A 51,740-nucleotide genomic window follows, 5' to 3' on the forward strand; every position below is an offset into this window, starting at 1 on the left:
CTGAGACCTCCGCTTGGCTCTCACGCCATAATACCTTAGGGTTTACCGCTACCACATTGTTACGAATCCCTGCCATGGCTGTACCGCAGCAAGATATCACCTCCCTCTGCCCACTGCTGAGGAGGGATTGCCTTTAAGCAGCCTCCTGATGACCCTCCCTGCCCCGCCCCATGCGAGAGCGAGCACAGCGGTGGATTCCTGGAGAGTCACAGCACCAGTTATCTCTCCTGCCCAACTATAGGATGAGATTTAAAGGAGTAAAACTGCCAGCTCACTACAGCTTCTCCCTGGAGGAGGCTGAACAGATTGCATTACACTGCCCAGGACCTTTAAAAATGTTCTGGTTTCCAGTTTGCTCATGGCTTAAACAATATCGAAGTATTTCACAATGAGATTAGACTAAGATGACATTAAACATTCTCCTGGGAGGAGGTCTGATATTTCACTGGGGATTTATTGGCTTAGTTTTGTTTAAATCAAGCCTTTTATAGTACCTTCTTCTAAGCAGAAAAAGCAGGTAAATCATTTGGTCTGAAATAGTAGATTTATTTAACATAAGTACCTATAAAAGGGACCATTTCTCCAGCATACAGTTTTTGTTTGTTTGTTTGTTTTCACTAATATTGGATAACTGAAGCAACTTTGCCCACAGCTTCACCAGAAGATAGACAACCTAATTATTCTATCCAGAGTATGAAACAAAGAAAAACAAAGTCAAGGTAGCCCACAACAGAAGGCCTGTTTTAGAAGGCTGTCAGACATTTAGCTTTAATCCTTACAAGTGAAGGACTGCACAGATCAGAATTGCTATGACAGTGCAAGAACTGCACATTCTCGCATGGAGTCCTAGACTCTTCTCTTTCGACAGTTTGCCAGCCTGGTTACAGTACAAATGAAGAACATGCTCCAAATCCTCAAAACTGAGGGTAAGTCTCACAGGGCTGTCTCATCTCTAACCAAGCAAAATGATTCTTTTGAGTGAGGGGGTGGAATCAAGGTAGGGCTCTCAGTTTCAAGAAAGATATCTATAAAATAGTTTCAGCAATATTTATTGTGATAGGCTTGATGGGGTCACAAGTATCCAAAAGGAAATATGCTTGCTTATATGAACTTCTTAGAGGCCATTAAGCACTTATAGAAGTCACCATCAACAAGAATCGGCCTGGGAGCAGGAAGTTGGAGGTAAAATATTGCATTATACACAGTCCTGAGATTGTCAAAGATGTCTCTAGGACACCAACAGAGTTGTATACACAAGAAAAGCCTCAAAGCCTCGCCATAAAGAAACCACGGTAAAACAAAACAAAACAAACCCCTCAAATCTAACAGTTCTCTGTCAGTGTTCTTCTTCCATGTCATTTTCTGAACAGGACAATCCAAAGCTTTTTAGACATGAAATCTCAGAAAATCTTTATTCAATGACATTTATATCAGCATGGGCTCATGCACAACACTGACAAGTTTTGCTTTAGAAAGTGGGACAGTACAGAGTGTTTGACAATAGCCTTCGCAGTTGCAGTGTCCCGGAAAACATGCTTTGGGGTTTTCGCTTTCCTTTCTCCCATATGCTTTGGAGTTTTCACTTTCCTTTCTTCCTTCCTCTCTCTTTCCCTCCCTCCCTTCCAGATGCTTGGTGTAGGGCCAAAATGAGGGTGCCGGTGTAATGACCACGTAGGGCCACTGCCTTTCTGATTCAGAGACTAGGAACTCGGAGACCGTAGTGAAGGCCACCAGGCATTTCCATCTGTGCCTCCCAGAGAATGCGGGTGCCTCATCCAACCGCTCAGGCTGAGCACCAGATGCCTCTCATATTGATAAGTACTGGATAGGAGTGCAATTGTTTACACTGGGGATTTCTTAAGACTTTAAAATATAGTAATTAGAGGAATAATTGTGTGTAAAAAGGTCTGAGATGGTGAAAAAGGCCATAGAAGGCTCAAACTGAGAGTTACTCAAGAGGAATCAGGCTGAAGTCAGTTTTGAAGTCAGTTTTTCACCATCAGCATGGTTTGGCTATTCAAAGTGAAACCTCTTTCAAGGGCATGTGACTCATCAACACCTGCACGCAGATGTCATAGCAGCAGTCCCTACAAACAGCCTGTTCATGACAGGAGACAGTGGAGGCCCCAGGCAGGGTGTGATTGGCACTTCCACACAAAGGTTTCAGTCCATGAGAAGTTTGGTTGATTCAGGCAGAGCTCTTGGTATTTAATTCATGAGATGACAAAGCAAGAGATCTGTCATTAGAGAGGAAGGAGGACTAGCAAGATGTATTTACCGTCAGGGAATCCACAATACACAGGACTTACTTATGTGTGATTATTCAAAATATTTTCTTAGGCTGCTGTTTGTCTTCACACCAGAACTGGATCTTCACCACCTGGTTGGTGTCCATTTCATAACTTTTTCAAAGGCTTGAGAAAATCCTAAATTCATTTCCTTTGTAGTGATGGCTGAATATACACACTCAGACACACACACACACACACACACACACACACACACACACACACGCGCGCGCGCGCGCACACGCACACACACGTTTAGCAATTAATAAGATTAAACTGTATCTAGTTTTAACACCAGTTGGGAATCTGATGCACAGAGATGAAGAAATCATCAGGCATCTTCCCAGCTGGAGGCTCCTGGATCTAACTGAACACAAGTGCCCAGTGTGTACAAGCCATGTTCAATGCTGGGACAAGGAAGGAGGGCACTGGTCATTATAATGATTATTCAAAATTATTTATCATTGATTTTGAAGCACAGAGACTGCTACTGATCAAGTAAATGGCAAATCAATTATGTTGAGATGGCATTGAGTTTGTTTGGATCTGTTCACTATTCCAAAAACATGTTCTGAAAGAGGCCATTCATTTCCATCCCTCTATTTCTTTTTTTCTTTTTTTTTTTCCAAATTAAATAAACTTCTTGATTCTAGTATTCTCCAAAACTTCATTAAAATTTCCCCTGGGCATTGTAGTAGCACCCATGAAAACATCTTTAAAAAAAAAACCAAGAAGGAGACTCTTTCACGAATAAGCCATTCCGTGTTGCCATAGAAAGTAAAGAAGAAAACCATATGACAGAGGAAACAAAGAGTCTGTTTGATGGTAGCTTCACAGCATTACTAACTGCAAAAATTGGAGGGACAAACAGCAGGATGAAGGCAACCACTGCTTTCCATGTCTAAGCTCTTCGACACACAAAGAGGAGACATTGGAAATTTGCCTTCAGTAGGAGATGGCCACAGTAGATGCAGTCTCACTCTTCACATTCCAGTGCTTTGTATCATCATGCACAGCAATGAGTCTAAAATGTGCTCCACTTTTGGAAAGTGTATCTGTGATCATGCCGCACCTCTGGAAAGTCAGACCCATTCCCTTTACACAACTGCAATATAACCATACCCCCACAGGATGGGAGTTGAGCATCTCACTATTACAGTACATCTACTTGTGCATCCTGCTCGATGTAGAAAGTGGGCAGTGCAGCTTGTCAGCCTGAAAACTTCAATATCACCAGCTCACCCATGGACTCTAGCCTCACTGATTGAGTTAAACCACCTGTGCATGTCCCCAGTGGTGTTATCCCCAAAGAGCCTGCTCCCCCTCCTCATCGCTCCCTGATGTGCAATTGAATTGGCCATGTGCACCTCACACAGATCTAACCTGCCTCCTCTGCAGAGCTGCAGTGCTGTTTTGCCAAATGACAGGGGGTGGTGGAAATAAACAGACACCAAGCGAAAGAGCAGTTGTGTTTACTATTAATATCAAATAATACAGAAATGAAATGATACATTTAATAAAATAACAAGCTTACTATGCATCGAGTTGTATCTATGGACAAAATAGGCAAGGTAATGTTTAACTATCATACTAATACCATTAAGATACTTAACCATTACTATACGAGAGAGAGAACAGTGATTAAGAAAAAGGATATATCACCAATTGCTAAATATGTTACCATCATCCAGATCCGCAGTCACTGGGGAGCCCCTGTTGCGGCGAGGATTTGGAGAACCTTCCCAGCAACTGGGAACTCTTATGCGGTGCGTCCACCCGTAAGTGAGGTCTCCAAAATTGCTGTAAGAGGGGTCCAGCTTCTATAAAACCAAATCAGCAAAACTTGCATTTTCTTTGTTTACAGTAATATCTGGTAGGTCCTACTTTCCTTATCATCCAGCACTGGGACCTAGCCAGAGCCCCGACTTCGGATGGGAAAGTTCCCTTCAGGTCAAAAACACTTGCCTGAGAGCCTACGAAAGTGACAATTTTATAAGCCTACATGCAGGTTAGCAGAAGCAATTTACAGGTGAGTTCTGTGTACTTCTGMAAAAGCAGAGCCGTATTCAGCTGTAAGTCAACCCTGACTTGGGCCTGTGCTTCCAGCCCTAGCAGTTCAAGAGCCCTGAGCAGGAGCAGCAGGAGGGAACGCTCAGTCCCTCCACTGATACTAAATTAGTTTTCCCTGCTGCACTGAAACTTCATCAAGCAAAGGATGATGGGCTCATAGGATACAGAGAGCTCAGGCAACTGTAAAGAGGGAGGACAAAACCAGACCATTTTTCCGAGTAGTGGCATATAATGTGGAAGATGATCTCAGTACTGCTTCAGACAAACCTCACTTTACTAGTTCTTTCCATCTAGCCTTAGCTCCATTCATTTTCTCTGAGACACGGATCTATTTTTGGAAGCTTTAAAAATACCCAAGGAGTTGCCAGACATTTTTATTCCAATACAGAAACATTATATACCAAAGCCTTTGCTGTTGGCTTCTGCTCAGACTGCAGTTTTTTCCAGATTAACATCAAAACCTGGCCCGTGACAGTGCTGTCCAGGTGGGTCCTGAAGCTGCTTCTGGACTGGGACAGTGAGTAGATAAAAAAAAAAAAAAAAAAAAAAAAAAAAAAAGAGGCAGAGCATGAGCATGACTGTGCAGGAGATGTCTAGAACTGGAATCTCATCTGTGTCTCTGCCCAAGCTGAGCAATGTGCAAGGGAATGGAACTCCCTCCTCCTCAGTAGCCGCACAGTGCAGTGAGCTTTGCAGTGAGGTTTACCAAGTGAGGGACATATTCACAGGCAGCTCTTCCTTCCCCACATGCAGCATCCAGCTCTTCTCTCCCCAACTAGCCACCATCCTGCATCACACAGTCCCTGCTATTCTCAGCCATGGCTGCAACAACATTTATTTTTCCTAGGTTTTCACTAAACATTCTCCTCCTGCCATGGCACCTAAGATCCTAAAAAGCATAGAAGTATGGCATAGAAGGAACTTGTTCCAGGACAATCAGTAGATTATAAAGAAAAATAATGGCAGGCAGACAGATGGATAAACTGTATTTTCTTTGCAGCTCTAGCTGTCCTCTCTCCAGAGGTGGCTGCTGTTCAGTAATGCACACGGACAAGCAGACCCTCAGTCCCAGCCTCCTTAGGCTCAAGTGTCTGTTTTCTCACAGAATGTATCTATCCTTATTGGATCCTCAAAGCACTCACTGCCACTTCTAAAGCACAGTTATGACATTTATTTCCTTTATCTTACTTTTAATATTTGCCTCACTCAACTCATTTACGAGTCTGAGGGTTTGCTTTGTTTTTCAGTCTTTAAGAACAAAATCCACTAGGTTAAAATGACAAGGAAAAAACTCCCAATGTCAAAGCTTGTATTTTGAGAAGATGCCCAAAAGCAGGAGACTCCAGAAACTTCCACCCTCAGCAGTCCTGTTGGTAGAGGGGATTTGCTTGCTGATGTTTGCACAGTGCTTTGAAAACACAAAAACTCTGTGGGTAATTTTCTGTTAGAAACCATGCAGCCATAAAGATACCAAAGTCCCTCTCTGTGAAAGGCTTATGGGCTGCATTAAGCAAAAAGGATGGACAGTTCTGTGTAGGACCTTCATTTTGCAGCTAGCTCTGTGGGCAAGAGATGGTTATCCATAGAGGAATGTGGGCTTCAATATTTTTAGTTCCAGTGAACAAAATGAATGAGAGAGAATGTCCCTTCTACAAACAAAGCCAAGATGATCAACAAGGTGTTGCAAGAATGGTTTGTTCCTGTGCACTGTCATATGCACACAGTGCATATGTGTGTCCAAGCACAAGTATGTCCAAGTCCAAGCACTGGTGCACAAGTACACTCAGTGTCCTGTTTAACAAGGAAGGTCCGATGTGAAGAGAGGGAGAGGAGGGAAGTACATTCATAGGTATGACCCCTGAAAAGTGTATGAACACATACAATTTGCCCCAAAGAGCTTTTCAGTCATACACACACAACTGGGCATGCTCCTGTTCAAAGACAGTAGAGCATAACATTCAAAAGTGAACTTGCTTTGCCATAGAGCTCCAAGAGAAGCCCTTGTGCACTACCTGACTTTAGTATTTCATTGCCTGCGGTATGGTCAGAGCACTGTCAGAAAGGCAGTATACAGGATACTTTGTATTAAAGAAAAAAAGTAGTAGATGACTTCTTGAAAGTTCGTCCTTGTTTCTGTTATTTGATGTATTTACAGAAGAGAGGAACAGAGTGGAATGGAGAAAAAACAAACCCATTCTTAGTAGTGGTCATCACATCCTCATGTGGTGATACTTAAAATGTCAATATAGTGAAGTTTTCATATGCAGAGTCATTCCTCCAAAACCAGCCCAGGGTCAGACTGCCTAGATATCTGGAGCTTTCCTGGAAGAAAATATAAACTTTCCTCACTGCAACATAAGAAAATAGTGAATGATATCATTGCGTCTCATTATACTTCATAAACACCCCTGGTTTGATGATTTATTTCTGGAACACTGGATTGCTTTGAAAGAGTGCATCATAAATCTCCAGAGGAATTATTGCAAGTCATTCTGCCTTGCCTCAGTTTCCCCAGGTAATGCTGGCCTACTGCGATGCTGCTGACAGGATTAATTAAGAGTCACATTACACTCTGAGGAAGAATGAAGAAAGGTAATGGCATTACTCAGCTGTTCAAGGTTCATTTGTTATTATGAGGATACTGGGGCTTTTACACGGCTTCTTCCTGCTGACAGAGAACAATAATTGTATTCCCTTATTCAAAAGCAGTTTATCTCTTATAAGTTAAACTTCTGGGGAAAACACCAAGCACAGGTGATGTTATGGTGGCAAAGTGTTAAAAAGACTTGTAGATATTTGCACTTGTCACAGGAGGAGGTTTCCTGTCCCAGTTCTCTGCCCAGGCTTCTGGCTGCAGGAGGCGATCCATCTCATTTGCCACAGCACTGTCATGCTTGATAAACTTATAGGGATAAAAAACCCTGTTTATATGGACAAATAAAAGCAGCAAGACAAGCAGAAAAAGCTGTCTGACAAGCGCCAAGTATTTCAGAGCAGGAATGGCTCTGAATGGCATGTGTTACTTCAGCTGCATATTTACACACAGGTGATGCTTGGTGTAACAGCTAGTATCAATAATGTGTAGCAGGACAAGGAAATGTCAAAATGATGTAATGTTCCTCACAAACAAGTTCCACTCCCTGTCTGGAGACATTGAGCAGGATCTTTGGGACCCTATTTCTGGCCAGAAAATGCTTTTCCTTAGATAAACACAGAAATTGCCTCAAAACTGTCATCCATCTACTTTTCTGGGGTGCTGAGCAGCAGGTCTCCCATCAATAGCCTTGGAAAGGCTGGTCCACTTCCTTGCAAATGCAGATGTGATGACTAATTGAAGATGTTTGTAGGCTGCTGCTATGTTCCTCAAATATAATTAAATTAGCAAGATGCTTCAGCCACTGTGCAGGAAACTTCCACTTCCCCTGGCGTTTTCCTGCTTTCCCTAAAGATGCAGATGATTTTGAATTAGTTGAAATGGTATCTGTTGGATCTGTTGGAGAAAGTGCTCAGAGATTCCTACACCCCACGACACATAATCAAATCCTGGATTGTCAAGATGAAAATGTAGCAGATACCCTCCTTCCCTTCCCACCCCAAGTCCATGTAGATCAACCTACCTCAACAGTCCAGCAACCAGTCCCTGCCCCAGGGCTGTGCATGCCCCTCACAAGCAACAGAAAAATGCAAGAACAATCTACAAAGCTTCAAAGCAAACAACTTCCCAGGGTTTCTCTCAGGTTAATTCACTGGGTCCATTTCTGAGTCACTGACGCCATTTTGTATCTGTTCATTTGTCATGGCAGATTGCCCATTGATTTCAGGGTGCTTAAAAGGCCATAGCTGAAAACAGAATTTATGTTTAAATTACCTAAACGTTTTTCCAGTCTCCCTTGAAAAACGCCTTGGACAGGCCCATTGATCTGAGGTCAGATCTCTCAGATTTTGGCAATCCACTGGCATTCATGTACCCAGATGCAGAGTGCCCTGAGGGCTCAGATTTGTACAAATATGCTTAGACCCTTACTTTTCCTATTTCAAGAACACTGAGTTACACTAGAATTTTTGATGTTTCTTTGGAAAGCTTTTGGCATATATGCAGGGTATGAGTACCCTGCATATGGGTATGAGCAGGGTATGAATAGAGTACTACTTTCTACAGCTTTTTACCCTCATTAGTAAAACAGAACAAAGCAAAACAAGAAAATTGATTTTGCAGATATCACCTATCATGATTCATGGTGGAAATCCACCACAGATAACCTATACTGAAGGCTGTGCATAGAGACTGTGGCTGAGGGGTGTTATATGGGACCAGACAAACTATTGTTCCCCCAGAAATATTATGAGCACTGATCTCTGTGAGCCTGATCCTGCTCTTGCGTCTGGTGCAGACCAAATGCAGCAATTAAATGTGTCTGAGATGCAAACCTAGCCATGGGGACAGGGCCCAGCACAGACTGTGCCTCCAGGCTCGGAAAAACATGGCTCCTCATTTTCTGGGTGAATCTCAGCAGATATTGTTTTAATGAACAGAAGAGGAGGATAAACATTTCACTGGCAATATCTGCTTCACCCACGGCTAGCTCCATCTATTAGAATGATCATATTAATTCCATATTGCACTTTTTAATTAAATCCACAGGTTTTGAGTTAGATACCATGTTGTAGGAGGAATCAGGAATAAAACTGAGTACTGCAAAAAAGTGACTGTTTGAGAATAGTGACCTGACAGGATTTTGGCTGTGGGGAGGAGGAGTCCCCTCTGCCAGTCCAATAGCCTTTCTCATATCTCACCTCTGGTTCCAGAGCAAACCCTCCGGAGCAAGCCCAGTTCCAGGCATCAACATTTCATGAGACATAAATAGCTCCATAGGAGGAAAAGTAAAAGCTTTTCCTGTTTGTGAGACCTCAGTGTTGCTAGGAACAAGAGCACTTTCGAAATGGCATCTCTGCCACCAGCAGAGCTTCACTGCCTTATAGGGCCCGAGGTCCCAGGCCCACGCGGGCAGGCCACAGCACTGCCCTTCCTCCTGCTGGCTGACTCCCAAGGCCCACTGGTGATGTCATGGTACGTTTTGGGCTACAATAACAGGAAATCACCAAGTGTTTACACTGGCAGACTGGGCTGCGATGTGATTTTCCTCCTCTTCCCCCTTGCCCCACCCCCACCACTGACTTCCTCCAAGATCTGTTTCCTCTGATTAAAAGACTGCACAGTGACAACCCTGAGGAGGAAAAGATAGTGGGGGAAGGAGGCTGGACAGCAGTTCTAGGGGGACGGTGAGTGTCTATGCGTTACATTGGTGCAGCTGCCCAACGCAGGGTGCAGGAGTGGCTAGGCCAAGGTGGAGGCCACGCTCCTCCAAGCTGCAGAAAAGGAAAAGAGCCCCCCTTCCCAGCACAGACAAGCCACAGGACACATCTCCTCTGCGAGGCATGACTTCTGTGGCTGGGACTGAAGTACACAAGACTGCCTTGATTGTCAGAGTGGGAGCAGTGGACAGTGGGAGTAGTGGGAGCAGAGTGGGAGCAGGCGATCGCCATTTGCTCCAGCCAGTGCTGAGCAAAGCTGCAGGGGCCAGGCTGCACTGCAAGTGCTGCTGGAACCCGTGGCTGCAGTGCAAAGGCTGGATATTCTGTCCTTCACAACTCGCTAAGGAGGAGGGAGATGTAAGAAGTTTCCAAAAGTCCAGGAGCTCCAAAAAGCAGAAACAGGAGCATTGTCAAACCTGCTGGCTTTAGGACACTGACAGTGAACTTAAAACTGAAAGGTGTTGAGATCTAGGCCAATTTACAGCTTCATTGGACTTGATTTGCCTCTCCCTTGCATCAGTGAAACAGCCCTTGAGAAGAACAACTCACTCCCTGCAGAACTCTGAACCAAATCTGACTACTTCCCAGCACTTCTTTCTTCTCCTCAGATTTTTGATTAAAAGATCTTCTCCCTCCCCAGTCCTCCTTCTCTCCTGGCAGCCTATTCCATATCAATTGCAGTGACCCAAATTCTGCATCTTGGTGTTACTCCAGCAGCTTTACTAGTGTTATAACTGGTAGGTAGTCAACTTTGTGCAGTTTTCTAATGAGAAAGTCATTAGCCCGAACAGCATAGTATTTTCTGCAACCAGCTGTGCCAGAAAAGCAATCAGCAAGTCCTGGATACCAGAAAATATGAATCAGTTCTCTGTACAAATTAAGTTTTCATTATTTTGGTAATTTATGGCAGCTTCCAGAAGCTGAGAAAAGTGAGTGCAATCCATGCCTCAGGCCAGCTATGCATTGTGTGGCTGTATTAGCAAGACACCAAGCCCTGGATAATACACTCTGTCTTTGCAAAGGGCGTAACACCTTAGATGTGAATTAACTCATGGTTGTTGATTGGAGCCAGCTTACTCCCGGCTATTTGAATGAGACTCACATCCCTTTATTTTCCTGAAGGATAGAGTGTTCTTAAGCCTTTGCACTTGTGGCTAGCGCAGTGGGCCAGCAGAGCTCACAGAAGCTCTTTTGAATCAGGGACACTGAGGAGCAGTTAGGGGTGGCCACCTTTGGAGTAGGTATCCAGATGTCTGGAGCTGAAGGAGGATGTGTGACAGGTCATATCATTCAAAACAATATGAAAGTTTGAGATAAGAAAGATGGCAGATACTAAATAATCTTTCCATAGGAAGAAGAGTAAAAGAAGTATGCCTCAGGATGGCATGTCTCAGGATGCTTCAGGTCTCCTTTCTGCACTCCCTCACACAACAAGGCATCTGAAAGGCAATCCACTTTAAAAAACCTACAGTGTTAACTTCATATGCCATAGGATATCACTGAGAACAAGAAAATTCAGCACATTCAGGAAAGAATGCAACTTCTCATAGACGAGAATGTCCATGGTGTATAAAACACAGAAACAGACCTGAGTGACAAGATTCCATTATTTCTAGCTACTCACTTGGTGGATTTTGTGCAAATTTGATCTACCATGAGGAAAGAATAGAAATCCACAGGTGTCTTCTCTGTTCCCTAAGTTCCTATCCCTTGACGTTCCATGGCACAGGGTCTGCATTTCTGCAAGCCTTGCAACTATATGAAGATCTTCATGTGTGGTTCTTACATCTATCCATCCTGGTGGAAAAGGTGTCTGACACCTTTGGCAACTGCTACAAATTTTCACAGGCATTCTGAGGGTAAAGCTTTTTGAGGCTTTCTGGCTTCATTTTCTATCTGTGATATTTTAGTGTGTGTTAGCCATGAGTTCCTCAAACTACATCCACAAAATAGCCAAAAAAGGATCCCACTGAAACCACATGGAAGTCTTCTTCATGAAATCCCTTGATAGGGCATGACTGTGTACTTCCCAGAAACATGTTCATCTCATCCACTGGGTGATTTACTTTCTGTTGCAAGTAGGACATTGCATCCCAGCTGAGGAACTAATCACTCCAAAAAGGGAGATGTCCATCTCCTGGTCCCTGTCCAGTGCCATCTTGACCTTGACATGAATCATCCTCAGCCAAAATGTCTTTTTTTTTTTTTTTTTCTCCTTCAAAGCACTGATGATCTGAAAAGATTACTGAATCATGAAGTGGTGTATTTTCTCATTCTGGCTGAGACAGTCAGGTCTAAGGCAGCAGATACAAATGAAACAGAGGATGAGCAGCCTACCTGAGGCCACTGGATCCAGCTGATGCAAGTCACAGAAGCTTGGTGGACACAATCATATTCTTCCCTTTTCTTCTGTGCCTCCCCACTCTTCCTGTCCCATTGTGCTAGGCTCGGGCATGAAGAAGCCAGGAAAGGAAAGGATAGCATACAAGATAATTTTATTTTTATTGTCAGTTTCTTTCCGCTGTGAAATATCAACCACACTGGCAGTTCTAAATCAGGTTGAGAAGTCTCCAAAATGGAAAAGCAAAAAGCCTGAGGCAGGCACTGTGCAAAATTGGCCTAGAAGGCCCAGCTGAGAGCAGCATGGCTCTTTTTAGTACATTTAGAAACATCCTGTCTTCAGTTCGTAAGGCAGAAAGCAGGAAGCTGCTTTATAAGAAAATACAATTGGAGGTACTCATAGCCTATGTCTATGCTGCTAGAATGTCGTTCACAGCAGTTAGCAGAAGGAAAATGAACCATGAACCATGAAGATGTGACTTCACCCTCTCAAGTTACTCAAATGCTTGCTGTGGTCAGAGACAGGTGGATATAATCTGCAATCAAGTCCCTGGTGCTGGGTCCACATTGATGTTATCATCTGAGGCAGCAAATCAGGGTTGGGAGCATCCTGGCAGTGCTCACACATTATATGACCGCATGGTCCTATTCTAGTCCAGAATAAAGAGGAAATTTTTGCTCCAAGCAGGTAGCTGGAATCTTAAGACCAATAAACATGCTCTTTAGTCCCAACCGTGCTAAAACTTAAGCACAACTTCAGATGTTTTTCTGAATTACAGATTGATTCTTTTGCCTCTTGAGCGATCTTAAAAGCAAATTGTAAGGATTTGTGCACTGGTAAATCTACAGAATAATCGGCTTATATTTAGGAAGTACTTTAAAGATAAAAAAAAAAAAGTGGTGCCGTCTATTATTATTAAAAATGCCTCCTGGGCAGCAATATGAAAGGAAAGAATTATCTACTCTTTCACAGGCTCCTTATTGGAAAAAGTAATAGCCTAAAACTACAACATGATCTACACTGTGAAACCACACTGGCTGCCAACAACTACGTGAATCAATATGATGCTTACTTAACACTGGGTAACAGAACACCATCCCAGGTACAGTCACCAAGAATTTTCCATCTCTTCTTCATAAATATTTTGGGGTCAGAATTAAAATCTTTTAGGGCATAAAATGCAGGACAAATAAAAGACTATTTTTCTAATTGCAATATTTCCAGGAGACTAGTGCTACAGCAGCACTCAGATACAGAAACCTGGCAAAGCAAATATACTTCAAAGGGTATTTGCACTTGGGTGAACAAGAAAATAAAATGAGCTCTAGTTCTATAGCCCCATGCCTGGAGGAAGGCAATTAATGTGATGATTTGGGAGTGCATCTCTTGAAAGTGCTTGTCCTAGACTTTCAGGAGATCTACAGAGATTCAGGGCTGGGGATTTTTATTCACTTCCCATATGCCAAATGCACTCGCATTCTGTGAGTCAGATCTGGAGAAGACTTTACCATCTGCAACTGCATTTCCCTTTTCTGCTGAGTCACTCTGCACACAGACAAGCTGTTTTCAGCAAACCCCAAATTTTCCATACCCTTGCCAGGACCAAGGTAAGTCACTGCCCACATTCCCATGCTGCTGGCAATATGCAGGCTAGCCCAGAGCATGGCTTGTTCCTCTGAAAATGTCCTGAGCTGCATCAGTGGCCCTTGTCATCCGTTTCATGGATACAATGGAACCTTGCCCAGCCATGAACAGCAATCTCTCTCTGTAAATCTCTGAGGGAAGAAAAAGAGAGACAGAGCCAGTGGATAAGGTTTGACCCTTTCCATAATGAGGAACTTGACCCAAGGGCCTCTTTTGAGGTGCTTATGGTTTTGAAGCTCCAGTCTTGGCAGATTCTATGAACTGCATCTAATGACTGCACCACATCCAAAGCACAGGGAGGACCAAGTGTTCACAACACCAAGGCACACAGGACCAAGTACATGCTCTAGAGCAGGTGGGATGCTGCAGGTTTAAACTAGCTAAAACTGCTGGAAAGTCAGCCACTGAAGTGTAGACAGCACAAATGTGCATTTTCTCATGTTGTTTCCTGGGGCTTTGCTAACATTTGAAAACAGCTTATGGAATTAGTGGTCTCAGAACACCAGAGCACTGAACCTTTAACTGCTTTCAGTCTGTCCTGTGCCAGGAAGCAAGTAGAAGTTAACATCAACTGATAGTGATGAATGGCCATTGTGAAGTAGGGAGTTCTCTGCCCGTTTTAATTTCCGCTCATCTCACAAACTCTGCAACAGGCTCAGGACATATAAGATCAAATTGCATCAGTTAATTCAACACGGCCCTATGGCGGAAGGGGTGGGATGGTAAAGCATGAAACTGGCTAGAAATCAATGTGAGAAAAGGGTGTGGGACATAGCACACACAGCTGCCTGAAGCAGGCTCCCAGCTGCAGCAGAGTGAGTGACTTTGTGTAGATACCACTCAAAGTCTGATGCAAGCAAGTAAACTAGTAACCAGGAAGTCTCTTTCATTCTGCTGCAGAGCCGTTATCCCTCCTTCTCCTCCCCTGCTCCTGATGAGAGGACAGGACTAGCCTCAAAGTACTTGGCAGAGATAAGGAGTAGCCACAAAACACCTTCTTTTAGAAACCCAGCTTGGAAACCAAGTTCATATGAAGTTCCAATTTCCACACCAAGAAGTGTGATGACCACAGATTTATTATTACATAGAGCATCAGAAATAGTGTGGTCCTTAGTCCACTGTGAGACAATTTGGGCTATTTTAAACACTTTTTTTTTTTTTTTTTTTTTTTTAAGTGAAGGAAGAAAACATTTTGGAACCCACTTGATCGCTTAGCTAGTGGACTGACTTCCTGGCTTGACCTCCCACCTGCTTTGTCACCGTGGACTTATGTCACTATTCCCTCGTTGTAAATGCTGACAAAGTCTGCTTTCATGGTACATGAAAGGCTCTTCAGCCTTTAGCCAATTTTATCAGAGGAACTCAGGCTTCAGAGAACATCTTGCCTAATGGTCCAGTGATTGAGGAGCTTGAAGGTTCTGTGGTGGGTGAGTGCACTGGTATAATATATCACACTTTCTGGTGCAGTCTTTTTCCTAGCCTTCTGTCAAAACTCATCCTCTCCCCTTTCTCAGATAGAACCACCATGCCTTCCTGTCAGGGCACAAATCAAGATGTCCTGAGAGCAGGCCAGACCCCAGCTTAACTGATCACATATACTCAAATATCTTCAGATAGCCACACTTATGAAGCTTGGAGGGATAAAGAATTGGGCCTCTCAATCCAAGAACAGACACGCTAGTTTTGACCACTACATTGAGCTGACAGTGAAAATAGGCAGCACAACCACTTCTCACTACTGGAGTTGAATTAATACGATATTTTTATGCTCATGAGTGCTGTGGCTCAGATATGTATCCAGTTGGGACTAGAGGAATGCAATAGGTGGTGGTAAACTTTGAAAGCAGTACGTTTTACTAAATAGCCATAGTAGGAATTTGCTTTCTGCCTGCATTTAGGTGATCTGGCCAACTTTGTAGCAGTGAGCTGGGTGTATGACAGGACTGTCTGTTTTGGAAATAGCTCCATCTCAGAGAAACTGCCCTTTGCTTTAAAGCTTATATGAAACACATCTCAAGGAGGAGGGAAATTATAAGCACTTTAGAGTCTCTTGAAGTATTGTGAAATGCTGTGATCTCCGTCCTTTCATTTCAATACAGTGGCAGTCTCATAACAAACAACAGCTATAACTTAAAGGGCTTTTTAAAAAAATACCAATCTTAGTTTTAGTCACAAAGGTCTGTTCCCCCAGCCTCCAAATCCCAATCTGTGAAGCAGAGGTAATTTTATAATGTCTGTATTATTAATATACAGAAAGATTTTTTCCCCAGAGTATCTTCTGGTGATGGGACAAACTTCAAGGGAGACAACTGTACCTCCAATATGCAATTTAGGAAATGATTTTTGTCCTTAGAAGTTTGTAAGTCAGATGGGTGCATTACATCACAGTCATTACTGTGATCCATGTGACAGGGACTGCACTTTTTTAAGCATGCTTTCCTTATATACAGGCAGTTACTGTGAGGAAATGAGACTCTTTTCCCCAAGGATATCATAATAGCTGCATGACGAAGATCACTAGCAAGCACTGAAATCTGACTAATGCTTGACTGGTCCTAATAGGCAATGATTTTCCATACACTGCTCTTTAACTGAACAAAAATTATTGATCTAACCAATTGTTTGCTAGCATCATTTTTTTGGATGTTTGTTTTCTGAACTGGTTTTAGAGTACGTGCTCCTCCTCTCCTAACTCTAGAGCCCAGTTCTTGGCTGGACTAGATCCTTTGATCCAGCACAGCTACAATGACGTCTATGAAGTCTCTTACATCAGAACTGGCCTAACGATCCTGCTATGTGCTGCTGACACTGCGGCAAATGGGAGCAGATACTGAATGATGCGAGAGAAAAGCGCGTTTGGGCCTAGCCGGAGCAGCCAGGGCAGAGCCCATCCCGACGCTCAACCGCCCCCGCGCTGAACGCGCCCGGCGGGCGCGGCGAGAGCGCCCCCTGCTGGCGGCAGCCTGCGCAGCAGCCTGGGGAGCTCCGCGCCCCGGGGCGCGAGCGCGGCCGCGGCCGGGCTCCACACGGCGCTGCCTGGGTCCCTCGGCGGCGCTGCGGGCACCTACCCGCTTCGGACGGTACAATGCGATTGTCTCAGCAGATCTGAGCTGCGTTCATAACGTGAGAGTCAGGGTCTGTGGTTATTTTACAGATTATCATACAGATTATTATACAGATTACATTGGCCAAGAAGGCCAATGGCATCCTGGCCTGCATCAGGAGGAGTGTTGCCAGCAGGTCAAGGGAGGTGATTCTGCCCCTCTACTCAGCTCTGGTGAGGCCGCACCTGGAGTACTGTGTTCAGTTCTGGGCACCCCAGTATAGGAGGGACGTGGAGCTTCTGGAGAGGGTCCAGAGAAGGGCAACCAGGATGATTAAGGGAATGGAACATCTCTCGTATGAAGAGAGGCTGAGCGAGCTGGGCCTGTTTTCTCTGGAGAAGAGACGGCTCAGAGGGGATCTGATTAATATGTATAAGTTCAGGAAGGGAGAATGCAGGGAGGAAGGGGACAGGCTGTTCTCACTGGTGGCCAGCGATAGGACGAGGGGTAATGGCCACAAACTGAAGCATAAGAAGTTCCGTCTCCAGGTGAGGAGCAACTTCTTTACTGTTAGGGTAACAGAGCAGTGGAACAGGCTGCCCAGGGAGGTTGTGGAGTCTCCTACTCTGGAGGTCTTCAAAACCCGCCTGGATGCCACCCTGTGCCACATGCTCTAGGTGTGCCTGCTTGAGCAGGAAGGTTGGACTAGATGATCTGTAGAGGTCCCTTCCAACCTTAAATATTCTGAAATATTCTGAAATTATATCTGTGATGGTGTCACAGATCCTTTCTTCGACTGGGGGAAAGCCAGATAACAGGCATGACAAACTTCTGCTAACTGCTGCAATATACATGAACTTCCAAGGCTGTACGTCTGCAGCTAACTGTCAGTACAGTCTGTAGGTAACGTCTGTATAGCTTCCCAAGGCTATACATCTGATTAGCTAAAATTCCTATGCGTCAGCATGACTTTGCCCTGCTGGTCCTCTCTGTGCTGGCCACAGCAAAACTGAGAGCAGGACAACTTCCTTCATTGCTTCATGCCTGAAATGTTTTATAGCATTTTTCTTTTTGTCCTCAAAAGTAAACTACTATTTGAAATTAGTTATTGCAATTGCATTGGAACCTGGGGATTGTACTTCAGCAATGGAGTTTTAAAATGCTAACTGAATTTAAAAAAAAAAAGAGACAAAAATATTGCAATTAATACACTTTAAATGGAATTTAAATAAATATGCGTTATTGTACACAATCATTTTAATTACTAGACAAAATCTTAGCTCATCACCCCTGCCATATTAATAACGGGATGTAATTATTTTTTATCTCAACAATTCCAAAGTGAGACATATGTAACAGGGCTATCCAGTTAAAAGTTAAGTATTTCTACTTTATAGCTACGTCTTAAGGAAATAAATGCATGAAAATTATGCTAAGTACTTCAGGTCATGTTCTTCCTTTTAGAAGAATGGAAAAACTACAGATATTTCGACAGAAACACAGACATTGACTTAAGCAGTCCAAAACGATCTGGGGTTGGAGGGCTCCCTTGTTGCTACTTGAACGGCACAGCTCTAGGGAGCCTGCAGAGCAGGCTACCAAACAGCACTGGCTCTCGGGACCACAGATTTCCAGTTAAGCCTGCTCCCTTCTTTACAGTTTTAGGCAAGCACAGGCAAATTAGATGCACTGGCTTCATTAATAAAATGTAAAATGAGAAAACAGAACATTGTTTAAAATTTCCTGATTTCTCCTCAGTATCAATTTAGGACCCTACACAAACTTTTGTTTTTCTTAGCATTATCTCATGTGAAGTGAGATAATGGCCAGTAAAGTGACAAAGAACAGAGCAGGCAACAGGGGGTTGTGCACCAGCAGAGGGACCCACTCCAACCCCGGAGCATGATACCGTCCTACATGGCACTTGTTCAGGCCTTAATGCAGCATAACACACCCTCTCTGTGAAAAAAAGGTGGGGGTGGTGGGGGTAAAAGAGAGAGACACCGTAGCAAATGAGAGTGCATGGGATGACATATTGTATGGGGAAGACACACGGAATTCAACAGGCCTTATCAGCGGTCAACAAGTAAATGCATCACAGACTACAAGTTTTCTCTTATCACCAAGGAGAATAAACCATTCTGAAGGTTTATGTCTCAAGGTCAAAGGGGAACAGAAGTTCTAAAATCAGTGGAGTTAGTAGAACAGAAGCTCTAAAATCAGTGGAGTTGGTAGTTCTTTCAACTTTTCAGCTTCTGTTTGAAGACAGCAACAGCATAGTAGCTTTTAAATTTCACCAGGAATATGGGGATTGGTATGATAATAGTTAGCATGCCAAATACTGCAGCTAAGGCTGCTGTCACTTGGCCAACAGTGGTAAGAGGAATGATGTCTCCATAGCCCACTGTGGTGAGTGTGATCAGAGCCCACCAGAAGCAGACAAAAATGTCAGTGATATGCAGCTCCCCTGTGTAGGAAGGATTGCTACAAAGCAACTCCCCATAGAAAAATAGCGCACCAAAGAAAAGGGTTTCAAAGGCTAAAATCATCAACAGGATGCAGATCTCACGGAGGATAGACTTGAGGGTGTAGAACAGAACTCTGAGAGTAAGTGGGGTTTCTATCAGCTTGGATAACTTCAAGAGCTTGAGGAGATAGACAACACGAATAAAGCCAAGCCAAAGCCCTACACTGGGCATTTTTTGAATATGCCCATCCACAAAGAGTTCAATATAAACTGGGAAGAGTGAGAGAAAGTCTACCACGTTCAAGGGATTCTGGAAGAATTTCTTTTTGTCTGGGCAGACACAAAGCCGCACAGAAAACTCAAAAGAAAACCAAAGGACACAGAAAAGCTCCAGATGAAGCAAGGAGGCAGGCTGGTGGTAATGGGGTTCATGGTAGTTGCGAGCAACTTCAGAATGGCCATTAAAGGTGAAGTTAGCAGTGAAGAACTCAAATTGTGCCTTGGTCTCCTCACAGAATATGATGACAATTCCAATGATGAACAACAGAGAAACAATAGCCAGGCACTGCAGAGGGAATAAAGAGTATAGACAGTATTAGTCCAACAAATAAGTATCACATTACCTTATTGCTCTACCTCAAACCCAGACACACACACAGGATGATCTCAAACCAACATTTTTCAAATGCCCTGTTAAGGGTTGCTTTGCACAGATGTATATTTTTCTCCTTCCAAGCTTGAAAAAAACATATAGAAGATTAAGCTCAAGAGAAAAACAACAACAACAACAAAAACCCAACAGCAAAACAAGCAAACAAACCACCAAACTCCTGTAACTCAGCTTGTAGGGAACATGTCTGACAGGTGGGGTAACATGGACAGACTCACACTGAGAGCCTTTCCAGCACTAAGTGCTGGCTTCAAAAATGCTGGAATGGCAGAAAATATCCTCTCAACCTCTAATTTGCATTTGTTGTTTTGCATGCCTGACCTTTCAAAAAGGAGACAGACATGCATTTTATGTAGTGACAAGGGGATAAAATGTGTCTGTTAGTGAGAAGACAGATTCTGAAATCTAAATGCAATATGCACACAACCTCCAGGTTTTTCTTAAAGACATTAATTTTGGTTATTCATGTTGGGAAGATATGGAGGGAAATGTCAGATTATCCCCGTGGTCTAGCAAACGGTCCATGAATCAAACAGATGTCCCTTATTGGCTGTTTGTGGGAAGAAGGGGGGGACAGTTGTCCTGTGAAAAGAGCTGGGACTTACCAACTAACCTCACCTGCTACTGTGACAAGGAAGAAGAGGGGCAGATGAACATAAACCCCCTCATATTTTCATGTATATATGTAGCCCACAGTGCATTTACGAGGGAGATCAGAGCAAAATAACATCTGCATCTAAATCTCATGATGAGTTCATCTTTAAAACCTAGAAGGCACTTTGAGGAATAAGTAATTAATTTCTACTGTCAAACCATCAGTGAAAGAGAGCAGGGGTTCTGAGATACTTATTTTTTCAATCTAGATTCCAAAAAGGCACAAAGCTATAAACTCATTAGTATCTTTCATGGACACATTCCAGTAATCCCAAAGGACACAGACTGCGTCCATCTCCAGGGATATTACCTTAGCAGTGAAAGAGGAAAAGGGTTTTTCAAAGACAGACCAAATCTTTGGCTGCCACCTGGTTCTCCAGCTGAAATTCATTCTTTCTGTTTGGACTATGAGGCACCGGTCATCGGCCTGATCATTTTCATCCCAAATGTGTAATTCCTCTGGCTGCACCTTCCTGTTATTCAGCTTTAGCCAGCAGCAGAATGCTAGGTGTGTCACATTTATTTCCCAGAATGCCAGCTCTTCTTCTAAAACTGACCTACAGATATCAATGGGGCAGTGGAGATGCTTGGTCCTATAGTAATTCAACACATAGCTGAAGATCTCACCACTCCTATCAAAAAAGAATTCTTTGGTGGTGGGATTATAGTCATAGATGCTTGGGGCATGGGGCTCCGTGAGGCTGCACAGCTTGGTCCCTGGGAAGGCACGGAGAGTGTTGCTGTATGTTTCGTATCTGACTCCCCCAACATTCAGGACGATTTTTTCCTTGAAGTCTTCCATCTGTGAGCAGGGAGGCACAATTCCTCATAGGCTTTTGTTTATCTTCAGTGAAAAAGAGAAAAACACAGATTAAAAGAAGGAAAACAAGTTCTGGAGCAGGAAGGTTTTCAAAGGTATCTCATTTCATCACCTTTAAAGCACACTGCATACCTGAAGCTACAATCTCCTGTTAGGAGGAATATCCCTTTGCCCTTCCCCATGATGTTCAGTGTCTGTTCTTCTTAATCTGTGCTCCTGGCCATATTGTCCGAGCAGGACATTATCTTTTCAGGAGTTACACCAAACAAAATGACAAATATTCGGTGTGCTTTGCATTCTCTCAATCTATGCCCATGGGGACAGAACACGGGGTCCAGTTTGTTTCATTAGGTTTGTTCATATATTGTAAACAGACATTGCAATAACCTCACTTAAGGCAAAAGAAAGGTGCTGGTTTTCATTCACAGGATATTCACTCCACTATTTCCACCCTTCTGTAAATGCCCTTCAATTTCTCTTTCCACCGGCAGTTTCTTGGAGAGAACTTCATGCATCAAGAGAATAAGAGCCATCAGCAGTTTATTCTCCAAACAGCTTTTTAGACATTATCTCCTGTACTGAGCCTGGCATAACAGTGGTCTCAAGAAATCCTGCTGTCTGGTGGTAGGACATCTGGATTATCCATGGGTCTTTTTTTTTCCCCCCCTGCCATGAGTAAAGAGGACTTTCCTGTACAGAGTCCTATTGAGCTTCAGAGTCCCATGTGCAGGAAGCTGCTTCTTACCTGGAGTCTATCTACAAAATTCCCAGACTACAGGAAAACAGAATGACATATGCCTCCTCCTTCAGGGCAGGCAGACACCTCAGAATAGTATCAAAACCTGCTGCCAAAGTCCCAGGCACTGAAAAACATGTTGAGCTGCTTTTATTTCTGTAATATGCCACTTGATTAGCTCTCCAAAATCCAACACGCCTAGAAGAAACATGCCATGCTGTATAATTGTTTTTTTCCAGGAAGGGGATGAGACCAAGTATCTCTGTAGCCCCAGGAACATGGAGAACAGTTGCAGAATATGGCAAGAAATGGTTGGGAAAGGTATTGCCACTCTCTCACCTACACATATCCATTTCTGAGCATTTATATACTTCCAGTCTCCTTCCTTCCTACATGTTACTATCCAATCCTCTCTTAGCCCCTGCATTTCCAGTGCTGACTTTTCTTATTGCAGAGCTTTTTGCAAACGTCTTTCCTTCCTGCTTGGAAGCCCTTACCCTCTGCTAAGCATGCTGAGACAATGTATACAGAATCTCCAATTTTCACTCTTTACTCCTGTGCAGCACAGGAGTCACAGGTCACTTTTGTGACACAATACTTTCCATCCAAAATCTGCAAGGAAACAGATCTTGCCCCAGAGGAGATGCTCAGAAGCAAAGAACTGCATACAGTACCTCATTCAGCTTCATCAGAAAAGTTTAGAAACTGCAGCTTAGTCATGCACAAGAGAATTACTGCCAATCTGTTCTCCTGACTATTCCAATACATGTGATGCCTCATCTCTCTTTCCCTGAAGTCAGGGAAAGTCAGCTAATATTCCACTAACTTCAGTGAGAGCAGGATTTGGATTAAAGACAAGGATGTAGGTAATGCTTAGCACCTGCTGCACAGGACTACAAACAGATGAATTCTAAGCAGGTTAAATTAATTCAGTACTCAGCAAACCTACAGATACATTATTGGCCTCTGTTTCCTAGCTGTTAAAAAGCTTTTTTGAGATTCCCGGATAAACTTGCTTTCATTTGTTAGCATGCCAGATGCTTGTCTTATATGTACAATTTCTCATATGAAAAATGATTCAAAAAGTGGTATTTCATATTCTTACCTTGATGTAATCACAGCAACTCTGCAACCAGAAGAAAGAAGGAGAAACTGGGAAGAACAGAGACAAATTCAGCAAAAACAGGATGTTCAGTGGCTGGTTGCCAAATCTTAAGTCTTTTAGATGCCAGAAAACAAAAACAGCCAATCATGCACAAAAATGCAGAGGCCCCTTTCCCCTTCTTGGTTTTCTCCAATCAGCAGCCACTCTCCCAGCTCCAGGGAACAACACTCCAACAAGGCAAATGCCAGGCCAGATGTGTTCCTGACTGCCCTGCCACCTGCTGCTCTTCTAACAACCTCAATAGGCCATAGTGCTTGGGAAACTGGCGGAGCTGCAACGTCCTGGGATAATTAAACTTTTAAGCCAGGGAAAAGCAGGAAGAGTACGGTTCTTTCTTGGCTCTGCTTTATTCACGTTTAAGTAAAAAAAAATAATGTACCAAAAAACACCCCAAACCCCTAGGATAATAAAGAAAAAAATACCAAACTGACCTCCCACCTTCTTGTTACTCTCTCCTTTCTATTGCTTTAAAGGACTTTCTCTTCATTTCAGGAGGCCTCACGGCTAATCTTTTGCACTCACAGACAAGCGTGATTTTTCTCAGTGATTTTTCCAGGAAGGATGGCATATACTTTGTTATCCAAGCAAGAAATGTTATCACAATTAACTTTGTATGATATTTCTTTTGAAATTGACTTTCCAAGGCTGTTTATAGGTATATTCCCTATCCTATTTGAATTCTCTCCCTCAAAAGAAAAAAAAAATACTTAAAAAAAAAAAGAAACAAAAATTCATATCTACAAACAGAACAAGAATATTCAGGAAACCTGTGGGGTTTCCTTTTCAGTTTTACAGCTGCAAAGCAGGCTCACATCTCTTTACAGGGAGCATTATGAGAAATCCAACTGGCTGGATTATTCATTTCAATCCACTACCTGTATCAGTTTTGATACATTAAAATCTCTTCTTCTGGAAAAGACATTTTCCAACTGCACCTTTTTTAGCTAGATAGTCTGCTTCTTAACTCTCCACTGGCATTTCACCTGCAGCTACAGGCAATCTCACCTACAGGAAGCATGCACATTCCCAGTGTAGTACAGGGACATCACAGACAGTCTTGTTCTCTTCTCTCAGTCAACACTACTGCAAGGTTGCAGAAACAGGTATGGTAAATTTTGCCAATTGTCTCCGAGACTTTCAGCTGTCTTTGGCCACCCACCTGCAACTTGTTATAAAGCATATCTTAGTCCAGCATCACAAGAAGAGCAAACAACACAAGCAAAATTTCCCTTTGATTCAGACTGTGAAAGCATGTAAAATCTATGCTGTTATAGTCCTTGCTTTCTTTCATTTCTTTTTATAACAGATATCAAACTCTTCATATCTTTCTCCAAAAAAAATGGGATATTTCTCTTTTAACTTAATTTCTGCTGCATCTCTAAAGATCTGGAACATGGATTTCGTTGAGTTTGATAGACATCATTTGTTCCATGGCATTCCAGTATGTGCATTTTATAAGCTTTGTGTTGCTCTTGATTTCTGAAACCCAGAAAGAATCTGGAAAGCAAAACAACTCGTGGTGTTACTCTGCTCTGAATAAGACCCTTTGATTCCAGTAAACAGCTTCTGCTTTCAGATAATTTTTAAGCAAATGAAAAGTGCAAATCTGTTTCCAGAGAACAGTGCTCTATTCTAATTTTTATCCTTGACTGGTATCTTCTGAGAACTTACTTGCACTGCATGAGACACTGCAGGAGCTTAACACTAATAAATCTGTCCCTTCATCCTTGTACCTCTTGAATAATGAAACTCTCCTTTTTTCAGTCTGACCTACATTTATTAAGACCAAGGAACAAGGGTCATAGAATCATTACAGTTGGAAAAGATCTTTGAGACGATCAAGTCCAACGAAAAGTCATAAAGTACAGTCCAATTGTACACTCATAGCTGTAATGAACTTGGTGGCACATTTCAAATATGATATTTTAGCAGAACTCATTCATCTTTTATGAAGACACTGAACATTTTCAGCTGTAGATGACTAAATCCATAAATCTGAGAAAACTTATGTTCCATTCCCACAATTTTCATAGCATTTTGTTCCCATCTTTGGATTTTAATAAAATAAATATTTTGTACAAAGCAGAAGTTCTAGATTTTTCTCCCACACACTGATTAGTCAAACGCACATGGTCTGAACTATGCATTCAGACATACTGGGGTTAGTTTAAATTTGAGGAGGCTTCATTAAGTGTATTTATGCTAGAATAAAAGAGGAAAACTAACTTTCCACTAAAAAAAATACAAGAATATTCACAATAATCTGTTGAGGTTAATTAACAGTTTAGCAAATGAAATCTTGCCTTTGGATTTTCAGGGAAAAAAAAAAGAGCTTAGTTTTCTAGAGGTTAGTCTTAGAGAAGGACAAAAACAGTTTACTGGAGGGTCTGCAGTTGCTCATAACAAACCTCAACATTGGAGACAATGGGGGTCTGAAAGATACCACTTTCTGGTAGAGAGTTCATAAAACTACTCGTATTAGCCCTTCATATGTATCTCATGAAACTATCCCAGTTAGGCTGCACTTCCCTGCAGAAGTTGGGAAAAAAAATGCGAAGATTAAAAATTATTTTGCTATTGGTTTTGTGTTTGTGGATAATGTAACCTAAATATGCAACAAAGCTGTCTATCATATTCTACAGCTGCAGCTATTTTCTAGTCAAAAGTATTAAACACATTTAGAAAGCAGAAATAAAGCAGTAAATAATCAAGAATTACTAAATAACAGTGTTCCAAATAAAGTGATACAGAGCAGAGTTTCATACTGGTGCAGCTATAAAACCAGAACTTTGGCTAAAGAACAGAGTTGAGAGGTTGAGAGAATTACAGTTCTCCCCTTATTTGGAAAAATCTGTGCATTTGTAGTCCATCTGTACAGTGCTGATTTTGACCTCTGGGTGTGCTGGACAAGATGAAACTTAAGAAAACAAAGCAAGTGGTAGATTAAAACAAATAACTCAGAAAAAGCTAAAGATACTCACCAAGATACATTGTTGCAGCATCATCGCTGTAGCTGTACTTTGAATAACAGGGAGCCAGAGAACACAAATACAGCAACTTCAGCATCTATTACTAGTGCAGAATCATAATTATCCACAAGATGGTAGAATAGAGGGACAATATCGTTGTTCACTTCTACCTGCATGGTCTTTTTTTTTTTTTTTTTTTTTTTCCTGGATTCTTTATCCCACACCAGTTATCCAAAAAGAAAAATAACTCCGCAAATACCCTCCTTTCCTGGGAATGACACAGGGAGCCCAAAACTTGCTGAATGCAACATTAGATCACCGGACACAACAAATCCGCAAGGAAAGGCAAGGACTGGGGTCCCCTGCAACTTTCAGTAACACAGTCCACTTATCTTTCCCAACTGAAACACCAGACTCTGTAGTGCTCATTACTTTTTTTTAATCTATTGATCATTTTCATTCACAAGGATGACATCTGTTTCTTTAAAAAGACTGTGCACTAAGAACAAACTAGATAAATCACTGCATACCAAAGCAGAATAGAGCTGTACTGCAATGAGAATTTTACTCTATTCGCAAATGCCACTGTGTCTAAGGAAAAATATCTGAAGAACTCCCTACCTATTTGGAGGGCAAGCATTTAAAGTCCTTTTCTTAAGGGCCTACTTTTACATGTCACTGAAGCCTGGAGAAGGCAAGGTACTGCCTTCAGGAAAGTACCATCTGAAATAAAACATTAACAAGCAGAAAAACTCCTTACGATAGTAATATGGAAACTATCTGCAAATAGAATTGGATTTCAGTTGATATTCTGTTGTGTGCCATTTACGTTTCCTAAATTCGTTCTTATCCTCTGTAATGGCAATTCAAAACAAGCTTTTTCCTGTTTTCTTTCATTATTATACTCATTCTTTTAAAAATTATTTGAGTGACATCTAATATGAATCAAACACCAAGCTGCCTGTAAGGCTAAGAAACTATACCTCACTCTTAATGCTCTACATTTTCCACTGAGCCTCTCCTAAGTAATAAGGCCATGTATTGATGTTTGTTTTCCTGTTGTTGCCTACAGCTCACACATCTTCTTTTGCACAAAGGACGCTACTTTAGACAAGGAAGATGTAACAACTACACTCCCGCACAGCTGCAATGTGCTGAAAGTTCTTAGGGTTTTTGTCAAAGAGAAACAAACTCCACTTCATTAGGAAATGGAAAATTCATGAAGTCCAGTCATTCTGCATCCATTATAATTTGAAGAAATTGGAGTAGTCTCCATGAGAAAAAAACCTTACACAGCAATGAGGAGATAAACTCAGATGAAATGAGGTCCAAGTTAACAGCTGAAGAGCACCAGGGTCCTCAAGAGTATTGCTCAGAAAAGAAGAAAGGTCTTCTTAATCTGAAGAATGTACCCTCCAGTGGGATAGCACCCAACTCCTGCAGACTCCTGCCAGAGGCAACAGCAATTTGAGCCCCACACACCTCAGGTTCTACGTATCTACAACAGCCATAGTCCCCATGCAGCCACCTGCAGCTTTGACAACACTGGCTGCTCAGCATCTAGAAAGCACTGCTTCTTTCAGCGCTCAACTCTTGAGCTTCTCCTTCTCCCACCCCCGGGCTACCACCAGGAGAATAACTTCAATTTCCCAGTGGGGCACAGAATCCTAAAATGGAGAGGACACGTTTCAGGGTTCGGCACTCTTCTAAGATACGCCAGATACCCCTGGCAGCAGGGCGCGCCCCGACGCCGCGCGCGGTTCACCCCGCCCCGGGCCCCGCAGCCCTCACACGACGCGAACGCTGCCCGCGCCCGCGCGCTGACATAGAGCGGAAGCCTCAAGCTGCGGCCCCGCTGATTGGACGGAAGTGGGCGGTGGCCCTGCTCAACCTCAGCGCTGATTGGCCGGAAGCCAGTGGCAGCAGGAGTGCGGTCTCGCCGCTGATTGGCGAGTGGTGGCGGTCTGTCGGACCGCGGCATGGCGGTCCGCTCCAAGCTGTCATGGAGGCCGGCGGCGGAGACCGCTCGTGGACGGCTGCTGCCGCTGCGGACTGTGGTGGCGTGGAGGGGCAGGACAGAGTGGGACCAGGTGATGGTGGGGCTGTACTGCAAAGACAGCCGGCTGCAGCAAGAGGCGCTGGACCGGGTCTCGGCCTGGAAGAGTCGGTACGGGCGGTGCGGGGGTCCTGCTCGCAGGCGCGCAGCGCTCGCGGCCTCCCGCGACAGTTGGGGGCGACTGCGGCTCCGGAGCCCGGCGGGAAGGTGCGGCGGGAAGGTGCCCAGGAGCGCCGTGTGCTGCAGCTCCCTGGGGCGAGCGACCGCGCGGGGCCGACGGGCATCTCCCGCTGCGTGCGCACTCTTGCGTTCTGCCTAAAGGCGCAGAGGAAAGGCTGGTTAGTTGCTTTGCTCCGGATAAAGCCTTCAGCAGGGAACCTCTGATGTCCTCTTTCTGCATTCCCTTTCCCAGGCTGTCCAAAAAACAAAACAAAAAAAAAAAAAAAAAAAAACCCACAAAACAAACAAATAAAAAAACACCAGGCTGCTGAGCAGGCAGAAACTTTTGATAGCCTTTTTATTTTTTTTTTTCCCCTCTCTTTTTTAGGGAGTGCATATCCTTATATCCTTCTGAGACCAGTCTACATCTTTTCCTTTATGTCTAGGTATGGCCCTAAAATGCCTCTTGCGGTGGACTGTACTGCTGAACTGGTTCGTTGCAAGGTCCTGGATTCGTCTGGCAAACTGAGGTCACATGAGCTCATCCTCTCCTATGGTCTGGCTCTTGTCAGGTAGGGCAACAAAGGCCTGTGTGCTGCAGGGGAAAGGAGGAGATATGGACAAACCAATGTTATTTTGCTCCAGTTTCACAATGCATCTCTGAGCTCAGGGCTCATACACAGTGTGGGGAATTTATCTCTGTGATCTCAAGTTTCTCTGCAGCTGTTGATAGTTTCAATACTTCTCTGTTTCTTGTTTTTTAATCTGTTCTGTAATCCACATACAGATTTGTCAACTTGATCACAGAGAGGAAACAGAAAATGGTCAACATTCCTCTGAGACAATTAGCCAGTGAGGTAAAGTTACCCGCTAACTTGTATATACCGCAAACATAAGTACTAGCTATTAAATACTGGGCGAGGAAATTGTGGGCACCACTTTTCATTACTGAAATAATGGCACTGGGTGCTAGTTCTTTTCATAGAATTGGTTTGGGCTGCAGTTGCTCAACTCCAAAGCTTTAAAGAAGCTTCATGTAACTAAATCTAAAACTTTATTCTGTAAAGTTGCATTCAAATTAACATAGGGTGATGTTCATGAAAGTGTTTTGAAGGCTGTGTAATGAAAGATTTTGAATTAGTGCTAAACAGTCCCTCTGATGTATCTGCCATCTATTTCATAGCTGCTGAGAAGGGTTGGTGTTTTCATCTTGTCATCTTTTGTTTGAAAAAAGCTTGTCTTTTCTGTGCAGAGGAGGAAAAGGAGAGGATGTAATTGTAGTTGCAGAAACAATCTGAGTTCTACTATTGAATGTTGTGTCAAGCATCATACCAGGATCTGAACAACAAGTTTGGAAAGTGAATGACAGACAATATTTGTATCTCTACGGTATATAGAGTTAGGAAGTGAGAATGCTGAACTGATCTTTTCCTGTTTGCTTATTTTTAAGCAATATATGCTACCTCTCACATCTTAAATTCAGATGCTGAAATAAACTGTTGCTAATACTTCATCAAGCTTTGAAATTGTAATCTTGCATAGATAAGGTCAGTCGTCCTCAAGAAAATGCAAAACATGCAGCTTGCAGTATGTACGATTTCAATATCAAACTGTTATCCAGATGGTTTCGTCAGTTTAAATACAAATTAATTACACCTTAGCATCTTAGTAAATGATACGTAATGCCTCTGTCTGAAAAGACATCCCTTTGTCATAAGCAGCATTAAAGAACTTGAACTATAAGATCCTTATTTCGTATGGAAGAGTAGCTCTCTGGATTGCTATGGCATCAGAGGAGGTGACCCCAGGCAAGCTTTGAGGAGGGAAGTTTGTTGAACAGCAGTGCAGGAGCAGTCCAGAAGAGGCTGTTTATGTCTGGACCAAGAGCTTTGTGTGTGTGTGTGTGTATGTGCATGTGCAGTTATAGCGTATTATAGTAGTAATTGTGTGGTAATGCTTGTGGCTCTTCCTTCAGGTGGATATCCCCATATGGGTTGTGGATCTCCGTCATGAGCTCACCCATGGAAAGTTACCCCAGCTAGCGCTCTGTCGCAAGGGTGAGTGCCGTCCCAGCAGGACATCCCCTGCAAGTGTCCCCCTCTGCTCAGAGGTGGACTGGAGTAATGTACTTCTGTGGCCTCCCAGGCCCCACCGCTGTTGCCAGAGGTCCTGGGCTGACTGTGGTGCCTATGGAGGAACAGCTGCTCCCTGACCAGAGTGCCTTCTGTTTTGGGGGCCCCACAGGGCACCAACGGGCTGGTGGTAGGGGTGAGAGTTGTGGTGTGAAACACCTGGGAGGAACTTGCCACTGTCAGTCCTGCACAGGTGCCCAGCAGGCTCAGCATGAAGGGGAGAGCTATGATATGAAATGTCTGGGAGGGGGCCACCTCTGTCATGTGAAGCTGGTTAAATGGTGTTCTGTGGACAGCATGCAGAATGGGTAGAAAAAAAAAAAAAAAAAGAAGTGAATATTGCCTTTCCCTTTACACTGCCTTCTTTCCGTGTTTTAGAAAGTGGAAAACACAACTGGAAATAGACAAAATTTGACTCTTAAAAAGAACTGAAATTTCTCTGACTTTCTGGGAAAGAATGACTTGTCATTTGACGAAAACAACCAGCTGTCCCAGTGGAGATAATTCATCTTCCTTCCCAGCTCCAGGCTGTATTGTGCTGTAGGGAAAATGTTCAGACACTTTCTCCTTCCTTTGATTAGTAAATACTGGAAGCGATAGTTCAGCCCAATATATCTCCATGGTATGTGAAGTTCATGTCAGTGGAAGGGCTAAATACTTTTTCTCATGCTGTAAAGGAAACAGAGACTTGCAAAAAATCCACTTCTACAAGATGGAGTAGGTACTGCAAGTTTGACTAAGTGATCATCTCACAGCATTTAAAGAGATTCCCCCATTCATGGCTTTTTTGAGTTAACTACTGAAACTAAGTAAATAACCTTAATCAAGTTCCCTTGACTAAGCTAGATATGGAAATGGTTATGGGGGAAAGGAGGACTTCCTCACTCTGCATCCCCTTCATGATTATTGTAGTCTCTGCACAAAATATGAATGTTCTTATAGACACTGTGTTTATCATAGTGATTATTTTTAAAAAATCATTTTCTGATCAGCCCTCCACTGCTGGGACTTAGTTTCTGCTTAAATTTGGCCTAGCTTGAGCGAACAGCACTGTAGAAGCACCCAAACTCTTGTTGTCAAAAAGGTATTGCATACCACATTTCTTTTCACAGTGCAACTTAGCAACATGCCACATATATATGTTAAAAAATATCTCACTGAGAAGAGAATGTGTTTCTCCTTTAGGTTGTGATGTTGTATTAGACTGGCTGCGAAAGACATACTGGAGTCGTCAGCTGGGCAATAATTTATGTGAAGAAAGTGAAGAGGAGGATGAGCAGGAAGATACTGAAGCAAATACAGAGATGGACAGTGACACATGGGAGAATCAAAGCTCGCAGCATGAGGCCTCTCAGAAACATAAGGAATTCCATGGTAAGTGTTCCTAAAACAGGATCAGAAAAAAATCAACCCCACTGCTCAAGCAGGGATACCTAGAACACATGGCACAGGGTCGCATCGAGGCGGATTTTGATGATCTCTGAAGAAGGAGACTCTGCAGTCTCTCCAGGCGGCCTGTTCCAGTGCCCTGTCATCCTCACGCAACAAAGAAGTCCTCCCTCATATGAGGATGATACAGGCAGCACTCTTTCTAATGCAGCTAGGATCCCATTGGCCTTTTTGGCCACAAGGGCACATTGTTGCCCCTTGGTTAACTTGTCAACCAGGACTCCCAGATCTCTCTCCATAGAGCTGCTTTCTAGCAGGTCACCCTGTAGTCTGTGCCTGGGGTTATTCCTCCCCAGGTGCAGGACCCTGCACTTGTTCTTGTTGAACCTCATGAGGTTCCTCTCTGCCCAATTCGCCAGCTTGTCCAGGTCCCTCTGAATGGCAGCACAGCCATCTGGAGTGTCAGCTCCACCCAGGCTTGCTGAGGATGGCCAAGTCACTGATGAAAAGGTTGAATGGCACTGGACCCAGTGCTGACCCCTGGGGGACACCACTGGCCACAGGCCTCCTACTGGACTAGGACCCATTTATCACCACCCTCTGAGCTCTGTCATCCAGTCCGCAATTCACCACAATGTTTACTCATCTAACCCATGCTTCCTGAGGTTCCCTATGAGAATGTTATAGGAGACAGTGTGAAAAGCCTTGTTGAAGTCAAGGTAGGCAACATCCACTGCTGTCTCCTCATCCATTTATCCAGTCATCCCATTGTAGAAGGCTATCAGATTGATTTGACTCGACCTCAGTGTGGTGAATCGATGCTGAGTACTCCTGGTTGCCTTCTTTTCCTTGACAAAGGTCCATTCTAGATACCTTCGTAGTGGGCTCCCTGATAGATGCAGTAACTGCCATTCAGATACGTTAGCTACATTAGTCTTGTGCTTTCAGACTAATACAGAATTAAAAGAATTGAAAATTACAGTCTGTATCTAAATTTTGGAATCCAGGAGCACCACCAGCTAACTTCCTGATTTGGTCCCTCCGGTTAAAAGCAAAATACATCACATCAAGATTCCAGAGGGGGGACAGAAGTCTTCAGAGTGTGTCTGACTATAAATTTATTATTTCATTTCATTGACGTATTCAGCAGAACTAAGCAGCTTGCCAAGATACTTTTGGAGATAGATGGCAGATTTCCAGGGTACCAAAGATCCCTTGTGCAGTGAGGCAAGTTTATACATTCCCTGTGTAAGTCATATATTTATGTTTATTTCTAGAAAAAGTCAAAGATGTGCTGATATCCTACAAGAATGAGCAGTTCCAGGTAAGTGTCATCTGATCATCAAATCTTTTGTTTTTTTCTCCTTTCCTGCATTGGGGCAATAAATCTTTTCTTCGTTCTTTTGCAAATTGAAGAGCTCTTGTTTAGGCCTCATTTGAAATACCTACAAATAAATTTCTGTGGTAGAACTTTAATACAATTCTAGGAGTTGCATTATTTTTTCTTCTCAGTGATCTGTAGTAGCATCCTCTCACAGTTAGAATCTTATCAAGAAGTGTCTAATATCCCTGTCGGTACTGAAGATATGCCAGTAGATCAGTGCCTGTCCCACTGCTGATACTTGTCAGATTGTGCATGCTTACGTAAAGTAGTTCCTCTGTCTAGCATATAACCTGTAGGAACACTGTGACTGCTGTGGATGAGGAAAGAAGCTTGGCTTGTTACGTAGTTGTCTCCTCTAATCCTGTCACACATGACTTGTCAAAGCAATGCTTCACTGCACAGAATAAGCAATGTGAGCTGTGATAGTTTCTGATGCATGCACTTTGTAAAAGAGATCTGTGCTTGTTGCAGATCCCAAGCCTGCCTTCTGTAGGTTGATGGCACTCAGTTTTTCTTCATTAACCATAGTGTTTTGGGAAATCAAGTGCTGCAATTACAAATCTGGAGTCTTACCTTCTTGCTGCTGTGGAGTGAACTCCTGAATAATTTGCTGAAATGTCTTTCTGCTTAGCTTACCCTTCTTAATAATGAAATATTATTTTTTAAAATATGTTGACAGCTGGCTTATACAACCCTTAAGTTTTGTGGGGCCTATGGCATGATCAACATTTCTTCATTAATGAGACCTAATCTCACTTTCATTTTGATTAATATCATTATTTTATGTGAGATGGTTTGAAAACTGGCTGAATGTCAGAACTCAATGGGTTGTGCTCATTAACACAGTGTCTAGATGATGGCCTGTAGCTAGTGGTGCACCTTGCTTTAGGGGTCAGTTATTGTTCCACTTACTGATAATGACCTAGATGAAGAGGCAGAGCTTCTGCTCAGCAAGTTTGCTGAGCAAACTGGGAGGAGTGGCTGATGCAGCAGAGGGCTGTGGTGCCATTCAGAGGGACCTGGACAGACTGGAGAGCTGGGCAGAGAGGAACCTGCTGAAGTTCAGCAAAGGCAAGTGCAGGGCCCTGCAGCGTGGGAGGAATAACTCCATGCACCAGCCAGTCGGGTTGGACTGACCTACTGGAAAGCAGTTCTGCAGAGAAGGATCTGAGAGTTGCAGAGGTCAACAGGTTAATCATGAGCCAGCAATGTGCCCTTGTGGCCAAGAAAGCCAGTGGGGTCCTGGAGTGCATTAGGAAAGGCATTGTTAGTAAGTTGAGGGGGGTGATCCTCACCCCCTACTTGATTCAGCTTAGGCCACCTCTGGAGTCCTCTGTCCAGTTCTGGATTCCCCAATACAAGAGGGACATGTAATTGGATTGAAAATATATTGTTGGCTTATTCTTTTCTCCTTTAACAGCGGATAGCTTAATGCCTATAAATAATTATTTCCTCGAACCGTAAGAACACTTGAATGTTCCAAAATTCAGATAAACTTTACTTGAAGCTTTTTTAGAGAGAGAGAGAGTGTGTGTGTGTGTGTGTGTGTATACGTGTATATATATGTTCCAGGGCTCTGTCACCCTCAAAGTAAAGAAGTTCTTCCTCATATGGAGATGAAACTTCCTGTGTTGCAGCTTAGACCCATTACCCCTTCTCCTGTCACGGGCCACCACTGAGAAGAGCTTGGCCCCTTCATCCCTACATTCTCCCTTCATGTACTTATACGTGTTAATCATATACCCTGTCAGCCTTCTTTTCTCCAGAGAAAACAGGTCCAACTCAGTCTCTCCTCATACAAGAGATGTTCCAGTCCCTTAATCATCTTTATTGCCCTCCACTGGATCCTCTCTAGAAGCTCCGCATCCCTCTTATATTGGGGAGCCCAGAACTACCCCCAATACTCCAGGTGCGGCCTCCTCAGAACTGAGGAGATGGGCAGGATCCTCTCCCTCGACCTGCTGGCAACACTCCTCCTGATGCAGGCCAGGATCCCATTGGCCTTCTTGGCTCATGATTAACTTGGTGTCAACCAGGACTCCCAAGTCAAGGAAAACAAGTATTAAAACAAGGAGGAGGACATCAGAAGTGTTTTGTTGTCTTTTTAATTCAAACCTTTCCTGAGTATGACATGGTTTACACCAGATTTTTTTTTTTTTCTGGTAAGAGGTAATTCCTCCCTTTCAAATGCCATTGAGGAAGTAAATATGGCACATGTCTCTGCTCTTCATAGCAATGCCTTTTTTGCTACAGCTAGCAGGAGATGGTATGTTATCTACTATGTACTCACGTTTGAATTTCTTCCTTCACTCAGGTTATGCAGACAGCGCAGTCAGTTTCCAAGTCCCGAGAACTGTGGTCTAATTCTTCTTCAGAGGTGGACTGGATTTTGGCTCAGATCAAAGACCTGATGCAAGAGAACAGGTACAGTCATAGAACTGCCAATAATTAGGGTTGGAAGGGACCTGAGGGGAACACTTGGTCCAATCCATCTGTTCAAGCAGAGTCATCTGAAGCAGGTTGCCCAGGACCGTGTCAGTTGAGGTTTTTGAATACCTCTAAGGATGGAGACTCCACAACATCTCTGGGAAACCTGTACTAGTGTTCAACCATCCCTTCAGAAAAGTGTTTTCTTATGTTCAAGTGTCCTGTGTTTCAGTTTGTGCCCATTGCCTCTTACCCTGCTATTGGGCACCACTGAGAAGAATTTGCCCCCATCCTCTTTTTACCCTTCATTCAGATATTTAGAAATGTTGATAAGCTTCCATTGCTCCTTCTTTCTATCTAGCCCAGGCTATATAGTCTCAGCTCTCTCTGCCTCTTCTCACATGAGAGATGCTCCAATCATCTTTGCAGACTTTCACTGGATTTGCTCCAGTAAATCCTTATCTTTGTTGTACTGGGTAGCCCAGAACTGGACACAATATTCTAGATGTGGTCTTGTCTTGTTCTCTGTTATATACAGCTGCATGAGATACATTCAGCATGGGTAGTGTGAGCATCCAAAGGAATTCAGCATGCACTTTAACTATAAAATTAAATACAGAATACAGAATACTTAGAATTTAAATTATAGCAAATTCCATTTGTGATTTTTTTTTTTTTTTGGGGGGCAAGCAAGGATTTGCTTTCCTGTGATTAGCTTCTGAAACAACTTAGCCAGTTTGAATTAAAGTGTAATTTTCATCTGCGTGAATCCAGTTCAGTGGAATACTGTTCTGTGTGAGGTGCTGTCACTAGAATGCATGACAGCCTTTTTTTGTGTGATAGTTTCTTCTCTGTACTCACAGGTTAGAGTTTCTGACAGAAACCATCCATTCCCCCTTAGCTCCATCTCTAGCTTGGAAGGAATCTGTGCACATATGCTATGTGCTGGTGAACAGCTACTGTTAAACACATTAAAAGCAACTGTGTGTAAATCTCTTCTGAAAAGACACTAGATCGACAGGATAAATAACTAAGACCTGCAGTGTCACTATTGCAATATGTAGGTTTTTGCACTAAATGTGTTCTTGGATCAAAAATCAAAAATAAGGTTAGCTTCTTGTTCTTCAAAAATACCTATTTGTAGGAAATACTTTGCGATAAGTTTATATTATAAATGAAACAATTCCCAGCGATGTGTTGGGAATTTCGCTTTTGGAAAGTAAAGTAACAGTAGGATTGAACTGCTTTTTCATCCTTCAGATGTATGTGGTTGCATGGGTTACAGTGCAGCAATGAATTGGTGTGCATGTGTGCGTAAAAGAGATGCTTTCCACACACAAATCTGAAGTCGTCATATGTCTGGGAGAGTTCTGTAACCAGATGGCAGATTCTAGGAGTCTGCTTCCGTTTTTCAATTTTGAGCATTCACTGTCAGGTTTTTATTGAGAACTTCATTTGGAATTTCAGTGCAGTAACTTCGTTAAGGATAAGACTCACATATTATGTATGGCCTAAAGAAATTTCAAAGGTGAAGCATGATTCTTTCATTTTAAACTGCATCATTGTTAAATTTGTAACTAATAGAAGCATATGCCTGTCTCCACCTTCTGGAGCTCTGAGGAGTGATGTCTTTTAACCTCCTACATATTTTCTTTGGGAGTCAAGAATGATTAAATGCAGCTCCCAGAAATGATTCATGCATGTTTCTCTGCCTCTCTTTCTTTAGTAATACTACATACTATAGTATCTATTGAAAATCAGACCATATCACACTCTCTTTTTCACTGATCTTTATATAGCAACATTAATACAGAAATTCAGCATGGAGTTTCTCTTAAATGCAAATTTTATCTTTTTTTTTGGAGGGAATTCTCCATTAAATGTTCATGTGTGAATGGTCATAGATTCTCTTAACTTTTCAGAAGCTTAATCAAAGTTGTATCCTCGATAGCCCTTGCTACAGTTCTGCAGTTGCAGTCACCTGCAACTTGTGTGAGAGAAGATAAATAATATTCCTTTACTGGACAAGAAATGAATGCACAAGCAATTACAATAGAAAGTCACTGTTTTTTGTTGTTGTTGTTTGTTTGTTTTCTTTTAGAGCTAAAGCAAAATGAGCTGCTAACTGCAAAGAATCTTTTTGCCCTCTGCTCCATGGAGCTAACCCAGTGGGCCTTCCCTAGTCAAATGTGCTTCTGTTTAAAGGTTCTCTATGGAAACTACCATCTGCATGGAGTTAAATAGTTGGTGATGAGCAATCATTGCATGTAAGAATAATAGTAATTGTCTTGGAACAGGAGCCAGGGAAGAGGAGAATTGAAATTGACTTAGGTTTTCAGAATAAATTACATTCTATCATTTGCTTTCGTAAAAGTTGGTGTCCCACCGTATCACCTACCTCAGACAAAATGGTATAGTGTTTGTGTTGTTTCTGTCCTCAGATATTTAACACTTGTGTTTATAAAAACCCTGTATTGGATCCAAATCATGCCTGGATGTTTAGATTTGGAAATCATTCTTATTTGAGAAAACATTAAATTTTTTCCTCCATTCTTTGTCAGCACAGTTTATACTTCCAAATCTAAACAGTCTGGTTTTGAAAGCAGTTGTTTTTGTGGAATTTATTTGTTATTTGAAAATCCATGTCTTGATTTTTATGCTGAGTGTTCAGTTTAGCTCTGTATCCTTGTATGTTACTAAACACTGAACTCGGTAGAAGCCCTTGGCTAAGTATAGTGATAGCTGTGGTAATTTTGTTTCTGTCTCTTCTGCTGTATTTTAATTGCAAACTCAGTTTACTGGTATCCACAGTCTCCCATTTCACTTGTATTAACACAATTTGACAGCATACATGGCCTCGAGCTGGACGGTGTAGTGCTCTCCAGCTAAATGTAGTTTAGATGATAGCTGTGAGGGTAGGAGATTTCCAGGAAAAAACAAGCTGTATCTGCTGTAGGGAAGAACAGTTGTGATCCAACAGCAGCTTGTCTGCTGAACAACTCTGGGATATTAAGATGTGCCTTGACATTGCAAATCCAGAGGGCCTGCTTTTCCTCTGAAATTTAATCTAGTCCTGTTGGCTGGGGGCTCTCAAATCTTGTCTGATACGCTTGCAGAAGACATAGATCATACTGCAGTTGCAGATATTTCGTTATTTAAAAGGTTTTATAGCAAAAAATCATATGCTGCTTATGAAATATCGGTGGTAGGTATTTATCTCTGCAATTTGAGCTATCACCTCCAATTCTAATGGGATACAGCCATCTCAAAGCTGATATGACATTTTAGTGCCACACAGCAGGCTACAGCACCTCCTTTTAGTTGGGAGCATATACATGGACCATATAATTACAGGTATTTGGCTTCCAAACTGTTACAGGCTAATACAAGTAATATTTTGAAATGCAGAAGCGTAAGTGACATTAACGAGGCACTCTGATTGCTCTAGAGAGACAGTGGCTGAAGCTCTTCTCAGTGATGGCTTTCTCATCCCAACAGTGGAATGTCTCAAGATGTTAAATATCAAGTATGAAGGTTAGTGTCCTTAGCACTGCTTAACTAAAAAGTGCATAGTTACTGTTATGTCCAATTCTGTTCCTTTTTTTCTCATATCAAAAGCTGTAATACTCTATTCATATGTCTGAGTCCTTAAACATCTTCTGACCTGTTCTCCTGAGCCCTTTATGAATTCTGAATTCTGCATGGCTAAGGAGATTTCTTCCAAAGCTGCCATCTTTGTCCATACCTTTCCTAGTTACTTATTTCATGAACTCCAGCTAATTTCTTTTCTACATTAAGGCTCTGAAGTGCATCAAGGGTTTTGGGGAATTTGAAGCAAGTCGAGGGTTTTGTTCTTCACCTTATTCACCTCAGTTTTAGCTTAGTTCCACACTGCTGCACGCAGGAAATGCTTAGTTTTTCTTCAAGGAAATGTGGTATCTAGAAGCAATGAAAAAATAATAGTTTGTGTATGTTCCTGGGACTTTTTTGAAACATCAGCGGAAGAACCAATTTCTCAAGTTTCTTGAACTGTAATGTAGTAGTAAAATTTTAGGAGTGAATCTTCTCTTTGAAGTGTATTTTTAGATAGAACCATTCTTCATTATGTGAGAAATAAGATGAAATTGGCAAAACGGAAGTAAATTTTCCTGCAGTTTACTAATGAACTTTTATATTAATTATGTTGTTTATTTTAGTTTCCTAGTATAGGAAATGAATAGCTCCAAGTTCAGTGGTGTTCCCAGAACAGAACATGGAACCAATGATTTCAATACAAGCTACTTAGTTTGCAGCAGGCATTGCATCAATGTTTTATAATCCGAGTGCTTTTCTTTCCATCAGTGGTTTTTAGCTGCTTTTCTTCTTTTTGTTGCAGCAAATAAAGAGATACTACAGTTCAAAATTCCTCAGACATTTTACTGCTTCTGGCAGCCATTGCTAACAGGCCTTCTTTCCCGAAGCTTTACACAGATCCTAATAGAGAAAATGTTTGCAGAGCTCAAGGAATGTTCGGACTCTTCAGAAGTTCGACCACAGTTCCTGATCAACTGGATTTCTGAGATGCTGACTAGCATTGCTAGAGTTAATGCTGGTGAGTCAATCTGCAATTTGTGTGGAAAAAAAAATATAAGAATCTCTCCTATACCACTGCAAGGACTGGAAGGGTGGTGAGTACTTTAAATAGGAAGTATGATGTCTAATGAGTATGCTTTGTGAGTGCGTAAGCATTGCATTTTGTAGACTTTTTGAATTGGTAGACTTGTATGTCATGCGTTTCTCATCAAAATGGGAATTACAATTTCTTTGGCAGCTTTGCTGTGGCTTCCTCAAGATGTGAAAAGCCAGTCTCTTCCATGAGAAATGAGCCTCTTAAGGGATTTTTCTTCAAGATAAAGTTAATTCTATTAGCTTGATTACCAAGTAGATAGCAAATAGACATGTCAGAAGCAAATTCCTGAGTCTCTTGTTCTCAGTTCTTTCCTCACTTAACTCAAGCATGCCTTTGCAAGATATTTATCTAGTCTTGATATCCTTTTTTAATCCCATCATGGGATTTGTCATGCTGTATAAACTTAGGTGAAAGTTATAAGTGATCTTTGCTTTCTATCCCTAATTCCTTACAACTATCTAAATTGACAAACTGTATGTTTCGCTCCAGAGACAGCTGCACTTTCTCTATTCCACCCCACCCCTCACATAGAAGAGCTTTAATTATTTGAAGTGTATCATAGGAGTTATGTCAACTGGACTTCCATATTGAGATGCAGGCCTGCAGAAGGTTTCCACCAAGTGTCATTTTGCCACCTTTTTTTCTGTCAGTCTGACTCAGTCAACACCAAGATTTTGCAAGTACTTGTGGCATTCACAGGTTCAGGTTTGCTTGCTTTCTGTCAGTACTGAGTGTATCTGTTATGTACCAAGATACTCCCTGAACATGAGTCATTAGCAGCTGTTAAGTCTACTTGCAGTGCTGTCTAGAATGGTTTCAGTTCTTGGAAGCTCACCTGCATTTACTGGAGACAGTATTGTACAAACACAACTCTGTGACTTCCACATTTGAGATGGCATGCACAGTGCCAGCTTGGGAATCACTGCATCTCACTGTTTATCACATTCTATTTATCTGTATTCTGTAGAGCTGACTTAGCTGTCACTGCATCGACAATTACTTCCAACAATCTTGGCACATTTGGTCAGCATATCTGGTCTTGGAGCTGGTTTGGAATGCAAGATTTTTGAAGATCAAAGCTGCAGTAGAAATAGAAGGGGATGAGGGGTGGTTTTTTTGTTTGTTTGTTTTGAGTTTTTAGCACCTTATTGTCTTTGTTACCCTTTTTTTGCAGGGAAGAAGAAACGACGATTTAACAAACGGATACATGTGAAGGAGCTATTCCTCCAAAAAGTTCATTTGCATTGGATTAGACTCACTGATAATTGCTTGGAAGCTCCTTGCTGGGCAACTCCACACCTTCTTCAGCTGTAAGTTTGGCCCTGTGACCTAGAAGGGTGACAGCAGTGTTTCATAATGGCTTTGGGCAGTTCAGATGTGGTAGGCTGAGTTAAGTCACTGCTCCTTTCCTTTATGTTTTCCAGAAATTGTCAGGTACTTAAAAACGCATGCTTGTTACTGCTTATCTCTCTATTGATTCTACAAAAGAGAAGCAGCAGAACTTACTGGTTGCTCCTTCAAAAAGAAAATGGAATCATCTGAGGAAGCAGGAGAAAAGCAGCCTGTCTGGAAGAAACTGGCCTATAGCTGAGATATGGCTGCTTATATTGGTGATGTGGGATTAGCATAGTTGGTAACTTTTTTATATGAAAAGAGCAAAAGGAGAAGTTCAGCCATAAAGACGATCAGAACTCCTTTTTTTTTTCCCACAAAGATGGAACATTCTAGCATACACTTTTTTCTTTTTTTAAGAATAATCAGCTTTGCTTTTAATAGAGATGAGCAAGCTGCCCTGGAGGAAGCTCAGACTTAAAAGACTGTTTAGCTTGGTAAACCTACATATAGAGTCTCTTTTTGCTTCTTAGACTTTTATGGGTTTTTTTTTGCTTTTTTTTTCTTCTTCTCTAGGATTCTTACAAGCATGAAGCCTCGTTTGCCACGTTCTTCACGGAAGAACCTTCTGTATCTCACTTCTGTTTACACAGAAGGAGGCGGCCCTTTGTCCAGTCCAGGGCTGTCTTCAGACTCTGGTGAACAGCCAATTTATACTATAGAGAGCTTACAGTGGAGAGCCAGACAAGAAAGTCAGGCTAAAAATCATGAGCAGACTGTAGAGATACAAGAAGATGTGCTAGGGAGACATGATGGTGAAGAGGAGGTGGAAGAAGAACAAGAAGAACAGATGCTGACTGAAACAAATGCTTTGGAAGGACTTGTTCATTCTGATGACATGTTGGCCATTGCAGAAAAAAGGGATGTGCTTCAGGGGTCTGCCTGGCAGATTATTGCAGGTAAAAAAGTGACTTCTTTAGACTTAGACTATCTACATCAGTAGCAAATATTGACAGATATGCAAAGGCCTTCTGGGGTTATTTGAAATTTAAGAATCATCTAAACACCTGCAGATTTTTTTTCCCCCAGAACACATGCATATCAACACATGCATATCCTTAAAAGCCATCGTAATAGTCAGAATGCTTTTTCCTGGAGCATGCTGCTGCTGCTTTATTAACATTTTAAGATCAGGCTTTTCCAAATTCCATGGTTAAAATTTCACTGTATCCAACTGACAGGGCAGGATATATGCCCTGTGAATGGCAAAGAAAATACTTTCATTGCCTGCATTTCAGCAGTATGTGCTGAAAGCTTTTGTCATATTTAGGGGTATTTGAAAGCATTGTTTGGCTACACTGAGCAGTACTAGGTGTATGTTGGTTCATAAGTTCCAGGTTCTAGAAAAGCTGAAGTCATGGCATGGTGATGAGCTAAAGAAAGAAGAAAGGGAAGGAGTTTGTACAGTGAATAAATGGTTTAGCTAGAGCTTTCTGAAAGACTAAAGCATTTGCTTCTGCTTTTGTGACTTCAGTTCCTGTTTACCCAACACTATTGATCTGCAACTGTGAATCTCAGTGAGTCCTAAAGAAGCTCCTGGGAGCATATGTACTGTTCTGTATCTTCATGTTTGTACAAATGGCTCTTTGCATTACAGGAGTGTGCAGAGTGAATTTTTTTAGAAATCTTCTTTCAAAGTGTGATTTTTACTTAACACATGTAAATATTTCAGGTTCAGATGAAAGTCTGTTCAAAAGAGGTGAATAATAAGCATTGTTCCATAATACTGTGAGGTTTCTGTTAATAGACATTGCCTCCCAGTGCTTTGGATAGCTGCACTGCCTACATGAGACTACATGGTTCCAGATGTTTTCCCATTGTGTTCCATATTTCAGTTTCTTTCTATGGAAGCAGTAGTTAAATTAGTTTAAAAGCTCAGATTTGTGTCATACAGCTCTTGCTGAGTACCTGATTTGCATGGGACAGTACTTGTGGGGATTTTTGTTTTTTGAAAAATCTTTCTGGGGAGCTGAGACTTCTTGTTTATGTGCTGAATGTTGTTTTTACCCAGATGAAGTTCAGTGGAAAGACTTTCCTATTGGGAAACTCCCAGGTCAGACCGATGATCCTGATGGTCTCATGTTGGATAAATATTCCATGATGTCCTTACTTGATCAGCCTGTCAGAGATGAGTGGAAATCTCCCACTACAAAGTGAGTAATTTCACCAGAATTTTGTCCTCAAAATGTGAAGTATGCATTTATCTCTCTGCCTGATTCGGTAGTTCAAAAATTTCACGATTCCTGTTTGTTTCTGTAATAGTTTGAGCAAAATATCTTACTGTTCTTTCCTCATTCATCAACTAATGCACTTACTTCAAAGGACTGATATAACAGGGCAATAACCTATTCTTTGGACTGTACTTTCAACGTTGTCTGATACCGTTCATAAGATAGCATGTGCTGATCATGAGCTACTAGCACTGGTAGTGCAGAATTTTTAAAACCAACTCTATTGAGATTTACTGCAGAATCTCCTTGATGAAACATTGAACTGAAAAACTTTTAGTAGGAAGAACTGTGGTCTTGCAATTAAAGAGTTAAGGACTAGAAGCCAGGCAGTGCAACTAATAGTATTAGCTTTCCCATATTCTCACTGCCTGATCTTAGACAAGTATTTTAGCCTCATTCAGCATGAGTTATCCAGGACTAGTCAATTCTCTGTGAGAAAGGACTCATTCTAAAAGATACTTGTTTCTGAAGGATTCCAGGACACATCAGTGGGAAAGGCTGGAAATGAAGATAGAAGGTATCCACAGGAAGTGGTTGATTGTAAATTATCTTTGTTACACCAGAGGAAAAAATTGGCTATATGTAATTTGGGTGATAAAGTGATAAAAGTGATAAAACATACTCTTAGTCGATGACCTACGTAGAGCATTGTAGTGACTTGAATTCCTTCTCTTATTCAAGTTTTGCCTAATGAATCATTTAAACTGTGTCTTCCCAACATTTTTTGAGTTGTGTTCAGTAGTGCTTTGCGCCTTGAAACAGTGTATAAAATCTTTCAGCACACAAAGCGGCAATGTTAGTCATGTTCATGTATTGTCTGAGGGAATCTTTCAGAACTTAACCCTAGCAAGGTAACTTCTGTAATGGAAAGGGTTTTTATGCCTGTTTGAGAGCGAGCCACCTTCTGTATTTAGAAGTGACTAAACTTGCTGTTGAGTGTCACCAAACAGTAAATTCCTTTAAATTCAGTATAAACAGGCTAGTTTCTGCAACCTCTTCATAAGCCCTAGGAATGGCAGGTCCATATTAGCACTATGGGGCTGAGGCAGCTTCAAAGCTTAAAGGTTGGTTTGCGTTATTGATAAGATCACTTTTCCTGTTAGACAGGCATCGAGTGCATGTGCAAGGAGAGGGGAAGGTTCCTATGGTCACCCGGAGCACCGCTGCTCCAGCTCAGTAGAGGTGGAGGTCATCAGAATTAAGATGTTGGGCACAACAGGCAGCACCAAAGTGCTATTGTGCAATGCTCCTGATCAGTTTTTGTTCCTAGCTGCAAAGGACAGCTCAGATGAAAACTGTTCTGGTTATAGAACTGGTTATTGCTGAAGTTACGTCTTCCTACCAAAAGTTTGTAATTGCTAATCTTTCCTTTGGTATGTTCTTGTTTTTGGCACTTCAGGATTGTTCGCCCTATTGTTCATAAATAAACTTATGAACACCCTGGCAACTAAATGTCCAGAGCTAAAAGTGAGAAGTAGTATTCTGTTTCGGAAATTAAAAACTCCTGTTGCAGCTTCCTTAATGACGTTTGTAATGCAATCACAACTGTGGTGATGCAAGCTTCTGAACTGGTTCGAGTGCTTATGTAGCTTATTTCTCTTCCTCTCACAGCTCTGCAGAACTGAATTTTCCTATGACAGGAGGATTGTTATGGACCCAGAATGACTTCCATAAAATAAAAAGTGGCCTTCAACTTTTCTAAAACAGCAGGCTGTCCTCAAGCTTTCAGTACTGCACAAGATAAGTGGCATGGAAGAATGATAGGGAAATAACTACCACTCCAGGACTACTTCTCTTTTTTTTTTTTTTCCCCCCACCCTCTTTTTTTTCTTCTTTTTTTTCTCTGAATGAAGATTTACTAATTTCCAACATGTATTGTAATTTTGACTATTTTACTTAATAAAAGTTTAATAAAAGTTAAAATTGTCTCTTTAACCACTCTCATGGACTTCGAGCCCTAGGCTAGATGGGCTTTTTTGAAATACAGCTCCTGTACTTTGGAACCATTCAGGATTTTTTTTTTCCCACAGTTAAACACCCTTGACTTAAGGCAAACCTTTCTAGACTCTATTTTGCTTTTTGAACTTTTATATTCTTAACAATACACTCTGGTCTTCATTGGGCAGACTATGGAGTCTTTCTCTTCCAGTGAAGTTAATGTAGTCATGTATGAGTCGGGATTATTTTGCAAGGGTAGGATTGTGCTATAAATTTCATCGAGCTAGAAGAGCTGAAAAATCTGTTTCAGATGCACTTTGGTGCATAAACATCTTTTGGATTTTTTTTTTCCAAGTAGTACTCTTGAGGACACTTGCTTCTGTCTCTTTTTAACTAAGCTTTTCTGATAGCTGTTCATCCTATTCATGCTTTTGCTTAGATCAGTAAATAATATTACAGTCTTTGGCAGGAGCTAGTGTGGCTATTACAGAAATGGGCTGAGTACATAGTTGAAAAGTTGTTGAGAAAAGACTTACTGCTACCATCTCCTACACAAGGGGTTTTTTTTGTATATATTTAAGGTACTTAGAACTTTGGGGCTTCTGCCAGTCTCTGGTTAAAAATTTGGGAGCTCAAGGGTGTATTTATTCAAGACTTCTCAACCAGAATTTGTTGGTGTTTATCTCTTAGAGCAGAATACAGAGCCTTTCTCTGAATGATGCTAGTGGTAATTTGCAGTATTTAAAAACAAAGCAGAAACAGCCTTCGAAAATGTCCAGGAAGCATTGTGAAGTGATATCTAAAAAGTTCTTTAGAGCTATTGCTGAATTATATGCTAGTATTCTTAGAAAGCAAGCTAGAAAAACAACAACTTCAGCAGCAGCCTGCATAGCATTAAACTGTAACTAACTAAAAGTTCAGCTGAGTTGCTAGCATAGTATCTGCCATCACAACACCAAGAGAATCATGAAATGCAGATTCTGGTCTTCAATCTAATTGTAAAGCTAACAAAAGACAAAATTGCTAAAAGTGTACAAGAAAGACAAATAAAATGGCTAAATTCACTCCTGTTGAGCATCCGTAGGAAAATACACACATGCCAGATGCTTTTAAAAAACAATCATGATAGAAAGTCTTGGCGTGAATTTTAACCAAAGTACTACAGGACTGGGAGAAAAAGCAGGCATGAAACCAACGACAAACTGAAATAAGGAGTGGCTGTGAAAAAGAAACTAATAGAAAGGTACTATTAGAACAGTACTAATATTAGAAAGGTACTAATATTCAAAGAACTACAAAGAGAGCTTTTACTAAAGTAACAGAAGTATAAAACCTAGACAAAATATTAATGCAATGCTTTGCTCAGGATTAAGAAACCTTGGTGTCTAATCTGTTTTAATCACGGGTGTGACAATTTTGTAACAGTTTTCCCACATATCTGAAAAAAAATGACAAAATCAGTGTAAGTATATAATAGAGATGACCTTAAAAACATAGAACCAGTCAATTCAGGTGACATAAAAAGCAAATAGTGGATACTCTTAAAGCCTGTCAACACAAACCTAAGTTTTCGAAGTATGATACTAGTAATTAGTGCAATATTTCTCTCTCCTTTTTCCTTTAATTAAAGATCTTCTTGGTAAAATTTGTTTTCATTTGTTTTTTTTCTTTACTGGAAGCATATTCTGAAAAAGGAAATGCAGTTTTGATGTAGTAGTAGAATACTTGTAGTAATATAATACTAATACTTGTAGTAATAGAATACAATGGAAGCAATACTTCCATTGCTTTGGGCATGACTTCTTAAGCTAGCTTTCTCCCTGTAAACTAACTTAACCAGGTCCAGGTTACAATCCATTTAAAAAAAAAAAAAAATCTTCAAAGGGGAACTAGAGAAGAGCTACGAGATAGCAGCTAGGACCATCTGGAAGACTGTTGGGATAAACCAGGCAAGCAAGAAGCACTGCGCTGTGGTCCCTCTTTTGCCATCTTTTAAATTTATTTTCAATACAAATGGATGGTGGGACTTTAACGTACTTTATTCTGGTCTATGCAAGTCTTCAGTATTTTGTTCTCTGAATCCCAAAGGCAGCTTCTGTTACAGAATGAAAAGTACTTCAGCACTACTTAATAAAAGTTATCGGAGAAGGAACAGGAAAAGGAACCTGCAGAACCTAATTGTTAATTCTATTCAGTAGCATATGAAAGAATATTAAATTAACTACAGTTTGCCTTGGATTTTGAAAATGCAACTTTGAAAAAATATTGTTTCTGAGGGGTCCTTGTGCTCTTTAAAAACACCTCATTCTGGCTACCCTGAAAGCAAACGTGCGTGTGGTGAGAAGTTCAAGCGGGTTCAGTTAAAATTGCAAAAAAAATAAAATTTAACTTACTAGCCTTACGTCTTCCTCAAAACAATTGAAAGCAATTTCAATCTAGGCAGTGGTGATGAAAGCAATTATATCATTTCCCCTATAAATGATTAAAGTTTGAAATAGCCCCCCCCAAAATCTCCCTGAGAGAAGCTGTCAAAGAATATTTTAACAATAGAGCAACACTTAATTAGTACAGCAAACTTTCTGCTCTGTTTTAAAACAGAGATTCTTATTTTTTACATTTCCTTCACAGATTTAAGCACAAAATTAAAAACAAGCATTATGGATGATATCCAAATGTGGGTATTTTTCAGTAAGATAATTAAAAATAATAAGACATTATTTGGATGGACTGTAACAGTTGTTTTAGAAGAGCCTTTTTTTTAACTGTCTCCTGAAGAGGTTTATAAAATAAAAAGCTACAATCATAGTCCAATGGCTCTCAGTTTTATTAAATAAGCAAATCTTTATATGTAAAGTATAACATCTTTCAAATATATTAAATAAGCGTGCAAACCTGTTACAAAGAACACTGGGTGAAAAAGAAGCAGATAATAACCTATGTTTTCTTTTGGAGTCCTCTCAATTCTTCTAATACATTTACAAGCTTTAAATATCACAAACTGTAATCATAGATATTATATAATGGTTCTTCAAAGGCTAACCAGCAGCTAAGGTGAGAATAATCTAAGTAACAGTGCGATTATATTTTTCCAGTTTAAATATTGTGGGAGATATTCTTACAGTTAATAGGGCTCTGTCCCACACACTGCAGGGGTATAGGAGGAATATTAAAACTGAACACTTACCATGATAATAATAATAATAGCTCTAATGGTTGGAATAACATCAGTATATAGTACTAATGCGTTAGGTAAACTTCTAAAAAAAATAAAATAGTATTTCAACTTGGTGAGAAAAAATATCTCACCGAAAATATCGCACATGCTCTTTGCCTTTAGAGTGGAATTTTTAAATATAAGACTGAAAAAAAATATGACCATTGCGATGTTCCTATTTGTAATGTCCTATACGCCATGGGTATCCATGCATGTCAACAGCGGGTATTTCTTTAATTGAATTATTGGACAGATACTCATTATTATCATCATTGCCATCAGTTTGAGGCAAACTGCCATTAATATTATGCTTATGAAGCCAACTAGATAGATTTATTTAAACCTTTTTTTTTTTTTTTTTAATGGTTGTGTTTGCTCTATTTAAGCTACTGCAGGCACACTTTCTAATTTTAAGAGTTTAAAATAATTTTATAAAAAGCTAAACTGACATCCATGCTAATGAATGAATGAATTACATGCAGCACCAATTAGAGCAGTGCACATTTACTACAGTGATTTACAACACCAAATACTGGTTTAACATCCATTTTCACTCATTTTGTCATTGAGACTTACATTATATTTGGGTCAACCAAAAAAACCCAAAGGGATTTATAAAATTTTTACCACAATTAAACAGTAATGTTTAAATCTGCAAATGAATAAACTACTGTACCTCAATTAAGACAACAACAGGACATACAGTAGTCAAAAAAATCTATATATACAATCTATTACTAACACATAATATTTACAAAAAAAAACATTAAATAACTTAGGCCGACATCATGGAAAGCATTTGATTTTGAATCATAACTAATAAATCTAAGGTCAAGAACTTTTAAGTGATAAAATATATGAAAGTAATACAGCTAAAATAAACCGTAAATCGGAACCCCTAGAGAAAGCTCTGGCCCCACTAAAGCCTACTGCTTAAGTCCTATTGACTGCTGTAGGCCAGAATTTCATCTCCTCACTGCTTGTGTTTTTTTTTCATTTTTTCCTTTTTTTTTCAATATTTATAGATTTTATTAAAATATAGCTTCTAGAACTATTCTCTTACAGTTTTAAAAACATATTTAAATATGCTCTCAAAAAGAGCATTTTATTGAGCAACTTATATTTACAATATAGACAGTATAATCACATGTTTCTGAAGATCAGCTCTTCTTTGTAAGAAGAAATCTAAGCTTTTGTGCTGAATATTCATGACTGTGACAGTGGTTTGAATTGACTTGTACACATATCTTAAAACAGATGTGAATGGCTGAATTACCATTGAAGTGGCTGATCAGGAAGAGGCTATGTCCCATCTAAGTGTCATTACTTTGAAGAACCAGATAAGCACACAATTGGCAAACTTTCTGCAGAAGGCCACAATGCCCATTCTGTCAGTCTGTGGTGGATAGCTGCTCATAGCTTTTTAGAAAAAGACAATTTGCCTTCAAAGTGCCCTACATAAATGATATGCTAAATTTGTATTGGTACAATATTTCCATCCTTTGAAAAAGCCTTATTCTATCAGCAAGACAAAAGTTAGTGAAAACCAAAATGACTAAACAAGTCTTACAAAAATGAGTATCTCCACCTAAAATGTCATACAATTTCCGCTCAGGCTTACAAATTAAGAGCATCAAAAACACCCACCAAACACATCTTAAAATAGCTTGTCTTTATACTTGGAGAAAAAGGGAACAAACATTTTCTACATATAAATATTTAATTCCATGCAAGATGGAAAGTGTGAGTGCACAATAAACTTCATTTTAAACCTAAATATTTTATAAATTAATCCGTTAAGACTAAGGCAGAGTCTACAGCCATTATATTGTTATATATTAAACACATGCAGATGAGTTAACATCAACATTTTTACATAAAGTTCTAGTGCATGAATGTATCTGCTTAATAAATAGACTAAAAAATAACTTTATGTAATGTTTTGAGGTGTAGACACAGTATCTGTGCATGTTATAAACTGTTTTTGAAACGTTCTCATGTGTCTATAAACTATAAGTGCCCATTTAAAATAAAAAGATCCATAATTACCCATGGGCTACTTTCCTGTGACACATGGTGTCACGAACTTCTTGGTGAAAATGTAATACTGAAGTTAATCTAGAGATGCTTTTTTACAGTTTTTATACAATCAAGAAAAAGAGATACAATTTGTATCAACAAACAAAAGGTCATTTCTGGTTATTTGAGGCATTGCTCTCAGCTGCTTATACCATGCAACAGAAGAGAAAAGGATAAAACTAGTTGAAAATTAAAATTATGAAATGCTGATTATTAAGAATTATTTGGAAAGTTGGCCAAATTTTAAATCTGTTTTATGACATTAGTGTCCAAAGATTTATTTTCATCATTAACAGATCAACTATTTTAAAAGCCTAGTTTTTTTAATAGCAAGCATCAAGACAGATTCATCTATAAGCTAATTCAATTCAAATACGTAATGACATGGTCATTATGTAATATAAGAACTTGCAGAGGTTCCTGCACCAATACTAGAATATTTATCATGTGTGAAATGATTTGGCTATCAAACACCTGTACATTAATTAT

General features: G+C 41.1%; 2 protein-coding genes across 5 annotated transcripts; one reads left to right on the forward strand and one right to left on the reverse strand.

Moving 5' to 3' along the window:
• Window positions 1-17,969: 17,969 nt before the first annotated feature.
• LOC112942293 (potassium voltage-gated channel subfamily C member 1-like) lies at window positions 17,970-27,875 on the reverse strand. 3 transcript variants are annotated; one of them, XM_026033190.1, is made up of 6 exons: window positions 27,474-27,875; window positions 26,194-26,219; window positions 24,218-24,377; window positions 23,153-23,199; window positions 20,802-21,335; window positions 17,970-19,732 (listed from the first exon to the last, which is right to left on the reverse strand). In XM_026033190.1, exons 5-6 carry the CDS (start codon window positions 21,291-21,293, stop codon window positions 18,941-18,943), a joined length of 1,284 nt encoding a protein of 427 aa, XP_025888975.1. In that variant the 5' UTR covers window positions 21,294-21,335; window positions 23,153-23,199; window positions 24,218-24,377; window positions 26,194-26,219; window positions 27,474-27,875; the 3' UTR covers window positions 17,970-18,940. The 3 variants fall into 3 exon arrangements, with proteins under 3 accessions (XP_025888975.1, XP_025888973.1, XP_025888976.1); XM_026033188.1 differs by having other exon boundaries at window positions 26,194-26,225; XM_026033191.1 differs by lacking the exon at window positions 26,194-26,219 and having other exon boundaries at window positions 24,218-24,371.
• A 250-nt stretch (window positions 27,876-28,125) lies between these two features.
• Window positions 28,126-45,943, forward strand: LAS1L (LAS1 like, ribosome biogenesis factor). 2 transcript variants are annotated; one of them, XM_026054658.1, is made up of 13 exons: window positions 28,126-28,348; window positions 28,843-28,968; window positions 29,184-29,253; window positions 30,372-30,453; window positions 31,714-31,902; window positions 33,195-33,241; window positions 35,616-35,725; window positions 39,177-39,262; window positions 40,104-40,319; window positions 41,572-41,707; window positions 42,306-42,688; window positions 43,801-43,942; window positions 45,632-45,943. In XM_026054658.1, the coding sequence occupies exons 1-13, from the start codon at window positions 28,161-28,163 to the stop codon at window positions 45,720-45,722; spliced, it is 1,866 nt and encodes a 621-aa protein (XP_025910443.1). In that variant the 5' UTR covers window positions 28,126-28,160; the 3' UTR covers window positions 45,723-45,943. The 2 variants fall into 2 exon arrangements, with proteins under 2 accessions (XP_025910443.1, XP_025910444.1); XM_026054659.1 differs by lacking the exons at window positions 43,801-43,942; window positions 45,632-45,943 and having other exon boundaries at window positions 42,306-42,360; window positions 42,519-42,603.
• The last annotated feature ends 5,797 nt before the right edge of the window (window positions 45,944-51,740 follow it).

The sequence above is a fragment of the Nothoprocta perdicaria genome, unplaced genomic scaffold, assembly GCF_003342845.1.
Source record: "Nothoprocta perdicaria isolate Ctin4 unplaced genomic scaffold, notPer1 scaffold_124, whole genome shotgun sequence".
NCBI lineage: Eukaryota > Metazoa > Chordata > Aves > Tinamiformes > Tinamidae > Nothoprocta > Nothoprocta perdicaria.

Coding starts and splice junctions, on each gene's coding strand:
- LOC112942293 (XM_026033191.1), bottom strand. CDS start 21,293: ATGGAAGACTTCAAGGAAAAAATCGTCCTGAATGTTGGGGGAGTCAGA. Junction 19,733..20,801: donor TTTCCTCTTTCACTGCTAAG/GTAATATCCCTG, acceptor TTCCCTCTGCAG/TGCCTGGCTATTGTTTCTCT.
- LAS1L (XM_026054658.1), top strand. CDS start 28,161: ATGGCGGTCCGCTCCAAGCTGTCATGGAGGCCGGCGGCGGAGACCGCT. Junction 28,969..29,183: donor TATGGTCTGGCTCTTGTCAG/GTAGGGCAACAA, acceptor ATCCACATACAG/ATTTGTCAACTTGATCACAG. Junction 31,903..33,194: donor GAAACATAAGGAATTCCATG/GTAAGTGTTCCT, acceptor GTTTATTTCTAG/AAAAAGTCAAAGATGTGCTG.